The sequence below is a fragment of the Saimiri boliviensis genome, chromosome 13, assembly GCF_048565385.1.
Source record: "Saimiri boliviensis isolate mSaiBol1 chromosome 13, mSaiBol1.pri, whole genome shotgun sequence".
NCBI classification, from domain to species: domain Eukaryota; kingdom Metazoa; phylum Chordata; class Mammalia; order Primates; family Cebidae; genus Saimiri; species Saimiri boliviensis.
In genome coordinates, this window is record NC_133461.1 from 79,719,568 (window position 1) to 79,791,656 (window position 72,089).

The 72,089-nt window shown below is 39.2% G+C and overlaps 1 long non-coding RNA gene across 2 annotated transcripts; it reads right to left on the reverse strand.

Moving 5' to 3' along the window:
* Positions 1 to 36,075: 36,075 nt before the first annotated feature.
* LOC141580834 (uncharacterized) lies at positions 36,076 to 42,260 on the reverse strand. Of its 2 annotated transcripts, XR_012513204.1 has the most exons (4): positions 42,131 to 42,260; positions 41,616 to 41,895; positions 41,001 to 41,106; positions 36,076 to 40,469 (listed from the first exon to the last, which is right to left on the reverse strand). It is a non-coding gene; the product is annotated as an uncharacterized LOC141580834 (long non-coding RNA). The 2 variants fall into 2 exon arrangements; XR_012513205.1 differs by lacking the exon at positions 41,001 to 41,106.
* Positions 42,261 to 72,089: the final 29,829 nt, after the last annotated feature.

A 72,089-nucleotide genomic window follows, 5' to 3' on the forward strand; every position in this document is an offset into this window, starting at 1 on the left:
TTCTAGTTATCCTCCTGCCTCAGCCTCCTAAGTAGCTGGGACTACAGGCATGTGTCACAATGCCCAGCTAATTTTTTCATTGCTTTTTGTAGAGACAGGGTCTTGTTGCCCAGGCTGGTCTTGAATTTCTAGCTTCAAGTGATCCTCCCAACTCACCCTAAGTAGTTGAGACTCCAGGTGTGCAACACCATGCTCTGCTAATTTTTTTTTATCTTTTGTAGAGATGGGATCTCACTATGTTGCCTAGGCTGTCCTCAAACTCTTGATCTTAAAATGCTAGAATTAAAGGCATGAGCCACTGTACCCAGCCAGTAATTGAAATATTATCAATAATAATCAACTAACATTTATTGCTAAAATTTATTGACATAGATGTATATATAACATGTCTATATATGCTCTAAGAACTTTACATCTATTATCTCATTATTTGTTTTTACTTTGCTAATGAGGAAACACAGAAATTTTAAGACTTCTCCCCAATATCACATAGCGAGTAATTAGCAGAGTCAGGATTTAAATGGAGGCCATCTGACTCTAAATCAGATTTGATCAGTATCTGAATTCTTAATCACTCCATTTTAATCTACTATGTTTTTACAGCATAATTTAAACATAGATACAAGATTTCTGTGCTATAAAATAACAAAATGCTTATAAGCTGCATCACTGTTTAGATAGAACGACTACTAGCCTTCACCCCTTGCTGAGCTCCTAGTATGTGTCAGACACTCTACTGGGCATTGTGCATATATTATCTCCATTCCTCATCACAAATTTGCAATGAAAGAAATATTATCCTCACTTCGTACATGAAGAAATGAAGCATGGAGATTTTTAAAAACTTGCTTATGGTCATATTTAAGCCAAAGGCTGAGCTGCAGAATAAGCTCAAGTGTGCATCTGTTTTCCCATTCTGCTCTGCTAATTTTCTCAAGTTGTTTGCAAAGTATAGCTTCAGTTTTACCATCAATGGCCAAGAACAAAAATCTTTCTTCCTAGTCCCTGACTTTACTTTTGAGATATAATAATAACATCCTAAGCCCCCTAACCAACTGAATGGACCACCTGTTGGCCAAGGGGACACCAGAGGAACCTTGAAAACTGAGATCTCAGCCGCAACAGGACAGGAGGTAGGACACGCTTTGTTATACCCCCTTTCTCACTAGCCCTAACCATAAGAACTAGATAGAAACCAGCCCTTTCTTTTCATTCCTTGTTTTTCTTTCTTTTTATTTATTTATTTATTTATTTATTTATTTATTTATTTATTTATTTATGTTTTTAGACAGGGTCTCTCTCTGTCATCCAGGCTAGAGTTCGGTGGTGCATTCACAGCCTACTGCAGCCTTGACTTCCCAGGCTCAAGTGATCCTCCTGCCTCAGCCTCCTGAGTAGCTGGGACTACAGGTGTGCACCATCACAGCCAGCAAATTTTGTTTAATTTTTTTGTAGAGAGGGGGTCTCCTTACGTTGGCAAGGCTGGTCTTGAACTCCTGGGCTAAAGTGATCCTCCCACTTCAGTCTCCCAAAGTGCTGGGATTACAGGAGCCAGACACCACGCCCAGCCCAGCCCTTTCAAAAGACTACACCCCTAGTATTAACCAACCACTTGATGCTGTCTCTCCTTTTTGGTGTGAAAAGAGACTACTGACCACACAGTGGTTCTGGTCAGTCTACAGAGAATGTGCAATAAGGGTTTTTCTGTTCCGTGCTTTACCTTTTGACACAAGAGGAATAAAAACTCCACCCTCAGATTATGCTAATGACACCATCTTTCGTACGTGGGTCCCATGAAGGGGAATGAGGCTCAATTGCACATGCACATTGTTCTCTTCTCATAAATATTCATGACTTCTCCCACAGCTAATTGCATATGTATATGTGGCCACTCTGTTCAGCATAAATTCCTGTACCTTTGGCCATTCCCTCAAAGTATCTGTTTCCAGCTTCTGGACAGAGACTGTGCTTCCCAGCCTGTGAGAATGGCCACCCTGGAGGCGGCAATCCTTCATGAGAATTAAAGCTCTGCTTTCCAAGCTTATAAGCCTCATCATTCTTTAGCTGACAACACTTTCCTACTAAAGTGTTAATGAGATAGAAGTATTTTCTCCAGAAAACCTAAATGAAAATATACAAATTACAATGTGGAGAGATGGACCACCATCTATTTTTCTTTGATTACCTTCATTACTTGATTAACTTGATTAATATTCTTTCATACTTGAAGAATGAAAAATGAATGAAGCAATGAGTGAATGAGTGAACAAGTGAAACAATCTAACATCTACTGAATGTCCAGTTGGCAGTAGGCACTGTGTAAAGTGATTTTATGTTCTGCTTTTATGTTCTTTCTACACAAGATCTGCAATTAGGTACCTATTTTTATTATTACTATATTAAAGATGAGGAATCATAGGTTAAGTGAAATGCTCAGTTTCTACTAGGGAATAAGATGGTTGAAAACAGAGCTCAAAGAACTTTGACTCCAAAGTTCAAGCTGTTCTACCCATATGTTTAAATTTCTCCTTTTAATTTAGAAAGTGTTTAGATACAGAAGAGTAATTTAGAAAAATCTTCCAGAAACAAAGAACAGCTATATAAAAAACACCCAAACATTTGCGCTTCCATATTATAAATACAATATTGCCTTAAATCTTATTTTTAAAATTTTTAATTACTCTATGGGGACAAATTACAGTTGTATATATTTAAGGCATGCGAAGTGAAGTTATGATTTTTGAATACAATGTAGAATGATTAACTCAAGCTAAATAATCTATCCATAATCTCAAGTATTAGATACTTTTTGTAATGAGAATACTAAGATTTATTCTTTTAATGAAATTAAAATGTACAATACTCAATTATTCACTATGAATACCATGCTGTGCAATAGATCTCAAAAAATAAAACAAAATAAATCAAATTACTCCTCCTATCTAATGGTGGCTTTGTACCCTTTGATTGTCATCTCCCCATTCCACTCAGTCCCCCAGCTTGGAGTAACCACCTTTCCACTCTCTGCTTCTCTGAGTTCAGTTGTTTTAGATTCCACAAATAAGTGAGGACATGGGGGTATTTGTCTTTTTGTGTTTGGCTTATATCACTTAGCACCATGTTTTCCAATACCATCATGTCACAAATAACAGAATTTCTTCTCATTTTAAGGCTCAATAGTATTCCATCATGTATACATTCCACATTTTCATTATCCATTTATCTGTTGATGGGAACTTAGGTTTATTCCAAAACTTGGCTATTGTGGACTATGCTGCTCTGAACCTAGGCATGCAGAATCTCCTGTGCTGATTTTAAATCTTTCAGGTAAATATACTGAGGTGGGATTGCTGGATCATGAGGTAATTTTATTTTTAGGAGCTCCATCCAGTTTTCCCTAATGGTTGTACTAATTTGCATTCCCACCAACAGGGTACAAGGGTTCCCCTTTATCCACATCCCTGCCAGGTTATTTTCCATCTTTTTGATAATAGCCATTCATTATAAGAGGTCCAAGGTGATATCTCATTGTGATTTTAATTTGTATTTCTCTAATGATTAGTGAAGTTCAGCATTTTCCCATGTATCTGTTACCAGTTGTCTTCTTTTGAGAAATGCCTGTTCGGGTCCTTTGCCCATTTTCTTTTTAGTCAGAGTCTTACTCTGTCACCCAGGCTGGAATGCAGTGACATGATCTTAGTCTCACTGCAACCTCTGCCTCCTAGGTTTAAGCAATTCTCCTGCCTCAGCCTCCTGAGTATCTGGGATTACAGGCATGTGCCAACATGCCTGCCTAATTTTTATATTTTTAATAGAGATGGGGTTTCACTATGTTGGCTAGGCTGGTCTCGAACTCTTGGCCCCAAGTAATTTCCCCCACCTTGGCCTTCCAAAATTCTGGAATTACAGGTGTGAGCCACTGTACCTGGCCCCTTTGCCTTCTTTATTGGATTGTTTTCTTTCTATAGAGTTGTTTGGATTGTTTATATTTTTTAGACATTAATCTTATATCAGATACATGGCTTACACATATTTTCTCTCAATTTGTAGGTGAACTCTTCTCTGGTTTCCTTTGATGTCCAGAAGCTTTTTGTTTTGATGTAATCGCATTTGCCTATTTTTGCTTCTGTTATCTGTGCTTTTGGGGTCAAATCTAAAAAGTCTTTGCCTGGACCAATGTTGCATAGTTTTCTTCTGGTAGTATTACAGTTTCAGGTTTTACGTTTAAGTCTTTTTAATCCATTTTGAGTTGAATTTTGTATATGGTGTGAGACAAAGGTCCAATTCCATTCTTTTGCATATGGATAACCAGTTTTCCCAATGCCACTCAATGAAGAGATTATTTTTGTCCATTGTATATTCTTGGCACCTTTGTTGAAAATCAATTGGTCATAGATTAATGGATTCAGTTCTATGTTCTCCAGTCTGTTCTATTGGTCAATATGTCTATTTTTATGTTATGTACTATATTGTTTTAATCACTATCACTTTGTAATACATTTTGAAATCACGTAATGTGGTGCCTCCAGCTTTGTTATTTTTGCTCATGATTGCCTTTTATATTTGGAGTTTTTCGTGGTTTCATATTAATTCCAGAATTATTTTTTCTTCGTCTATGAAAAATGACTAATTTCATATATCTCCCTCTCTTTAGAGTTTATTGTTGAAACTTTGCTAGTTTCTTCTGGAGGTATTGTGACTTCCTGAGTCTTTGTAATCTCATGTCTTTGCATTGGTGTTTACACATTTGTAGACAGCCTCCCTTTGGGGCCTTTTACAGTTCTGTGGCATAAATTGTCTTACTCTAGTTAGTCTAACCTGTGATTCTGGATGGGTTAGCTGATAATGGCTCTGGGCAAGCAGAAACTGCTTTCAGGTTCTCTAGATGGCTCTACTGCTCCCTTTACTCTAAATTTGGGTGAGGTAGCTAGCCAGATGGACTCTGCTATCCTGCAAGACCCCTTGCTGAGCTGTGCTGCCTGTGGGCACTGCAATTGCCTCTGGCCTGGCAGGCCATAAAGAGTAATCCCTAGCCAAAATGTACTGCTCTTTGAGTTCAGCAGTTGGTCAGGGTTTCTGGAGGGACTTTGAGGTTAAATCGATTGGGATGGATAGACCCACTGCTATGCTCAGTAGAAATGCATAGTTGAGTTTTCCCTCCCTCCCTTGGTGAGGGCTAGGATGGGAGCACCGATTAAACTTCCAGGTATGACAAAACTAGTGGCTGTTTTTGACTGAGATTTGCTGTAGGAGGTCTTTTCCCTCCCTGGGTGAAGTCTAAGGGAAGGGCCTGAGCTGGACCTGGGGGCTGGCTGAATAGAGATTCAAGCCAGGTAGCAATTCCCATCTCTTTCAGGACCAGCCAGCTCGGCTTCCAGGGTGAGCAACGCTGTGACCTGTTACCTATAATTGAGCACCACACTGGCAGGTACTCTGAGTTTTCACCAAAATCTGCACACTGGCACTCGTTGCTTTGTTTCTACCTGACTGCAGGTGGCCATGCATTTTCCTCCTATGTTCCCCAACCGCCATGAGGTGAGAACAGAGTAGACTGGGAAGCATCTCAGAACGCCACAAAAGCTCGATGTCTGCTTCTTTGGTTCTCTTTTCCTGCTGTAAAAGCTGTGGGTTCTGTGGAACCCTCTCTATGGCACTGCACAACTTGAGAGAGGGGGAGAGGTACAGTCAAACAGACCATTTCTCCTATTCTCTCAGTGAGGATTTTCATTCCATTTCATAGAACATGCAGGTGACTCTCTCTCTTTCCCACATTTTGGGGCTTTCACGAGTGCGTTTGTCTGTAGCTAGTTGGTAGCTGATCTTCATGTTGGGGACGTGGAGCCTGGGACCTCCTCTTCCACCGTGTTGCTGGCCTCTCTACTTTAAACTTTATGTTCCCCTGAGTCTTCTTTCACATTTCATTCCCTTCCTTTCTATTTCAGACAATTTCTTCATAGTTTTACACTTGTTTATATTAAAAAAACAAAGCATTGTTTAAATATGCATCATTTTCAACTCTAAATAAATTGAATCAAACTGTTTTTATCTTGTTCCTGAGACTCACCATGGCATTGAATGAAGCTATAGTTAATTTCTTTTTACTATTGTATAATATTCCATTTAAAAAACCTCTGCCCTAATTTCTTGATTCTACTTTTGATGAATATTTGGGTTTTCCTTTTTTTGGTTATTAAAAAGAGTGCTCAGGCACTATGCTCACTCCCTGAGTGATGGGATCATTCATACCCCAAATCTCAGCATCACACAGTATCCCCATGTAACAAACTTGCACATGTACCCCTGAACCTAAAATAAAAGTTGAAATTATTTTTAAAAAATTTTAAAAAGAGTGCTGACAATAATGTGTACATATCCACCAGAGTATATCTGAGAGTGTCATGAGATTTGTACATTTTTGGTTTGCTAGATAATCTCTTATTGTTTTCCCATGCCAACGGTGCAATTTATACCATAACTTATACTGAATAACGTTGCTCAGTTATTCAGCTTCCCCGGTGTCCTTGTCACTATTTGATGTTGTTACCCATTTTTAGTTTTTACTAATATGATTGGTTTGAAATGGTATCTTGAAGTTTTAATTTAATTGAATTTCCAATTTGATTTAATTTTAAATTTAATAAACCAAATTAAGTTAAATTGGATTTCTCTGATTATTCATGATTGAACATCTTTTAATGTAGTATGTTTACTGGCATTTGCTTTTCTGTGAATGCCTATTTATTGCCTATTTTTTGCCCTCTTTTTAAATTAGGTAATTTGCTTTCTTATCTACTTGTAGGCTCTTTTTTTTTTTTTTTAACACATTCTGAATATTAAATTTTGTTATTTCTTCTATTGTGAATGAATTCTTCCTGCTTGCAGATTGTGAGCCCATTTATTTATGTGGACTTTTGAAGAACACAAGTTTGAATCTTAATAAATACATATTTATCAATCATTCCCTTTTGCTTTGTACACAGAGGCAATCTTCCTTAATTCAAAGACATAAAGTCATTTTGCTCAAAGATTTATAGTTTTGCATTTTGCATTCATGTATTTAATTCAGCTAGAGTTGACTTTTTCTCAGACTGTGATGCAGAAGTCCAATCAATTTATGTTATTCTGTGTAGATAAGCAGTCATCCTAGTCTTATTTGTTCTTCATCTAATTATTCTCAAGGCTCTATAGTGCTAGTTATGTCTAAATCTAGTGTCCATATATGTTTGGATATATTTCTGAGCTTTCTATTCTGTGTTTTAGTTTATTCTGTGACAGTTCTCTACTACCTTATTTTTTATAGTCTCTAGTAATACTTGATATCTGGTAGGCCAAATCTCACTACTTTGCTGTTTTTAAGCAATGTCTTAGTATTCATCTACCTTTGATTTTCTCTATAAATTTTAAAATCAGCTCTTTAAATTCTTCCAAAATCTGTTGATATTGTGACTAGAATTAAATTGCATCACTAGAGCAATTTGGCAAGAATTTATATCCTTAAGATATTGCTTTTTGTTATTAATTTGCAGACCATGCACGTGGTATGATTTTCTATTTATTAAAGTCTTTGAAAAAAAATCTTTAATATAATTTTCTCCATACAAATATTGCACATATATTGCTTGATTAATTCCTTGGTATTTTACTCTCTTTTTATTTGAAGCCAAAGTAAAAGCTGCGTTTTAATAACTACTTTTATAAATGTTTTTTGTGCATGTATCGAGTTGCAATTGATTTTTCATGCTTTTTTAATAAACTTTATTTTTTAGCACAGTATTAGATTTACAGAAAACTATTGTGAAGACAGTACAGTGTTCCTATAAATCTTGTACCAAATTCTCCTATTAACTTCTTATTTTAGTAAAATGCATTTATTGAAATTAATAAACCAATATTGATATATTGTTATTGATACATTATTATTCACATGTCCTTACATTTTACCTAATGTCTTTTGTCTGTTTTAGAGTCTCACCAGAATACCACATTACCTGCTTCCTTAGCCTTCAACTAGTGTTAAGAGTTTCTGAGAGTTTTATTATTTGTTGACCTTGACAATTTTGGAGAGTACTGGATAGGTGCTTGGTAGTATGTCTGTGGGGTTTGTAAGATATTTTTCTCATGATTATGGGTTTTGGGAAGAAAGGCCACAGAAGTAAAGTGCCATTTTTATCACATTTTATCAAGGGTACATATTGTGGAGGTTGACCTTGATCACCTGTGTGCGGTGCTGCTTGTCAGATTTTTCCACTTTAAAATGACTGCCCCCGCGCCTTTCCCATACTGCAGTCTTTAGAAGGAAGTCACCATATACAACCCAAGTCTAAAGATTGAGGAGTTATGTTCCATCTTATTGGAGGCAGAATAGCTACATAAATTATTTGGAATTATTCTGAACAGGAGACTTCTCTCTTCTTCATCTTATTAATTTGTGTTTATTTAATCATTTATCTGTTTTACTGTAGACTCATGGATATTAAATTATACTTTGGGTTATAATTATATACTTCTTTATTTATATTGTTGCTAAAATCATCCCATCTTTGGTCACTGGGAACTCTTTCACTTAGCCCCTGTGTCCCTTGCCATAACTTGGGATTGTGGAGTTGTTCTTTTTCTTTTTCTTTTTTTGCTCCTGATCACTTCCTTTGCAGTTGATTTTTATACAGATGGGTGGGGTAACATCAGTAAATCCATTGTAAGTCAAAAACAATGTGAGTTGAAAATGCACAAAATACCTATACAAATCCATCATAAAGTTGAAAAATCGTTAAGTTGAACCATTGTTAAGTCCACATGCTCTTCAACTTACAATGGGGTTACCGCTCCAGAAACCCACTGTGTAAAATTCAAAAGGACCATTGTAAGTCAGGGGCCATCGGTATATTGATTTTGTATCCAACTACTTTGCTAAAATATTATGACAATTCAAATAATTCATTGTTTTTTTAATACAATGATGTCATCTGCAAATAATGATGGGTTTTCTTTCTTTCAAATTATTACTGTTCTTTTAATCTTTTACTTATTTCTTTTGCCTTGCTGCAATTAACTAGGACCTTCGGTGTGAAGCTGAGCCGAAGCTGTGATAGTGGACACACTTGACTTATTTTGGCGGTACAAAGAATTAGTTCAATATTTCATCATTAAGTGTGAAGTTTGCTGTTTTTTTCTTTAACATTCTTTATGAAATTAAAGAAGTTTTCTTCTAGTCCTAGCTTGCTGCCTTAGTTTGTTTGCCCCAGAAACAGGCCCTGAAACAAGGATATTAATGCAATAGTTTATTTGAGAGAAGATCTGGGAAAAACCTTACCATTCTCATAAAGAGAATGGTAAGTAAATTAGATAAGAGAAGAAAACCAATAAAAAGTGTCTGATAAAGCCAGCTACTACTGTGGGCCACTGGTCCTTAATCCAGCTGGGGAAACTCAGGGAGCCAGTGCACAATCCACTCCCTAGAGTTATTCAGACTGAGAGATGAGGGAAAAAGGAGCCTTGGGTTGAAGGCTACCGAGAGCAGGGCAGTGGAGGGTTTGGAATGGGGGTGGGGGTCTCATTCTCTATCACCTTTGGGCTACAAAGCAAGAGAAAGCTTATCACAGGCAGATGTTAGCAGGTGGAAGTCTGGCTGGAGTGTGCTCAAGCGAGAACCAGGACAGACGGATGCCAAGTGCAGATGCTGTACTTCCAGGAACATTGGAACTTTGTTATTCTGTTACAAATAGATGTTGAATTTGCCCAATACAATACATCTGTTGATGGTCATTTGATTTTTCTGCTCCAATCTGATACTTTGGTGAGTACATTAATTAGAATTTGTGTTAAATGAATTTGCATCCTTGGGATATATACAATTTGCCAATAATTCATTTATAATGTTCGTATCTCTGTTCATGCAGTGAGATTGGCCTGTCCTTTTATTTTCTTATTTTTATATCCCCTGTATTGAAGGTTTCAAGACTATAGCAAACCTTATATGATGAACTGAGGCTTATGAATTGATATATTCCAAGTGCATGCTTTTTCCACCACACTGATGTTTTTCTTATGTCCTGGGAACAGTGACGTGTAGAATTATAAATGAGTTAACATGGCTTCAGGATGTGAGCAATAGAAACTCTCAATAGAACTGAGGTAAACATAAATGGGTCAGCCACAAGAGCACTGATAATTAATAATGAGAGAACAAGCTGGCATGGTGGCTCACACCTGTAATCCCAGCACTTTGGGAGGCTGAGGCACACGAGGTCAGGAGATCAAGACCATCCTGGCTAACATGATGAAACCCCATCTCTACTAAAAATACAAAAAATTAGCCGGGCATGGTGGCACATGCCTGTATTCCCAGCTACTCGGGACACTGAGACTGGAGAATCGCTTGTAACTGGGAGGCAGAGGTTGCAGTGAGCTGAGATCTCACCACTGCACTCCAGCCTGAGTGACAGAGCTAGATTCCATCTCAGAAAATAAATAAATAAATAAATAAGATAACAGATAGAGATGTTAATGAAAAACAGGAACATGTGTGTTAGATTCTAGTTGTTTTCTTCTCTAACAATTTGATTTTGCTTTAGAATTCCTGCTCCATAAAAATCTATAAAAATAAAATTATGTTTAGCATCATCTTTCAAATCTTGTGAGACAGCTTTATTTCTTTGCTTCATCTAAACCCAAGCCAATGACATCATTCACTCTTCTAAATTGTTACAGTGTTTTAGTCTGATGTGGAATGCATCAGAGTCAAGCTATATCAGAAACTCTGAGAAGGAAGTATGTTTCATATGAAACTTTTGCTTTGCATCACCTGCTTAGTGTTTCTACATAAAACGCAACCATTTGGAAAGCATATATATATATATATATATATATATATTTACATACAAAATAATATATTTTATACATGTTATAACATTTATAACATGTATACAATATATAATATATTTATAATTATATAATAAATATGTATATTTATATTATATATATTCACATATAATTTTATATATAAATATATGTAATTTGTAATTTATATAAATTACATATGTAAATATATATATTATATATTGTATATATATTTAATATATATTATATATAATATAATAATTATATATTGTATAATTTATAATTATATAATTATGTAATATAATTATCATTATATATTGTATATATTATATATACATATAAATATATGTAATTAATATATATCAATTTATGTATAATTCAACATATGAACTATATATTTATATATGTGAATTCCATAAAACTACACATATCCAGAGGGACAGTAATGCAAAGCAGGATGTGTGGCACACATTGCACATATATTCTGTTGTGTTACTTTGTATCATAATTTTCTTACTCAATTACATATTTTTTAAAATTGAAAACTTTAAATGAACTTTGTATTAGATCCCATACTTACCTACACTAAACTAAAAGACGACCTGGATAAAAATCAGAGCTATTTGAAATCAAATATAGAGACTCCCTTTTTTCTTTTATCAAATATTTCTCTCCTATGCATCCTTAAGCATCTTGTGGACCTGAGTCTCTGAGTGGACCTATGAGCTCCCATGCCTATTTAGCTGAATCATTAACCGCAGTCTCCTTGAGAAGTACTGAAGGGCCTAGATGTCTGTGTGATTGCTTTCATAATGCTTGCCTCAGTTTTCTCTGTCACACCCATTTACTTTTGCCTAATTTTACTAAGTCATCTCAATCTATGACCCATACACAAGCTAGCCTAGGACACAATTGGGAACATGACAAAGCTTCAATTTACTTTCCTTTATATTTATTCTGTTCCCCCAGCCTCTTACTTCCTGTCACTTCCCTTTCCTGATTATCCTTTCCAAATGCCCTTGGATTGAAGTGTTTCCCTCCCTTCCCTCTATCAAATTTTGCAGCTTTAAGATATCTTTCAGGCCACTTTGGGAGGCTGAGACAGGTGGATCACGAGGTCAGGAGTTCAAGCCCAGCCTGGCCAACATAGTGAAACCCCGTCTCTACCAAAAATATAAAAATTAGTTGGATGTGGTGGCACATGCCTGTAGTTCCAGCTCCTGGGGAGGCTGAAGCAGGAGAATTGCTTAAACTGAGGAGGCGGAGGTTGCAGTGAGCCAAGATTTCACCACTGCACTCCAGTTTGGGCAACAAAACAAGGCTCCATCTCAAAGAAATATTTTTCGTAAGTGACTAGTTACTCCACTTCCACACTGTCCTTTCCTGGCATTTGAAATTCACAAAAGGTAAAAGCTTTAAGCTGAAGCTGTGCAGATATGTGTGTATTCTTCATGATTTAAGGCTCTCGAAGTATTTAATCTTTTGGTCCCTTGAGGTTGCATTCTAAGTTATTACCTATTTGCCTGCTCAGCTCAAATCCAAGCCCAGGATCACATGCAAGGTGTCTGACAGCCTGTAACGTCTATCGTAGACTCAACTGGAGTTCTAGATTTTACTAAGCATAGGCAACTGTCCAGTGGCAAACTATCCTATAATCAGATAAATGTTTTGCTATTTTGGACAACTGATAGCATATCTCCTTCTTGCTACTTTTTTTTTTTTTTAATTTAAAAACCAAAATCCAGACCAAAGAGAAAAAAAGGTATTGCATGGCTCAGGGGCTCAGTATCTTAGAGATGCAAGGGGACTATTTTTCAGCCTTGTTGAAACAATCAGGTATACCGAAAGGTTTTTTCAAATCATAATTGTATATAAGACTCAATGCTGGAGCTTTTCTAAGATGCTAATTTTGATTTATCTCTCCATCCCACATTAAGATTCAGCAGTTTATGGTTGAGTCTCTAGAATCCGTCTTTCAACAAGTGCCCTGGGGTGATTCTCATGCAGGAGGTCTACCCAGTAGACTTTGAGACACCCCTGCTGGATGTTTTTTTTTTTTTTTTTTTTTTTTTTTTTTTTTTTTTTAAAGAGGTTTTCAAGGAGCTAGTTAATAATTTATGGACAATGTAATAGCAAGCAGGAGTTCATTCTGTTTTCATTGAGTTCTGGGCTATGCAGCAAAAAACAAATGGACATGATCTTCTAGACATCTCTCCTAGGAGTGCCCTAGCAGAAGCTCTGTCCTCGGTGCAGAAATGAGACGAAACTTGAGGGAGAAGCTAGCCAGATCTTACTGACTGTATCGTTCTCTTTCAACTCTGTGGTGTAATGATATATATTGGTTTTTATCTACAGTTCCTGGCTCTTAACTCCCACAGCCCCTGTTACAGTCTTTTTCTATAATATTGGATATATTAAGCCTCAAGGGCAGGTCTCTGACTTTCTTTCCTCCTTTCTCCTGCCCCCAAAAAGGACTTTAATATTTTTCTATCTTTCTTATTGTGAGTCTTAAGACCCTCCGATGAGAGAATCCCACCCTATATCCTGGAGGAAGGAATGCTGACGTCATGAATCTTCCATACTGGGATTCCAGGAGCTTCCATACTGGGTTCCAGGAGCTTCCAGATAGGTGGTTTCTGAAGGTGGCACCCTGGGAGGGCTTTGAAGCTCCACACCCCTTCCCTTATCACTACACTTAAACATATTTCTTTATCAGTATTCTTTGTAGGATCTTTTATTGTAAACCAGGAAAGGTAAGTGTTTCCCTGAGTTCTGTGAGCCACTCCAGCAAATTTATCAAACCCAAAGAAGGCATCATGGAAGTCTCAACTGGAAATCAGTGGTCTGTCAGAAGTTCCTGAGGCCTAGAGTTGCAACTGGTGTGTGGCAAGGGGCAGTTTTGGGAACTGAGCCTTCAACCAGTTGGACCTGATGCTATCTGAGGATAGTGTCAGAACTGCATTAATGAACACCTAGCTGGTGTCCACTGCTTGGTGTGTGTGGGAAAATCCCCATACATCTGGTCACAGAAGTTGTTGCCTGGATTAATGATGGTTGTAGCATAAGAGTAAAGGAAAAACATGATTAGAAAGAGTTCTCCCTACACAAACCCTAACTGGAGCATACTGCAACTCAATTCTGATGCAAACCATTTAGACTTAGTGCAGACTTCACAAGTTAGGGACTCAGTGCTCCACAATATTGCACTTACTTCAGATGCCAGCCACAAGTGGGGTCCCTAGGCCCCCCACCCTTCTTAATGACTGGATATACGTTTAGGAGTTCCTACAACCATATCAGAGTTGATATATGTTAGAATGACTCCCAGAACTCACCGAGAGTGCTACATTACTATTACAATGGTGTAGTAATAGGACACTTACAGGGAGAGATCAGAGAGGAAATGCAAAGCTTTCCTTTCCTCCCCTGGTAGAATCCAGACATGGTACCACTTCCCCACATCAATGTGCCACCAAACAGAAAACTCTGCTGAGCTTTGGTATCTAGAGATTTTATTGGCATTTCGCTATGTAGACATGATTGATTAAATTATTACTTGTGTGATTGAACTTGTTCCCTGCACTCCTTAGAGGTAAGGTGACTGAAAGTTCAAATCCTCTAATCATGTATTCAGTCTTTCTGGTGACCAGTTTCCATACCCTTCTGAAGGCATCTAGGAGCTGCCAGGAGTCACTTCATTATCATATAAAAGACATTCTTATCACTCTGGGATGAATAGGTCTAAAGTGACTAATCCATTCCACCATCCCAATTTCCCTAAGCCTTTGGATCCCTTCCTTTACATTAAACCAAAGGAGATCAGGCATTTCCAACTCACATGCAGTAAGCCATCTTTGAATTCATATTTCAGCTAACCAAGCAAATGAACTATCAGAACCTTTTTGAACTCTCCAAGCTGCAACACTAATTGCAGAGTCCTTACTTAGTAGGCCTGAATCAATAAATTCAGCCTGATCCAATCAATAAATTCAACTTGATCCAACTCTGTTCCTTCCAACATTATCCCACACCCTTAATATCAATTTCCATGCCTATTCTCCATGTTTCTGTTTATATACATTAGAAAACTCAAGCAGTTATTTTTCAGTGTAGCACACTTCTTCATGGGTCACACTCTCAATCTCACCTCTAGGAGCTGTCAGGACTTTAGTCTAGTTATATGTCCAGAAGAAAACAGGGGTGATGGGGATGGCTCCTGAGGAGAATCAACATTATTTTGCCTGGCAACTGCCTCAGGGGAGGCCATCACTGTTGCCTCAGGCAGCACAGGGTTTATCTCCTCAGACAAAAATGGAAAGGCTGATGGCAGCATGGGTCAAGGAAGGATGTTGCTACTGCTGGGGATGGGGAAGTTGTTTCTTCTGGCAAAAAAGGTTCATCAGAGTTTACAAACTCAGTGTCCCTAGCTTCTTCACAGTCCTCCCACACATCCCCATTCCAAGTTGCTGGGTCCCATTTTTTTCAATCAATACCATCATCTTAACAGTAGACACCTGGCAAAGCTGTACACACACCTTTTGTTGCAGGTCAGCCACTCACATGATAAGAACTTGTGTCTGGTTCTTCCACAATTTCAGCTCTTTCTTTAAAGGAGATAAAACTCTCACCTGGGCAATCTTAGCAGATTTGAGGCTCAGTAATAGTTTTCCTTCTTTTTGGTCCATTTCTCTGTCCTTGATCACATGGCTATTAAAAAGCCTTTCTTTAAGTTTTCTCTCCTCACTATGTTTGCTTTTAGTGGATAACTTACTATGGAGAAGGGAAAAAAAAAAACATTAGGAACACTTTTGGTTTTCCTGACAATCCATAATTAAATTATCTTTAAAGGTCACCTCCTATCCCATAATTAAGAAGTTGGGAGATAGAATCTCTGAGTTCATCATTTTCTTTCATCACGTCATCTACTGAACTTAAGAGTAACCAACCAGTTTCACTACGTTCCTTGGCACTCCACATATGGTCAAAGGCAGGCGTCCCCTAACTACGGCCCGCAGCCCGCATGCGGCCCCCTGAGGCCATTTATCTGCCCCCCCGCCGCACTTCAGGAAGGGGCACCTCTTTCATTGGTGGTCAGTGAGAGAAGCACAGCATGTGGTGGCCCTCCAACGGTCTGAGGGACAGTGAACTGGCCCCCTGTGTAAAAAGTTTGGGGACGCCTGGTCAAAGGTATTATGTATAGAGTCATTAAACGCCTTGCCTCTCATGAGCAGTAAATCAGGAGTGTCAAATGCATTTACTTTGCATAACTCCCTAAATGGTTCACAACAAGGACCATCAGTGTTCTCCTTAGTATTAGAAGTAGGGTTCTTAGCATTTTGAGGTCTAATCACATTAAGCAGCCAACTCTAGAAACCCCAAAACCAATGAAAGAACTTCATCCTTAATACTCTGTTCCTCTAGAACCACTCCTGGTACCAAAAGCTGTGTTAGTCAGGGTTCTCTAGAGGGACACAGAATGTAATCCTCTGAGGGATTAAACAGCTTTAATCCTCTGAGGACACTAACTGGAATTTCTCTTTTGAATCCATGCCCAAGTAGAATCAATGAGGACATCAAACATGGAAACCTTGACTCGGACATCAGCAATAGTGATGGGCTTAGGGCTAAGTTAGGAGACAGAAAAGACTTCCCAGTGAAGAGAAAGAGAAGTTCAAGTCCAGTTCAGTGCTTTTCTTTCCTCCTGAGCTGAGGCCTGGGTACTATGAACTTTTAGATTAAAAAGAACTATATAAATGCAGAGAAACATTATCATAATTACTTTTCACACAGAAATATTTTTAGCTAATGTTATTTTAGTAAGAGCTTCTGTCAAGGGGGAGAAGGCGAATCATATTAAGCAAAATTTTATTCTGATGTTTTCTGATTTAATGTTCCCCCGCGTATTTTACTGGATATTTTAGTCTCTTAAGCAGTCTGTTACTATTAGAAATGCCTATTTTCCAATCCCAGAGAAAATATGAGAAAAGTCTCTGTGCCAGACATTGTGCTAAATATTACAGGAAATGGGATACAATAATGGGACACTGTCTGTCCTCGAGTAGCTTACCAGTTAGCTGTGTAGTGACACAGGCATCTGGATGTTAACAATACTAGACAGAATGGGATTTAGTTATAAATAAATTATACGGGTGCAAAAAGCAGAGCTCAGATAATTCCAAAGGGAGATGTGGTAATAGGAATTCCTGGGAAAGTGGCATTTGTGCAGGGTCTAAGAAGGATGTGCAGAAACATCATTGACCCAGAAAGGAAATGTTATTTCAAGTAAAGAAAAGAGCCTGAACAGAGTCAGAAAATCTTCGAAATACATAAAATAAATCTCATAAGTTTCATGAACTTTTGCCACAAGGATCAATCTGACAAAATTATATACATGAAAGTGTACTACAGAGAAATTATCTGGGTTGAAAATGCTTTCTATTTACTTTGTACCACCTAATAGCAATGGTGCTCAGAATGTGGTCCTTATACCAGCAGTCTCTGTACTAACTGGAAACATGTTAGAAATGTATATTTTCATATTCTGTTTCAGATCTACTGAACTATAATCTCTGGGGGTGGCACACAGTAAACTGTTTTGACAAGTTCTTCAGGTGATTCTGATTGATGCCAACATTTAGGAACCAAGTGGTACAGCTCGGTTATATTTTCCTTCTTTTTGGTCAATTTTCCTGTCCTTGATCACATGGTTATTTTAAATCTTTCTTTCCTTTAAGTTTTCTATCTTTGTCATTCTTGCATTGAGTGGATAATTTACTATGCACAAGGGAAAGAAATATTAGGAATATTTTCAGCTTTCCTGACAATTCACGGTTAAATCCTCTTTAAAGGTCCTCTCCTTTCCCATCATTTTTACAGAAAGAAATATCTCTCTTCCTCTACAAGCCTATGATTCTTTACCATATCTTGGAGTTTATTCTTTCCGCCAAGCCTCCCGGATTTTGCTGTAGCAGTCACCCCTGCTCCCATGCACTTTCTCACCTCCTTCCTTACTGGTCCAATTCTTTCTGCTCATGAATCTGGTCAATCTCCCAAGGAGCCAATAATAAAGTCATGAACTATGAACATCTTAACTGTAACCCTGTGTCTTCGTTGGCTTTTGATTATCAGACTATGCAAATTTGGGAAACCAAACCTGTCAGCAAAGCTCAATGATAAATATCTATGATATGTAATCCTACTCAGGCTTTTTTTATAGTTTCTGATTTTTTAAATGCTTTCTGGATTTAAGATTGGTCTTCCATTGATTTCTGGACTAACTCCTGGATAGTCTACATATCTGACTCTTTCAAAGCTTCTTTACCTACCCTGCTGGTTCTTGCTTTTTTCATCATTTAATCTCTTTTCCATTTGTTTTACATGGCTCAATGGCTGATACAAGTAACTTAGATGGGCCCAACCATTGACTATATTTTGCTTTACTACCAAATTTGCAGTTAAATCTTTAACCTCCATACTGAAAAGAAACCCTATTTATACTTTAAGTTGTGTATTTGTATCCCCAAAGCTTGAATGTTTAACCCCCTAGACTAGTTTTTAAAATATTAATTCATTGCAGCTATCTAATATGTCAAGCCAAAAACTTGGGATTCATTTCAATGCTTTTTTTTTCTTTCAAACCCTGAATTGATTTTGACACTAAAGTCTATAAATTTATCCTCATAAGATGGTTATATACTGTGTTTTATTCAGTTGTATGTCTGATAGCATAATAAATTAAATTTATTTAACAACCTTCCCACTATTAAAAAAATAAAAAGCCTAGAACATAGACACACATATTCACACATAAGCACAGATAGAATACCATAATCAAAAGTCAGGAAAAAAAATAGAGACTTCAGATATTGAACTTAATTCATGTAAAACATAAAATTAGTATATTTAGCACATTTAAAGTCGTAAACATGGATTAAAATATGATTAAGAATTAAGAGACTAAAATTATCAAGTATATTTCAAAAAAGAATAAATAGAGCTTCTATAAATTATATAGTTGAAAATAAACCTCTATAGTAGGGTAAAACATAAGATTAGACACTATTTAAGAGAAAATTAGAAAACTGGAAAACAGTTTTGAAGAAAATTTTTTAAACTGAAGAACAGAGAAAAAGAAAGAAAAAAATATAAAAAATGAGTAAAAGACATGAAAATAGAGGTCTATTATATGCACAGTTGAACTCCAAAAGGAGAGAAGGGACATAATGTGGACTATGCAATATTCCAAGAGAGAAGGGTTAAAATATTTAAGAATTAATTACAATTTTTAATCTTAGATTTAAAGAGCATAAAAAGTCATAACAAGTAGAAATAAGAAATCTATACCTAAATATCATGATAGCTTATACACTAAGTCAAAGATATAATCTTAAAAGCAATCAGAAGGAAAAGGTATCTCCAAAAAAAGAATGAGAGTGACATATGACTTTCAGTGAAAACACGTTCAAGTTCAAAGTCTAGAAGTTAATGCAACTTCGAGTCTCTCCTTCATTCCTACAGCTTCATTTGCCCCTTCATCAATTCTTATTTATAGTACATACCTCCAACCTTTTATTCCCCTTAACATTTTATTCCACTTTGCTGGGCATGATATCTTTCCCACATCCTGTAAAAGAACTTATTGACATGTTATCATACCACTCTTCTATTTAACATTTCTGTTTGTTTCTTACTGCAATCACAATTAGTTAAAAAGTGTTAACTTCAGCATTCAAGGTTCTTTTCAAAACATTTTAGTCTTTTTCTTCCTTTCCCAATTTTCTTCAGTTTCCCTGGGATCTTGCTTCATGACTTTTCACCAGACCCTGAATTCACAGGCACTATCATCACCAATCTTTAAAACGCTGTCCTTTCTCTAAGATCTTCCCTTTGAGTTCTCTAATCATGCATTTCTATCTTTGCCTATCAGCCTCTCTGTTAGATTGCTTGGACTGCATAACGAAATGCTGCTGATGGTGCGGCTTAAATAACAGACATGTTTTTCTCACAGTTCTGGAGTCTGGGAAGTCCAATATCAAGGTGCTGATAAAATTTCTATCTTATGAAGTCTATCCTTGGTTTGCAGTTGGCTGCCTTCTTGCTGTATCCTCACATGGTCTTTTCCCTGTATGCATGTGTTCCTGATGTCTCTTCCTCTTTTTGTCAGAACATCAGTCCTGTTAAATTAGAATCCCATCCTCATGACCTTATTTAATCTTAATTACCTTCTTAAAGGCCCTGTCTCCAAACATAATCACATTGTGGACTAGTGCTTCCATGTATGAATTTTTGGGGGACACTATTTAGTCCATCAGAGCTACTCTTTTAGAATTAAGATCCCATTTCTTTGAGATATTTTCTGAATCATTTCCTACAGACCCTTAGCACTAATCTTTCATGTGCTGTAGGCTCACAGAACATTTCCCTAACAGGGTGGCTATACCCTTAATGGTGAGTGGCACTGTACATACACGGACTTCAGGAACTGGACATAGAGACCACATTTGCTTTCAATTCGAATCCACAGAAACTAGAATGCCTAGCTTAAACAAGTACTCAACAGAAGTAAAAGTACAGGTTAAAAATATATTCAAGATCCTAATTTAGTGTTGTTTATAACATGAAGTAGCACTCTCCTTTAGGGATAACAACTCTATCAATATGTTACCTTCTGTTCCAATGATTAAAATGTACCATCCATGTGTGTACACCTACCAAACTTCTTGTTCCTATGGTAGTGGAACAACCTTCACATTAAGTATGTAGATCTGTTCTCAGGGAGTGGAGGGGGAGATGAATAAAAGTAAAGGTGTAGGTAGCATATTCTTTGTTCATCATACATGATACATGGTGATTATGAAGAATTTTTCCCTGTAGCATGATGTAGGTTTGCAGGGATACTTACAGTGGCTTTCATGTATGATATTATTGCCTCTAACATTCTCCAAGTCAGCCTTTCAAAGTGACTTTTCTTCTTGTATATATCCTCCCCCATCCTGTGATTATTTTTTTTTCCTATCGATAGGATTGCAGATTAAGATGAAGAAAATTTGGAGATCACTGGTGTGTTATTTCTTCAGGAGATTCTACAAAGATGTAATTTTGTTCTTGCAGAAGTCAAAGTATTGATAAGGGGGTTTTATTAGAAGAGATTATTTTTTAGGTAGAAAGATGCGAAGACTATCTGTAACTAACAAAAATCATCCTGATTTCCACTGCCACTTATGTCAAACATGAAATTAAAGAAAACTTAAAATAACCTGTTTTAAAGCCAAGTTTTTATTCTTATCCAGAAATGTTAAGGCCAAAAGATCAGGAGACAGTTGCCACTGAAGAGATAGGTTGTTACAGTTCTAAACAGGAGTGGGTAAGCCACATACACAAGGTCACATGGAAAAGCACCAGTTTTAGTCAGGAAGCAGAAGGAATATGATAGCATGACGTAGGCAAGAGTCCTTCTCTCTTTGGAAAGACTTTCTTTCTCTCTCTCTCTCTCTCTCTCTTTCTATTTTTAATTTTTTACAGTGAAGGCACAATTTTATTTTCACTTTAAGTTTGGGGATACATATGTAGAATGTACAGATTTGTTACGTAGGTATACATGTGTCATGGTGGTTTGCTGCACCTATCAACCTCTCATCTAGATTTTAAGCCCCACATGCATTAGGTATGTGTCCTAGTGCTCTCCCTCACCTTGCCCCCCACCCCCTGACAGGCCCCTGTGTGTGATGCTCCCCACCCTGTGCCCATGTGTTTTCATTGTTCAACTGTCACTTATGAGTGAGAACATGCACTGTTTCATTTTCTGCTCCTGTGTTAGTTTGCTGAGAATGATGGCATCCAGCTTCATCCATGCCTTTGCAAAGGGCAGGAACTCATTCTTTTTTGTGACTTTATAGTATTCCATGGTGTATATGTGCCACATTTTCTTTATCCATTCTATCATTGATTGGCATTTGGGTTGATTCCAAGTCTTTGCTATTGTGAACAGTGCTGCAATAAACATATGTGTGCATGTGTCATTATAGTAGAATGATTTATAATCCTTTGGGCATATTTATGGTTTCCTTGGAAACAAATGGTCACATGGGGTAAGCAGGTTTGAGATTGGTTAGCTTGATAATTTTAGTGGGTTCTAGGGTATAGGGTTCTCCCTTGTTGTCTGATACATGGCCCTTGGGGAATTAGGGAAGGGAAGTAATGGCTCTGAGTGTAAGAGCCTGGTAGAGGAGATTGTTGAAGGTATGGACTCTGGACTGGTTGCTTTTCATATGAAAGGCAGGTGAGTTATTTGCCATCTTCCAGGAAAGGCAGTCTCTCTAGGGCCAGGAATGTGCCAGAATCAAAGCATCAGAATGAAAAGACATGCTTCATACATAACCGATTCAATTCAATCACAGATTCCCTTAGCAAGTTTCCAGAAGTCATCAGAGAAAAAGAAAGATAAAGGAAATTAGCAGAATGAGGTATGATAGGGTAGCTAATAAGTTAAACATTCCTTTTAAATACACTTTAAGAGTTTCTATCTTCAAAAAAATATTAGGAAAACAGGTCCATGTGGGGAAAAGCTCAGTGAATATATCTGCAGGAAACAGCAGCAACACCCACACCCCATTAACCAAACGGGTCCTGTGTAAGTTAAGGTGCTATTTCCTATGAGTGACTTTATACAATTTCACTAGAAAATGACTATGATAAAACCTTGCAGCTTTTGCTTCCTCTGAACATGAAGTTTAGAGACCCCTGGAGCTTGGGGTGGGGAGTTGGGGTGGTAGTTGTTGTTTGTTTGCTCTTAAATAAAAAAAAAAATGGGAACACCAAAAGTAAATGTCCTGGTGGAGGTTCATGTCAATAATTAATGAGTAGATAAAGGCTACCATGGACTGCCACTTGGCTAGACCAGTGTAATATTCACATCCTCATTCCATGCCATCCTTTCCTGGCACTTTTTTCTCTGTTGCATATCCCTCTGGCAACCTGTAAAGCAGCTACTTATCTGATTTTTTTCTGCACACTCATTGCTGCCAAGGAAATACATTGCACATCCAGCCTTGCATGTGCTGCCTTGAATTATCTTTCCGTTTTACTACTTGCTGGAAAAACTGCATCTCAGCAGTGCCCCAACTCCCCAGGGAAAGACATCCATCAACACAGACCTGCTTTTCCCCTTGGGTGTCTGTCCATTTTGGTGCCTCTTATTAAGCCTCATAGGTTCCTATTCATCAAAATCATGCCAAGGAAGCCTTCAATTCTTCCTGAGGTGCATATTCAGCAGAATGCCAAGGAAGAGTGGAGCTAGCAGAGGGAAAGCATTGAAAGAATGTGCAAATTAGGCTTCCTATTTTTATTCAGCAGACCCCAATATGCAAAGGCATGGATTGGAGCTTTAAATAAAACCCATTTCTGATTTATTAGAAGCTCTGTGCATACTCTCTTCTGTTATTAACCATTCAAGGAAGTAGGGAGGTTAGTGGTCAAAACATAAGGTTAAGAATGTATATCCTAAAGGTAGTCATTCAGCAGGGAAGTAAGCACGAACCGGCTTCCGTTTATCTTCTTATCTATTTCCATAGCATTCCTAAGATGTCTGAAATAAATATGAATGCGGCACTTGTCATGTTGAAGAATATTCGATGAAAAGAATGCTGAGATGGGAGCTGTGACAGGAATCTACCTTAAAAATCATGTTGAGCTTGAGTGTGTGTCCAGTGTAATAGACTACCTAGGAATTGAACTGTAATTAGGCTAGAACGATGTTAATGATTATACTAATTTTAGAGAAATAATTAACTGAGTGTGTAAGACATGTAACTGCAATTCCATAGTGGCTGGTGGAAGCTGTGGTCATTGATGGGAAGCCAGAAGCCAGAATGCTTCTCCTGAGAGGAAAAAGAGTAATAAATAGACCTCATCTGTTAAAGATGAAGGGCACAGAGTCCTGTTCTAGGAGTTGTTCATGTGCATGTGTGTGTCTAATCTCTTTGCAGAATATGCCGACCTTGATTGGAAGCTCAACCAAGAGAGAAAAAAAACAGAGGATTGTGTGTCCAGGGCAGGTAAACCTAATTCAAATGATCATCACGTGCAAAATTCAAAAGTCACTGGATTTAGTGGCTGGCAGAAAGCATGGTTTTTGCATAAAGAGGAAAAGTAGTATCAGACCACAGGCCAGAACCAGGTTGAAAGAGAGAGTAAGAGTTTCCAGTGGAAAAGAGGTGGGCATTATCTTGGTCCTCTTTAGGGGCAAAGTTTGTATTTGAACATTGCTTTCTGTACTGAATAACCTCTTTGCCCATAGCATGTATCTGATAAGTGAGGTAACTAGCATGGCAGTGGTGCCTAAGCTTCCCTTTGAATGACAAAGTCAGAGAAGCATAGAGAATACACCTGGGGTTCATGCATCTGGCCAATAGTTCCCCAGGGAAATTGGCTAGCATGAAAGAGAAGCAAATCTGTCAGGGTGTTTGTGGTTGCTGTTGTTTGTTGTTGTTGTTTTCTCATATTGTTGCAGCCTGGTTTTCTGGAATTCTGGATGTGTGCGTTTGAGATTATCCTCTCTCCATTATGTTCTTTTAAATTGCATTGGATATTGGCACGGGAAACTAGTTTCAGCCCCCAAAGAATCACTGAAGGTAGCCTCTGCCTGCATCCACCTGATTTTCCTCAGTTCAGCCACGATCTATGCTTTCTGGGAATATATGTGCTGGAATTATTTAGGTTACCCAGAAGTGAACATAGTATTTGCAAATAAAGGATTATGAGATAAAAATTGAGATCTTAAAGTGGAGTCAAACAGGAAAGAATTGAAAGAGATTGTTTGGTTGATTACATTCACATGGGTTTAAAGGATTAATGTTAAAATGTGCAACTGCATCCTCCTTACCCAGAATGTAGTCTGTGTGCCAAGATTATTTTGCTCAGTTGTAAAGATATTTGTGCATTAAAATTCCCATATCTACATTATGTTACATTAGATAAGATGAGTGAGAGAAAAAAGTGAAACTATTGCCAGAAATGACTTCAAAGCTAGGGATATGCTCTCTGAAGATAAGCTTCCTTCTCATTTCTTTAACATGTACTAGTGGGAAGTTACCTAAGAAAAGTTACAGAGCTCATCTGAAGGGGTCCTTGGACAGAAGGGTGTTGTGCATTTAAATTTCCCCTCATCTGTCTCCTCTCTAACATCATGAAATACTCAATAAATATGTTGCAATTAGTGTTTTTCAAAATAATGCATATATGAGCATAATCTTGAATTGGGCAAAGTTGGCAAATTGCTTTCTGTACCTAATGCCCTTCTTTGTTTATAGAATTTTACCTTGATACAGAAGGTAATATTCTATACTCCAAGTAGAAACAAAGTTTGCTGTCTGAAAATTGAAGATCATTTTACTTTCTGGCATTTTGCCTTACTTCCAATAAATGGCCTCTGGTTCTGAACAGTTTTTACCAGGATTAGCTGTACAAGTGGATTAGAAGTCAGGAATCAGGCTTCTTCTATCCTGTTACTAAAGGCCTGTGGGAACCTGCATTCATGAGACTCCACTATCTCTTCAGTATGATCCCTTGGGTTTTGAATTACCCCAAAGCATTGTACAAGCTTTCAAATCAAACCCATGCTTCTGTGATTCTAACAGCAGAGTTCCATGTTGGATGTTTTTTCAGAGATTAAGTGCCAGAAATTGAAGAGTAATAATAGGCCACATTTTTCAGATACAGTCATTTTCATGAGAGAGATCAAAATTGAGATTTGCATTTTAGTCCAAGACTTTCATAAGAGTAGTTGAGAAAGTTTGTTTCACTTCCAGTCTTTTAATTATGTCTTTTTGGAGGGAAGCAAGGTCTTCTGCAATAAAATGATTATACCACCTGACAGTAGACAACTTCAGAGGCTGTGGTTTACGGAAAGAAGACATGAAGTTTTTTTTTTTTTTTTTAATTCTATGAATTTGTTTCTCTGGGGGGTGTGTTGTATGTGTGCACATTCATATATGCATTCAATCATTTGCAGATGGACTTATTTAAAATATAGCTTATCTAAGTGATCATCTTATCTTTGTGAGGATTACTCAAGAACCAAGGACTAGCTTTTCAGGTAGCTGTTTTATAAAAGGGTTGATACGAGCACAGACACACAAGGGTTTGATGCAATCCCTGTCAGTTGCCTTCAAGTAAGCTCATGTACACATCCACAAACACACTCACGTGCAGGCTCTGGAGGGCACCCTCCTCCCACTAGTCAGAATTAATTTCAGGAATACTTATTTTTAATTTGGTACTCAGTATGCAACCCAGCTATGGAGTGAATATCTGGGCAGGAAGGACGCACCATCTTGCTGGTCACTGCTGGTTAGCAACACCAGAAGCAAAAAGGAAAAATAGATCCGAAAGAAAGAAGGGAGTAGCAGGTGTTGGATTTCCATATCTGCTCAGGTTCTAAGATCCCTTGTTTTGATAAAGAGTCTCAGGAGACTAATAGAGGCTGCATTTTCCGCCTGATTGGTGAATTTTTCTGTTCGTTGGCTTTTGTTTTTTGTTTGGGGTTTTGGTTTTTCATTATACGCACGTTTTCTCTTGTCTGAGAAAACTAAGGTGGAAAACTTTTAGGAGCTTAACATTAAGGCTTGAGATCAAGTGAATGGGCAGAAATTTAGTTTTGAATGTAGCTTTGACTTAGAAAAATACAAAGTAGAGAAACACCTTGAAAGAGAAAATGTTTTGTCTATTTTCTTCTTAACTACCTCATATCACCTTCCAAATTCGAATCCTTGCATTGAAACATGGAGTTTTACTTAAATCTGTTCTTCTTTGTATCAAAATTATAAATTGATGTAGTTCTTTCTATGAAGCTTTTTACAAAAATGCAGCATTCTTATGTTCTCCTTTCTCATTCTCCAAAAGTAGCACATTTCAACACTTGTAGCTGACGTTCTTTTGAGGGAGGTTAGGTAGGGTGGTCACAGCCTCCTTTAAAGGAGCACAAACTTGCTAAATAGATGGAGAGAATAAAACCCCCAACAGTGCACCAATCACATCCTGGTCTGGTGGTTACAACACCCTCCAGCAAAGAGACAGAAGAGCAAAAGAAAAAATGCCCAAATGTGCGCAATCGCTGAACCCATGAACAGTGTTCAAGGCCTGACTTATGCTCATTATAATAGTAAAAAGCACACCCCCAGGGTGGAGATTTAAGATGCTTATGAGACATGCATCTTAAATGTACTAGCATGTACAACCACAGCACATGTGTGCCAGCAAACCACCCATAACATGCTTAATGGTAACATTGCATCCCATTTCTTTATGAATAATCACATAAGACTTTCATAAAGGGAGTTTCCCCATGTTGGTCAATGCTGTCTCACCTTTGAGAAGCCAACTCTTATCAACTTTCAGAGTGTACTTTTGCTTTACAATAGATTTTCTCACCTGCATAATATCAGAGGGTGCAGGCCAGGAGGAAAGAGAGGCTTGGGAAAAATAACTAATGAGTACTAGGCTTAATACCTGGGTGCTGAGATTATCTGTACAACCAACCCCATGACACAAGTTTACCTAAATAGCAAGCCTGTGCATGTAGCCCTGAAGTTAAAATAAAAGTTAAAAAAAAACACACACACACAAGAAAACATTATTTCACCTGCTTTTACCTTGTACTCACTCTCATATTCTTGCATTCAGCAAAGTCAAGAACCTGAACTGGCCCACCAGTTATACTTCAAATTTGCCTACATATCTATAAAGAATATGCAAATACTTCTACTGCTTGATTTTTCAGTTTTAGGTATTATCAATTAACTCGTTACTATGAAAGATTAGCTCTTTTTTTTTTTTTTTTTTTTTTTTTACTATCTCGTCACCCCCACTGCCTACACATGCTATAAGCTTCCCGATCACACACTGTCTCAATACACCTGTGTTATAATTTTGGTTGGATCAGTATTTAGTGTTTATATCATGACTGGGTAAAAACAGTTTACAGTTAGACCACAGTTACCTTTATTTTCCTCCACAACATGGTTTCCTTTCTTGGAATTAGTAGTGCAGCTTCTTTTTCCCTATTCTTTCGTTTAGTTTTCTGGGTTTAAAAAAAAATTAATAATTAAAATTGAACTTCTCATCCAGTGGTAAAAATTTCTACACAAGATCATTTTCAACAAGACAAGTAGTCTGTCAATTTCACGTTAGTGAAGCATTCCCTTGGTGTTACCTTACATGCTCTTCTGTGATTTACACAGTTGTCATTTTGACATCTCTCTTCATTATTATCCTGGTAATTTCCTTTGTTTCTCTTAGAATTCAATTTCCTCTTTTCCTGGATCCCATTTATTCTTCCATTTTGGCTTCTTTGGTTAATTTGTTGGAATATATTTTCCAGTAGCTTCTGAAGAAAGAGTACATTGGAGGTAAACTTTTGGAGCAATGCATGCCTAAAAATGGCTCTATCCTACCCTCACATTTAGTTTCTAGCTTGGCTGAATAGAGTTTTGGGTTGAAATTATTTGATCATGTAGAAATTAAGAAAGAAATCAGAACAATATCCAGATGTAATAGCCCGTGATAAGCTATGCTACAGCAACAACCCACAAATCTGCAGCCGCGTTCAATCATGATAATTTTTTTTTCTCAGTTACTTTGCATGTGGTCAGCTGTGAGTCAGCTATAATTAAATCCATCTGCCTTCTCACTTCAATATCTAAGATGAAGTAGCAGCCCTGTCGGAGGTTTGCCACTCTTCTAGCAAGGAAAAGAGTATTGGGGCCATGACCCTTAAAGCTTCTGCTCAAATGTCCTTGGCTAAAGAATGTCTGTGGCCAAGCCTGATCATATAGTGGGGAATTAAATTACTAATGCAGAAAGATATTACAAGATATACAACAACAGAAGGAGATTTATTATCTTCTTATACGAAAGGGAGTAAATAATTGGAAAAAATATTACAACCACACAGTTAACGTTAACACTAGGGTTTCATTTATAATTGTCTTCATAGCTCATTTTCTATTCTTGTCTCTTATAGCCTGTTTTTCTAAAAGATTTTTAAAGCATATTAAAATGAGTGAGCAGTGCCTTATATTTAATATTTTCCACTTGTTCACTTGTATTTTATTTTTTCACTGTTGTGAGTACTTTGATTAGAGGAATGTGTTGATGTTTGCTACCACTCAGTCATAGACATACCCTTTCAAAGTTAGAATGAACTGTAGGGACCATTTGATAGAAAACATTTATTAGACACAGATTACTAGATTGTGAACCCTGGCTCTGTCACTTAAAATCTGGAAATCACATGTTGGAGTTTAGATTACTCATCTGTAATTAATTGTATAAGTAATCTCGAAGGAGGAAGAGTGCATAAAATAAAAATTGTTTTAAAAAGCATACCCTTCTGTAAAACAGAGCTACTGATAGTTGATCCACTAGGATATTTTGACAATTAAATACCATCATACATTCAAGGAAACATAGCCAAGTGTCCAACTTATAGTAGGTACTATCTTCAAATTGAGTTAATTCTCAATTTTTCCAGATCGTGAATCAGTAGAAATTTAACATTATAGACAGAGTGAGAACTAAGTATACATTAATGCTACACCTTACTTATTAGAAACAATATTTATTATACTCAGTAGGCTATGAGAATGCACTTTTACTTATATCAGCATGCTTATTGTTAACCCAAGAATTGTAGGTTCCCAGAAAAATTGAATAAACGGTTGCCTTAAAAGAAAGCCCAGGAATGCCGAATTGCTTTCAACCTGTTTTTGATTTTTAACTACGAACATGGATTCACAACAATTGCTTTATAAACTATTGGCATATGAGCCAGTGCATATGTTTATGGCTGTCTTATTATTGACAGTGGATCATGAGAATTCCCACTATATTGTAACACAGCTCATTCTGGCTTCCAGCCTACTCTACGTTCCTGTCCTAATGGACAGCTCAGCTCCCATGGGATGGAGGAATAGTTTACATACATCAATCTGAGATGCAAGATGGTGATGTAATTTTCAAGCTGTTCCCATCATAGGATGCATTTAGGTTTAAACTTCGAAATTTGTAGAAGTTGAAAGGACTTTACACTTTTGTGGAAATTTTTCCTCCTGCAACTTTCATTTTAGAAAACTCAAGTTTTGACCTCTGAACGTACTTTTGGAAAGGAAGCCCCTGGCTTAGTGCATATTGCCATGTTGTTGATACCCAAGGTAAATCATGTCTGATGGTACACTAATAGCTATCACTGCCCCTCAGTACCTTTCCCAAGAGAACTGTATTTCCTGGATGGGAATGATGAAGCCGTTATTTACAGTTCATAATCTCCGTAAGGTGCCTTCAATTGATCTAAACCCTGTTTCTTGATACATTGGTACCTCTCTCTTTCTCGCCCTCTCAGTCATTTTTTTTCCTTAAGGAATTCATACTGGTCTCTCTCTTCTCTTCTGACATTTTTTTTTCTTTATGTTTGAAATGACTGTAAATAATTCAGAACTTAACAGATGCATAAACATGCATGTTCAAGTCAAGACCCAAAGTCCCCTACCCTCAACACATTTTTCTTTCAAAATAGAAATCTATGCTTATGGTTCTTGGGGGAAAAATTATGTTGTTGAAATGTAAAAATATATTAGCTTTTGATAAATGAACCTCCAAAGTCTAGGACATTTATTATTACTTAATTTAAAATGCTGAAGAAAAATATTTGTACCTTGGGGTGTGAGTGAAAGGGTATCAAAGAGGTCCTTAAGGTTTGTGAGATTTTCATTTTTGCTTTATTTGCTTATTTATTTATTTATTTGAGATGGGGTCCCGCTCTGTCATTCAAGCTGGAATGCAGTGGCACAATCAGAGCCCACTGTGGCCTCAACTTCCCAGGCTCAAGTGATCTTCCCACCTCAGTCTCCTGAGTACCTGGGACTACAGGTGTGTGCCACCCCACACCTGGCTTAGTTCTTGTTGGAGTTTCCTAGGGCACCCATAACAAATGGTTACAAACTGGGTGGCTTATAACAGCAGAAATTTATTCTGTTACAGTCCTGGATGGCAGAAGTATGAAATCAAGGTGTCAGCAAGCTGTACTTTCTGCCAAGGCTCCAGGGGGGAATCCTTCCTAGCCCCTTCCTGTTTCTGGTAGCTCATTAATATTCCTTGGCTTGTGGCCACATCTCCTTCTCTGCTGTCTTCGTAATGCTTTCTCATCCATCTCTCTCAAAACTCCTTCTGCCTTATTCTTGTAAGGACACAGATAATTGCATTTAGGGTCCACCTGGTTAATCCAGGATAGCTTCTCCTCCCAAAATCTGTAACTTAGTCACATCTTTTGACATATAAAACAGCATTTACAAGTTCCAGGGGTTTAATCTGGATATCTTTTGAAGGGTCATTGTTCAGTTCACCACAGTTCCTATTCTCACTGTTCATGGCTATAAAATCAAGAGGGATTTTTCCTTTTTGGGATGGGGGTACTGGTACTTCCTGAACTTCCGGAGAACACTCCCAACAGGTGAATGATAATCTCTGTTAAGAGGTTTCCTTTGCTGAAGCTCAGTCTGAGATGACTGGTTTTCACTCTCACCCAGGTTCTTTCTCACCTGTTTTCTAAAGTGAGCACACAGGGGTTTTCTTGAATCCACTGTCTCTTTTTGCATACTCCCATAATTAGACAGTGTACCAGCAGCCTTTATTTGGAGTACAAACAGTGGGAATTCTCTGATGATGTTGAAACTCACAAAACAATACCTTAAAATAAAGGTCTCAGATGTAAAAGTTCTTCTCTGATCTTCTCCCACCTTCCAGTCTCTCAGTCCCATTCTCCCCTGAGGCTAGTAAGAGAAACTGGAATTCCTGTTCTTGAAGATGGGTCACAGAAACCAGAAATCCTTTTCTCCAAAGCCAGCCATAACACATAGAACTATTGCTCTAATTTTCCTTCTGCCTTTCTGTGTAAAAACTGGCCATAAAGAAATTCTCAAGCCTGTAATCCCAGCACTTTGGGAGGCCGAGGCGGGTGGATCACAAGGTCGAGAGTTCGAGACCATCCTGGTCGACATGGTGAAACCCCGTCTCTACTAAAAATACAAAAAATCAGCTGGGCATGGTGGCGCGTGCCTGTAATCCCAGCTACTCACGAGGCTGAGGCAGGAGAATTGCCTGAACCCAGGAGGCGGAGGTTGTGGTGAGCCGAGATCGCGCCATTGCACTCCAGCCTGGGTAACAAGAGCGAAACTCCGTCTCAAAAAAAAAAAAAAAAAAAAAAAGAAATTCTCTTACCTACTTTGTTGTACTGTAAGTCATGAGATCCCCTTTCCAGAGAGGGTCCTTCCCCTTACCCAGAAGAAAGGAATGAGTTCTCAGAGTGGCCAAGAAGACTCTAGAAAACCAGGCCTTGCTGGGAGTCCCCACTCAGTCCATCAGCATTAGATCATTCCTTTTTTTGTCCAATCATATTTCTACATGGCAGTCCATACTTTGTTAGACCTAAGCATAGAAGTGGACAATTTCCCCTGCATTTTTGGATCTTCATTCTGAAGGCTCCTGTGTGCACATGTTAAATAAATTTGTATGCCTTTTCTCTAATTGATCTGCCTTTTGAGAGTTGATTTTTTTCAGTGAACTATTAGAGGCTGAAGGGGAAGTTTTCCCTTGACTCCTTTGCAAGGCAATCCCAGATTTAAGAACTTAACTTAATTCTTAAGGTAGTACACAATTTGATGTATAATAGTAGATTGGTTTCCCTTTTGGTGATCTCTTGGGGATGGTTCGCTTCTGTAGTTGGCCGTTGAGGGCTTCTCTGACTCTTTTTGGAGTGTAGAGGCTTTTGTGGTCAGGTAAACTCTGTGGAATCTGATTCCAATTTTCAACTTCAGGTATCCATTTCTTAGGGGAAAGCAAAGGAAGGGAATGACTACTACTAGGTCTAAAAAGAATAAGGAAGGGAAATACTTTCACCTCTTTCCACCATGAAGGCTGGAACAAACTGTCAGTGTGTTCACAAGCTCTAATAGTCTCTACATCTGCTGTAACCATACCCAGTTGTCAAGTCCAGCACTAGACTGAGTCTGCTGAGCTCCTTTTGGCATGGGACTTGGTCCGAGGCTGTCCATCCTTTACCCCAGGGATAACCACATAGCTTTATCATTTAATTCATAATAGCTTCCTATTTGCACTCTGTACCCCTTGCCTTTTCTCCAAACCACAGAATGAGTTATTAGCACGCTGATCTATTTCTGCAAATACACCCGGCAAGGATTTGAAATGGAAAGACTAAAACAGTAATATGATCGAAGGTTGGTTTTCTCGGAAATGGAAAAGGGTGAAAATAAAGTGCAGAATTGGGTAGCTATATATGCCAACTTCTATGCCCACCTTCTGTTTCTTCTATTTATCATGCCTTAATCACACAATAACTTGTAGGGTGCACGTGGAAGAATTATCAGGTATCCTGGAAAGATAGCTCAAGCATCATCCATTACACAGTCAGTCACCAGCATCTTCTGCCAACAGCAAGTCTTCCCCTCTATATTTCAATGCAAAGAAAGCATCGGATTGCTGGGAGGGATACATTCAAAGTTCATCTATGAATGCTTATTGCAAGAACACCCACCAAGAAATTAGAAGAAAGACAAAGTACCCCAAATGAGTGAATTCATTTTCCAGGGCTGCCATAACAAATTACCACAAATTGGATGGCTTTCAAATAACAAAAATTCCTCCTCTTGTATTCCTGGAGGTTAGAAGTCTAAATTCAAGGTGTTGGTGGGGCCCTGCTCCCTCTAGAGCCTCTAGGAATGCATCCTCTCTTGCCCCCTCCAGCTATGGGCAGCTGCAGCTAGTTCTTCGATTGTAGCAGGCTAACTCTACTCTCTGCCTCCATCCTTACGGAGCTTTTTTCTCAGTGTTGTGTCTTTAAATTGCATTTAGGGGATATGTTAATCCAAGGGATATGGTTAGGCTCTTTGTCCCCACCCAAATCTCATCTTGAGCTGTAGCTCCCATAATGCCCATATGTTGTGGGAGGGACCTGGTGCGAGATAACTGAATAAAGGGTGTGGTTTTCCTTTACTGTTCTTGTAGCAGTGAATAAGCCTCACAAGATCTAATGGTTTTATAAACCACTTTTGCTGGGCTCTTAATTCTCTCTTGCCTGCCACCATGTAACACATGCCTTTTGCCTTCCACCATGATTGTGAGTCCTTCCCAGCCATGTGGAACTGTGAGGCCACTAAACCTCTTTTTCATTATAAATTACCCAGTCTTGGGTATGTCTTTATCAGCAGCGTGAAAACAGATGAATACACCAAGATAATGTCATCTCAAAATTCTTAACTACATTTATAAAGTCCTCTCTTCCAAATAAAGTCATATTTGTAGGTTCCAAATAGACTTTAGTTTTTGTTTGTTTGTTTGTTTGTTTTTTGTTTTGGTGATGGTGGGGGGTATGGGGCATGGGAAGCATCATTCAACTTACTATAGTGAATACGTGATAGGCTCTGATTTCTTATGAGCCACAGTTGATTTTTCCCATGTTTGTATCTCATGTTATTAAACCTCAGACACAAAACTGTTAAAAAAATATTTTTTAAAAAAGAAAATACATTTCTGTCTCACAATGTGTTGCTGTGATTTAGATTCAATCATAGTAAACGGCTGTGAAAGAAAATATTACAACAAATGATAATATGACAACTGTATACCATTTTTTCCTTTTGGATTGTGATGTTGAGGAATTTTCAGCATTTTCTATTTCTCTGTCCATATAACCTATTCTTGTCTACATACATTTTCCTCCAACATTAAAAGCAGAGATAATATTTCCTTTTCAAAAGCGGTAATTGTTCTTCTATGGACCTTGATTTTTGTTAATGAATGCACAATTTGGAGAGAATAATACTTCCACAAATAATGCATTACTAAGCTTCTAGGTGATGGTTCACTACATTTTATAACCTCCAAATTGCATGGAAATATTATTTCTGATGCTATAAATAATTCTTTTGGCTAATTCGCATTTAAGAAATATTTGAGGCCGCATACGGTGGCTCACACCTATAATCCCAGCACTTTGGGAGGCCGAGACAGTGGATCACGAGGTCAAGAGATCGAGACCATCCTGGTCAACATGGTGAAACCCCATCTCTACTAAAAATACAAAAATTAGCTGGGCATGGTGGTGCACACCTGTAGTCCCAGCTATTCGGGAGGCTGAGGCAGGAGAATTGCTTGAACCCAGGAGGCGGAGGTTGCAGTAAACCGAGATCGCGCCATTGCACTCCAGCCTGGGTAACAAGAGCGAAACTACGTCTCAAAAAAAAAAAAAAAAAAAAAAATATTTGAATTCTCTTAAATGCCTGCTAGACAACTCATTATGTGACCACCATTTTACTTTGCAAGATCTGCTTTTTACATTTGGCTTCTTTAAAAAAGAAAATCACACTTTGTTATAATCTCTGTGAAAGAGTAAAGGTGTTGAATCCATAATCTTCTTGGTTGTGTAAATAAATTCCCTTTGGGGAAAATGCTGGCTTCCTCTCTAAGAAATGGATAACTTTATTTCAGCATCAATTTTAATATTAATTTAAAAAATATGAGAGCATCGTATTCCAATTACAAAATTATTGTTTCTCCCTTAAACCTTGTTAGGCCAAATGGATCCTTTGCCATCTTTTATTCCGGGGGTTCAGCTTGTCTTCACACAGGACATTTGAAAAATGCTTTTCAAATTTCAGTGTGCATACAAATCAGCAGGGATCTTGTAAAGATGCAGATTCTGATGAAGTAGGTCTGACCTAAGGTCTGAGGTTTTGCATTGCTGACAAGCTCCCAGGTAATGACTAGGCTGCTGGTCTGTGGACCACACTGTGGTAAGATTGTAGGCTACATTGTAAATAAAAGCAATGAAGATGGTGTTTACAAATAAAAATGTATCCCCTGGGAATAACTGATTAACTTTAGCTGGAATCTGAATATTAACTCATCCTGGAAACTGAGCCTGTAGCTCGTGGTTTGCTTGTGGAAACTGAACCCCATAATTACGTAGATTATTTTTGTCATGTAATCTCTTGCTTTCACCTGCTCTGAATCTATATCTATCTGTCCATCTATCTATCTATCATCTATCTATCTATCTATCTATCTATCTATCTATCTATCTATCTATATTTTTAAAAACACTTCTCCTCCAAGTCATGCATTCCTAGAGAGAATGACAATTATGGGGTTGACCTCCTGCCCCAACCCCATCACTACTGTGTCCTATGGTAGGATGATTGCATGCCCCAGGGATGAATATGCATACCTCCCTGGATGAATAGATATCACTTTGCAAGAGAAAAGTTTCTTTTCTAATGGGAATAGTAAGTTGGAGGGAGGTGATTTTGGACCTATTTATAAAAACAAGCTGATAGGGGTAATCAGAACCTACATTATTTGTGTACCTGAACCAGCCATGCTAAAGTCAGCCTTTCCTATTGCATAAGTTTATAAATGTCCTAAGATATTTTCAGTTGGGCAGTTTTTTTTACAGTTGTAACTGAGAGCATTTTGATTAAGACATTCACTGAGATTTAGGTCAACTAGCTCACTGAAAAGCTGTGTTTTACTTAGATTCCCCAGAGAGCAAAGTCAGAGGCAAATGCTTCTGTGCTACCACTTTATTAGGAAGCAAAATCCAGGGCAGGAGGAATGAGGAAAATGAAAAGGGAGGTAGGGAAGGAAAATCAACAATATTAAAGTATGTTACGAACTGACCATGGCTTGGTGTCAAGATCAACTGATTGCAAAAGCTTGTAGGATCTTCAGCCAAGAGGCGATGTGAACTCATGTGTCTTAGGAATCTGCTTTGTTGGAGAAAGTCAGAAGCATTTATCTGCTTTCATTCATCCGGTAGAGTAAATGTTTTTCAGATGCTGCGGTAGGGGCCAAAGCCCTTGGAACCTTAATTGTTCCCTGAAAATCACTGACATAAGGCAGATTGATTAACAGGATAAAAGGCATCCAAACCCATTTAACATGTACACAGGAGCCTTCAGAATGAAGACCCAAAGACACAGGGAAAATTGTCAGTTTTCATGCTTATGGACATACAAGTATGGACAGCTGTGTAGAAATATGATTGGACAAAAAAGGAATGACTTAATGCTAACAGATTGAGTGGAGAAACTGAGCAAGGACTATCTGTCTAGATTCTTATTGGTGTCTCTGAGCAGCACTCCTTCCTTCTGAGTACTGGCAGGACCCTCTCCGGAAAGGGGGCAGGGTCTTATGATCTACCGTCAAACGAGGTCAAACAGATTATTTCTTGATGGTCAGTTTTCACACAGAAATGCAGAAGGAAAAATTACAGTTAAAAATAACTTTAGATCTTATGACTAGTTCTGGGGGAAGAGGGCTCTGATTTATGTGACCCTCCTTGGAGAAGAGGGATTCTAGTTTCTATGCTAGCCTTGCAGGGAGAATGGGACTGAGAGGGAAGAGCACAGGAGAAGAGAGGAAAGTTTCCTTCCAAGGCTGCTTCTGATGGCTTGACTTTAGAGTGTTGTTTTCTGAGCCACAGTGGTATATTAATCCACTTGTACTTCCAGGCTGTGTATGTGTAGACATCTAGTCACATGGCATTTCAAGGCTTAGTCATGATACAGCCGCAGAAAGCGTAGAAGGAACAACAGCATGAGGGAAAGCCCTTTCCAATTGCCCCTGCATGCAGCTGGCTCTTCCTTGCAGTGCTATCTGGAATAGGACAAGTGTCAAAGTTCCTGAAGACAGATGAGGCTGAGAAGGTCTAAGCTGGTACGTTCTGATGCTGCCTTCCCTATCTGTAAGCTCCCCTAGGCATCACTGTGATTAACAATCTCTGCCTGTCCCAATAATCCTAGACTATATTTAGGTTTTATGCTGAAGTGTGGCTTTCTGCTGAAGACTTGGCACAGGAGAGTCCTCTCATGATACTGGATATATTGGTTTCCCAGAGCTGCTGTAATTAAGTGTCACAAACTATGTCGCTTAAAATAACAGAAATGTACTCTCTCACAGTTTGGAAGGCTAGAAGTCCAAAATCAAGGCATTGGTAGGGCTGCACTCCTTCCAAAATCTTTAGGGAAGAATCATTTTCTTTCTTCTTTCAGCTTCTGGTTGTTCTTTGCTTTTCTTGGTTTGTGGCAACATCACTTCAGTCTCTCCCTCTGTTGTCACGTAGCCATCTTCTCTCTGTTTCTGTGTCCTCTCCTCTTCTTATAAGAACACCAGTCATTAGATTTAGGATCCACTCGAAAATCCATTATGATGTAATTTTAAAATTCTTAACAAATTATACATGCAAAGACCCTATTCCCAAATAAGGTCACATTCTGAGATTTAAAGTGGACCTGAACTTTGGGGAGACATTGTTCAATGCACTACGCCAGGGTAATGTTGTAAGGACAGAGAAGAGCTTGGCTTATAGCACTCCATGTGACCTCATTGACTCACGATGCATGCAAGAATGACAGACACATGCTACAATAATACATCTTTGTATAGAACCCTTCTTCACGATCTTAAATAGCACCATCCCTCAATTTCAATAGAATTATGTTCCTTTCCAAGCTCATTGCTCACCTATTAAAATAGCAGCCTGGAATGATCATCCTAGAATGGCAGTGGGGGCATTAATTTAGGATGCCAATGTGTTTTAATGCATCCTAAGTGTGCTCATTCAGTAATGTTATCTTCTTTTCTGGGCCCTTGTCCTGCTAGGAGACAAAAGCTCCAACCAATCTATGTTTTGAAAATCCCAATCCCAGTTTTCAACCTCCAGCCCCCACAAAACACAGAAACTGAAAGTATCACTAAAAATCTACCTATTTTTTACTAAATTCTGCATCATAATTTCACTGAAGATAAGGTAAACATCGAAATTACATCTGTCATGTAAAGCAAGTATGTCATCCATATTTGCTTTATATGATCCGTATAATTCTAAATTCCAATTCTAATAATGTCCTAATAAGAAGAGAGAGTATAAAATGTCCTGAAATACAAAAATTCAGACAGGATATTTCTTGGGAGGCAGATCAAACTGATAAGGCAAGGTATGAGACATTCAGTGCTCTCAAAAACAGAGCACTTACCTGGACCAGTCTCTGATCATATCATCTCAGGTTTGAAATGATATGACTTGCTCTGTGTTTGTCTGAGTATCAATTCCTAAACTTCTAATGAGTGGGTGAATAAATGAATCTGTATCTTATTTAGGACCTTTTATTGTATATTTCAACTCTGCCTATTGTCTCTGAAGTTTCCTTAACTGGAATCTTAACAATTTCTTCTTCATTTGGGGTTTTGGCTGAAAAGCCATGGGAAAGATGCCACAATAGCTTAAACTCACACTAAGATACAAATGATACATCAATATCTTTTTGACAGGTAAGCATTAATTGCAGGGTGGAGTCGCAGCCCATGAGGGACCTTGAGAAAATACAGAAGCAGAGATTAAAGCATACATATTTACACTATAGAATTTCCATCTAAGGTCTAACTCTGAATACTCCCATCCTTCAAGAATGAAATTCTAGCTTAACTTTCCACCACCATATAAGCTTCTTATTTAACAGACTTGAAGTAAGTGGAGGAAGTAGAATTCTCAGGACTAACTAGGAACCAAAGCTCAGTGGCAGCACAAGAAAAAACTGTGAGACAATAGCAGTCGTTTATCTTTCAGTTCCCACAACAAACAAATCACATTACAATGGAGGTTTAACTATTTTTTAGTAAATTCTGCACCCCTCACTGCTCTCATTCTGTGTTGGTTTGATGGTTTCTCCTAAAGCAAAATGGCAAGAGTAGGAACCACAAATGTAAACTCGAGCCAGGATTGTCTGATACCGTTTTTCATCCCAGTGACTTCGGTCCAAAAGACTATATTTAAACGTTATCAGTCAGAAGATGTCTCTCAATGAGATGATGGGAAAGAGGAGGGAGGGGCTAGAAATATCCGAATAAGTGAAATGCAACTTATCAGAAAAGATTTATTCCTTAAAGTCTTCTGTAATTGTTATTATTACTGAATATCATATTTTAATTATACAGAGTATAACATCAACGTCAACTGAGCACCACCCACTTATGGCTCCTAGAGAAGATTCTAAGTTTTTCTTTAAGTTGAAATATTACTATGATCCACCTGCCAAATGTCAGACCTCAGTTCTTCCCTTCTCATGGGAGTCTCCAAAAGTTCTCAAATTCTGTCATTATTTCACAAAAGCCCAAATGACTGTCCTGCTTTGAACTTCACTAAGATACCAATGATATATCAACATCTTTTTGACAGGTATGCATTAATTGTAGGGTAGGGTCAAAGCCCATGAGGGACCTTGAGAAAATGCAGAAAGCAGAGATTGAAGCAAATGTATTTACACTGTAGAATTGCCATTTAAGGCCTAACTCTGAATATCCCCATCCTTCAAGAATGAAATTCTAGCTTAACTTTCCACCACCATATAAGCTTGTTATTCCACTGATTTGCCTTCCCTCGTTTGCTTTGGCATCTGCGGTACTTGCTCTCCCAGCTCCAGCTTTGTAGAGTCCTCCAAGATTTTGCCTGCATTTAAATCAGCAGGGATGGTCTTCTTGTTGGCAACCTCCTTCCTCTCTCTTAGTCTTCTCTGGGGAAATGATAGAAATATAACATATGTAAACTTTCAGAGCAGAAATTTGTCCACAAACTTTGGTGGCTATATGTATCATGAGAAGGCATTGTTTAAAATGTAAAATCCTTAGTTCTGCCCCAAGATATTCTGATCAATTTGGTGGGGTCCAGTGCCAGAATTTTCACAGATCATCTTGATGTGGAAAAGTGCTGTTTTGTCCAATACTGTGCGGTATTAGTTTGCCTTTCCCCCCTTGTCCCTTCCCTGTTCTCTATGTTCAGTCAATCTACAATCTCTTCTCTTCTAATTTTTAAGGAGGTATTTAGCAGGGTGGAAAGCAGGAAAAAAAGTTAACTGTCACATGACTTTTGTTTTCAAAAGTTTTATTTCCTAGACTAAAGGCCAACCACCAGTTGTCTCTCTATTCGAGTGCCTTGGTACTTCACAAGACCCTTCTGTTACAGCAAAAGAAAACAGACTCAGCCTCGCTGTTGTAATGAAATTGCATAAACTGGGTGGCTTAAACAACAGACTATTATTTCTTACAGTTTTGGATGCTGCGAAGTCTGAAATCAACGTTCTCCTGATTCAACCTGATTCAATCCCTGTTAAGGACTCTCTTCATAGGGTGTTGATGAGAATCTTCTTGTTGCTGTGTCCTCACATAGCAGCAGGGGGTGGGGAGGAGAAAGAAGAGAGGTGGGGGGGGAGAGAGAGAGAGAGAGAGAGAGAGAGAGAGAGAGAGAGAAGGGAGGGGGAGAGAGAGAGAGAGAGAGAGAGAGAGAAAGAGAGAGAGAGAGCATGAGAGTGCATGCTGGTGTCTCTTTCTCTTTTTATAAGGACACCAATTCTATCAGGGTGGTTTCATCCTCATGACCTCATCTAAACCTAATTATGTCTCATAGGTACCATCTTCTAATAATGGCATATTGTGGATTAGGGCTTCAACATATGAATTTTGGGGTACACAAACATTTAGTTCATAACAAGGCCAGGAACCATAATCTGAATGAAAGACTGCAGTATAAAACACACACACACACACACACACACACACACGCACACGTACGTGTGTGTGTGCACTTTATATATATTATGAATTTTATATATTATATAATTATATATTATACCTAAGTTTAATAGGAATAACTTCAGAAATACCTGAGCTTGTTGACTGAGACTCAGATCTCTCCTTTTAGAAAGTCCAGATACAGACACAATGCCATAAGGTTTCACCACATAATTTGTCACAGGTAAGCTGCACACACCGGCCAGTGGCTGTCATCAGGAGAGAGGAGCAATTGTGCTCTGGAGGTTTCCATTATGGAATTCTGGGACTGGACTCCAGGGACTGGACTCCATTCAATCCACCACCAGTTCTGGTTTAATCTCCAGTTTGCCGAATGCGCAGGAGTGGAAGACTGCCTGGAAGCTACCTGTGCTAAGGGACAAAATCAGAGGGTGGAGGCTGAAGGTGGGGACAAGGAGAAAGCACGAAGAGGGAGCAAGCGGAAGAGAATGTCCCTGAGCTCCAGAACTGCAAGGAGCAAGCCTGTGCAGCGGGGAAGGGACATTAATACCATCCAGTGCTTTACAGTCAGGCAGATTTAAGCCAAATGAAGCTGAATGCATCTTTTTAATCTCAGATGTTGCTTATTAAGAAACATTCTTCTTACCTTTGCATCACTGCAAGCGTTTTTTTCCCTGCATCTGTTCTCCCACCAGAGCCCAGCGCCTTCTGACAGGGGAAAGCAGAGATCAAAGCTGGCACTCAGAGGAAAGGAAATGAAGCCCTGCTGCAGGAAAGCAAGCTGGGGACGTAAAAATCCAGTGCTGGGTCTGTTCTGGCAGGCGAGGTCCTGGCAGCATGCTTTCCAGCGCTGTGGGCTCAGCGCCGGAGCTATAGTAGAGAATAGCAAAGAAGTTCTTGTAACCGATGAAGTACTCCTTTTTGCAAATTATTTACTTTAAACATATGAATGAAATTCAAGGAATCTCCATTACAAAGTGTCAGTCACTTATTTGTGTTCCTCCCAAACAGGTAAAAATATTACTTTATGGGTATTCGGTACCTCTCCCACGCATCCCCATCTTACACCCGAGCACCATCTCTAGACCCCACCCCAACCCAAAGGCAGTTCCTGAAGGGTTAGCCTCCCCCGACACTCCATAAGAAAAATTCTTCCTAGTTCTATTAGCTATTACTTTGCTTCAAGATGAAAGTTGAGCATAAAATTTAGGGAAAGGACGGTGTCAGGAAAGTGGAGTGATTCCTTGGGTTTACCTTGGAAAGAGCACAGAGCTACAGGTGAAACAAATGTTTCTGTAAGAAAAAAGAGAGAAAGAAATGTGGATGAACCAGAAGAGATGAAGACTGATAATGAACCTGAAAGTCTAAGATTATTAGTAGAAATTTTAGCTGTAAGTAGAAAGACTTTTTATTTTTTATTTTTTATTTTTTATTTAGGGAGTAGAACAGGGTGTTGCTGCTTGAGTGAGAGAATAAAAACACGAAGAGTGGCCTTTTGAGCAAAGACTATTTTAGGTATAGGCGGGTTGTGAGTGCGACCTTCCCACAGAGCTTTGAGAAAGACTTCATTATAGATTTAGTTTGAAATTCAATTCATTTCTCCAACTCCAAAGTGTTGGGATCCACCCCTGGACAGAAGCTGCTTTAATGCAACAGGAAGCTACCCTGAGTTTATATGGGCTACACTTGAATGGGAGAAGAAGGCGGAATTAACCCAGGCCAGGTCTGAAACTATGCATGAGCTGCTGACCGATTTATCCATCCAGCACCCAGAACAGGTCCGGTCACCCCCTGGGCATGCAGCCTTCCAGCCGTCATCCACAGCCAGCCCGTCATGGCTGATCGGTGGTGGAGAGCCGCTCTTGAACAGCAGGATGCCCTGTCTATGATTGAGGAGCGAAAGAGGAGAGGAAATTCGGCAAATCCTCACCGCCAGGTCCTCACTCCATCCTCCCCTTGTTTCCATCTTTCCGCTGAGGCTTTGAGACAGATTCCTTCCACTGGAGCCTGTATCCCCTCAACTTCATGAGAATTATGGATTTGCCTGGTGCTGAGGCTGTGTGGAGAGACCTGTTGTTTACGACAACATCCCGGATAGCTTGGTTTTGTTTTAATGGCATCTTTTTCATCCTCAATCGAGAAGTCCGTCATAACAAGCTACTATAAATTACTGCCAGCGCTCCTGTTTTACCACCTCCAGCCTTTCAGCTGTGATATAGGGCTCATAAATCTTGTCAGGACCCATCTCACCACATTCAGTGCTTGGGCAGCTTCCTCCACGTCCTTCTGTGTTTTGTATTCCCTCTGTCTCTTTTGACTGTGAATGGTTCAGCCAAAATGGAAGCGGGGCGGCCGTGGTGTTTAATCACACCTTGTTGGGGCTGTGAAGATGAATGGGATTTGGGATCTAGGGTTAAGAGAGGGAAGGGAAGGAGAAGAAGCAGGTCAGCAGCAGTTAAGCCTCAGAGGAACTAAATATTTCACAGCTGGAATTGGCTGGAGAGAGTTGCAGGGGTGTCTGAGTAAAAGAGAGAGAGAGAGGGAGAGAGAGTGTGTGTCTGCGTGTGTGTGTGTGTGTGTGTGTGTATACTTTGTGCTGATAGATACACAGACCGCAGCAGGTCCCCCAGCTCAAAGGATAAGACTTGTTCATTATTGATTTTCTTCCATGTTTGATTAGAACTAGAACTGGAGGGTGGAGGGAGAGAGTACCTCTAAGCCCTGGGCATACTTTGATCTTTGCAATAAATCAGAATCTTAATAGTTTTCTTTTTTTTTAAGAAGGTATATATCTAATGCTTTTCCTCCTGTATCAACTCAGGGTACATTCTTCAGTTTATTCTGCACTAAAAAAAAAAAAAAAAAAAAAAAAAAAGAAAAAAGAGTAGCAAACCTGAGAACACACAAAATCCCACCTGATTCAAAATGTAATAAATAAGGATATTAATAAATAACATATAAATAAATAAATAAATAAATAAATAAACAAATACAGCTGCTTCCTGTAAAGGACATGTACTTTTCAAAGCTGCCTTCTGATGTCCCTCTGGCCTGACTTCTCTTCCTTGGGTCAGCTGAGACTGATGACCTTCTATCTTTCCTTTCCCCTTACTTTAGTTTTCTAGCTGAAGTGTGAGCTTTTCTCCTCCTTGACTTTTTCTGGGTCTCTGTAACAAAGGTGCTCCTCAAAAAGGGAGGGTGAGGAAAACAGGGATGGTTGTGAACCAACTTCTTCCGAGCCGTTTGGAGACTTTGCAAGCTTATATTAACTATCAGACAAGGTTGAGGTGAGGAAAAAAGAGAGAGAAAAAATGTGAGAAGTGGGATTAGAGAAAGTCCTAGAAAATATTATTTTCTTCTCTGCCAAACTTACCTGAATGCTCCACACACACTCTAGCCTTCGTTCACCCTGGACACAGCTGGCTTTCATCTGCATTGCTGTGTTACTGCTGTGCTCTTTCTAACTAACTGAATCCTGAAACCTTTCCCCATCATAGGCCATAGTCATTTCCTTCAGTTTCCCATTTTTTCATTTTACTCTTCGTTCCTTTCCAGATCTTCTTACTATTTCTAACTGAACACTGCAAGCTCCTCTTTCTCTTTTCATGCATTAACTAGGTTCTTACAAAGGCTCCTTCTGCAATGATCTGATTTTCTTAACACCTCTAAATTGTATATGCATCACCACAGAGAATTCCCCTCCCTTGTGCCTCAGTCATCACAATTCGGACCGTTTATCCATCCCCTTCTCTGCCCTGCCTGACCGCCTGAGCTCCAGTGCCACATTTCCAGCGCTTCCCTGGGTATAGGCTCTTAGACATCCTGAGATCAATAAAACTCAAGACACCTCTTTTAATGACACTGTTTTTTCTAGCTCAAAATCTCAGATAACTCTTTGATTCTTGCTTTACTTGTCTTCACTTTCCCATCATCATGCTCTGTAAAATGCCTAGAATCCCTTCCTTCCTTCCTAGATACCCTTAACACCTCTTAAACACACACAGAGACACACACACACAGACACACAGATACACACACACACACACACGCACACACACACACACACACACACACACACACACACACACACACATTATTCTTAGCCCTTCAACCCAGCTATTTGGTTAAACTCTACTCACTCCATAGTTCAATACACACTGAACAGCTGCCATACACATTTGGCTTTGTTTGCCACCCCCAGAGTAAGAAAACCTTGTTTGTAGAAAATTCCAAAATAATGGGAGAAAAAGTCTTGCCTTTCACTGTAGGTACTGAAAGGGTACGAGTACCTGTATCTCCTTTTCGGCTCCTTGGAAGCTGGGAAATACACGTGTGACAGAATCTGGATAAACGTATGGCCCCACTGTGAATTTGAATTGGATAAAGCAGGAAAAGGACACAGTGAGAGTGAAGGACAGTTTGCCACAGCCACGGCAGAGTTCAGCAGTATGCCATGAGTGGTCACTGGTGGAGGGCCACCATGGAGTGTAGCAGATTCACTGCTGGGCCCAACAGTGACATGCCACCCAGGATATCCAGGGGTGAGATCTTAGCTGAGTCTTCAGTTGCCTGGACTCTCTGAAATCCTGCTCATTTTTTTCAATCGAATTTTACATTTTTTTAAATCAATTCTATGAGTAGCCCAATATCTTTTCAGCGAATTCCTTTATTTGTTTGAGTTATCCAAGTATAATAACCATGTTTTCTGGTTTCTGCATTTGATTCTCTGAGATCTAGGGCCTCACTGACCCTGGATGGACTGCACCTCCCAAGGTTAGCCTAGTCCTGAAGACTCGGCTGTGAGCACATCTGTACACCAATCAATCCAGAACCCATGCCCCAGCCATCTCCTTTATGGGTACTGCTCTAATCAGTCCGGAGTAAGTAGCAGCTGACTAGGGACAACCCTTATGCCCTAGAGCACACTGAAAGTGTTCAAATCAGCCAATCCGTAATGTGCTTACCTGACTCTCCAATTTTTTCCTGTGGGAAGTACAGTATCACTTTTCCTGTGGAACCTGCAGTATCACTTTTCCATGCCTGCATGTCTTACCACACCTGATTAAAATAAGTTCCAAGTACCCTTAAAAAAACCAGGTTTGGTTGTGTTGTTTACAACCAAGAACCTCAACTGGCATAATTCCTATCTTATCAGAGGTTTGTGAGGTGATTAGGAACAGGAAACCATTAAAACTAACTTAAGAAGGGTTATACTGATAATCAACCCTGTTCTATATCTGTATGTATATGACATCCTCTTAGATAACCAGGATTAGGAAATAAAGAACAGCTAAGCCACCTGGGATTCGGTCCAGGAAAGCAGGGAACCAAGGCTCTTCCCACCATCTCTCAGAGTTTTGATGTACCCTTTTCTCTGCTCCCTCAACTAATCTGCTCCGCTATCATGTTTCTGTCTCACTATTGGTTTTCTTTGATTAATCATCAGCATGTACATGACCACAAATGGCTGCATCCTTACCCAATTTGATCTTTGAGTTCCAACACTCACCAGTATGTGACTCAGGGCTCAGTAAATTATAGTCCGCAGGTCAAAGTGTGACTGGCACCTGTGTATCTAAATACATTTTTATTGAAACACAGTCATTCTCATTCACTTGTGTATTATTTGCAGCTTCTTGTTCACTACAGTGATAGAGTTGAGTAGCTGTGATAGAGTGACTGGCTCACAAATACAGAATTTTTACCATCTGGCCTTATACAGAAAAAAGTTCTCGACCACTCATCTAACTAATCTAGTCTCTCTGCTTTCCAACTTCAGATGGATTCAGCTCTGGTCAGGTGTCTACCCTAGTCCAATCACCTAAGGAGAAGTGGATGTGATGCTGTGTTGCTCAAAGAAAATATCTTGCTGATTTGGTGGTGAAGGAACAAGTCTCTAAGCAAAGGAAGTGAAAAAAGAATGCATCAATTATCACTTCTGCATCAAGGGAAAACTCATCACTTTTATCTTTACTACATGCTTCAAAAACATGTGATAGCTCCCCATTTCTCACTAAGATAAAAACTAAACATAGCTGCATAGCTTTTGAAGTTGTTCCCATTATATCGGTATGATTTGATATAAAAAAGTAAGCTCCTTTGCCTCCTGAACATGATAAATCAGGCACAGAAAGCTGACATTTGTGACTCAGAAACAAAAATGATGGGAAGAATGGAAAAATGGGCTGATCACGTTACAGGCTGGGTGTCTTAGACCATTTAGCGTTGCTATAACAGGATACCTGAGGCTGGGTAGTTTCAAAAGGAAAGAATTTTATTTGGCTCATGATTCTGGTAGCTGGAAGGTTCAAAATTGGACAGCTTCAACTAGTGATGGCCTCAGGCTCCTTCAGCTCCTGGTGGAAAGTGGAAGAGGAGTGGCACAAGGAAAGAAATCAGCTGGCAAAAGGAGAAGCAATAGAGAGAAACCAAGGATGCCAGCCTTCTTTTAACTAACTGCATTTAGTCAAAATAAACTGCTTCTGATAGAGGGAAAGCCATTTACAAGTAATTCACCCTCATGACCCAAATACCTTTTACTGGGCCCCAACTCTCAACATTCTGAATCAGGGATCAAATTTCCCTGTCAATTTTGATGGGGACAAACTGCATCTAAACCATAGCACTGAGGTCAGAGCCTGATGGAGGACAGCCAAAGGGTGTAACAGCTCAGAGAAAGGAGTATGGTGACTAGTGTCTGGTGTGGGCAGCATTTAATATCTGAGAAAATCCAGGAAAAAAATTGTGCAGGCTATTAAAGAGAAAGTCCAAATAGTACCTGCCCTTTCTCCTGAAATGATCCAAATTACTGAATTCACAAGGCCTCTAGCACAGGCACAAGGCAAGATCCTACCTGTATAAAGCTTGCATAAGAATTTGGTTTCAAAGATGAAGACAGCTATGGCTAAGCATAGGCATGCTTAAGTTCATAGAAATCCCAGTGAGAACCTGGAATCCTGGAGCTAAACCTAAATTTGAAGAAGAGAGGTAAGGACATTAAAACAAAAACAACAAACAAGCAAACAAACAAAAACCAGTATCTGGTAGGCAAGCCTGTGCCCTGTAATTGCTCCAATTACCCAGATAACTGGTTTGATGGAAGCAAGGCTAATTCCCAGTGTTGACAGCTAGTTGAGCTGAGGCTTCACACTCAGCCCCATTCAGGCTCAGCAGGGAAATAGAATGCTGCTGAGCCTGCAGATGACAGGAATCAATGGCTCCCACTGAGATGAGCTGGTAAAGGCAAAGTTTTATATTATTTACTTGTTTTATATCATTCCATGGTATGAGTCTTTCAAAGCACACAGATTTGTTTCTATCTTATGAATTGTAAGTCATAGTTGGGAGGCTGAGAAGGGAGAATCACTTAAGCCCAGGAATCCAAGGCTGCAGTGAGCTATGACCATACCCCTGCACTCCAGCCTGGGGGCCAGAGCAAGACCCCTATCGCTAAAACAGTAATTTGAAAAATAGCAATATAAGCCATAGTGTTCATCCAAACCTAAAAAGCTGTGCTATTTCACTGACTTCTAATGTCCACCCCTTTATTATCATATGACAAATAAAATAATGAGAGTCTACTATGTACAAGATATTATTCAAGAAGTTAGGGTCCCAGAGGTATGAAGTGCAAAATATGGGTAAAGAAATGTCCCAAGGTGGCCCTGTTTTTTCAAAATATGAAATGCAAGTCATCTTATCTGGAGATTGTCAGAAATACAAATTATCCACTAGTTATTTGCACTAAGGTTGTTTCATCTATAAATAATCCAAATCCATTTCATTTAAGGTAATAAAATAAAACAAATATAAATATGAATGTGAACGTAAATAATAACAAAAGAAACTAAGTTGACTAATTTAACTTAAGAGTCCATGAGATAAAGCTTAGAAATGAGCTGTTTTCACATATGGTTGTTTTCAAGGACTAAAATTATACCAAGCTGTATTTTCTCTCTTTCTTTCTTTCTTTTTTTTTCTCTGATCCTAACTCTTAGCTGTACTTCTTTTCATGGTGGCTTCTTTCTTAACTTAGTAAATAAGTCAACAGATTATTCTTAACTTGGCGGCAAGGACGCACATAGACAACTCCAGGCTTGCATCTCACTGGCTTTGCAATGCCAGTGGGAAATTTTCCCAGTAGCTCCAAAAAAGTGTTAAGAATTATTTTCACTGGCCCAGCTGAGGGCATGTCTCCAACTCCGAGTCAATTATAAGACATCTTGTATTTCTGCCCAGGAAGAGAATCTTTGAGAAGGTCAGTGTATCCAGTAACTTTGGTTCAGGGTGAGGGTTAGGAATCCTGGATCACATTCCTTGAAATACGAGATGACAGTAGGCACCTAGTATACCTAATTTACATTCTTAACAAGGAACACAAAACTAGAGATCATCACCTTCAGGGCTTTGTATATTTCTGAAAATTTCCCAATACCTGATAGTTGAAAATATTTTCCTCCATGACACTTAGTGGCATTAAGTTTCTTAAATCACAATAATCTGTGTTTCAGTATATTGGGGAAGCAGGAAAGGAGGTGAGGAGTGGGGCATACAGTAACAGGTAGCAATATAGGAGAGAGGACGTAAGCACAGATGGAACACAATGCTCTTAAAAAATAATGGGGCTATTGAGCTGAAGTCACATGGGTCCAACCATTAGCATGAAATACCACTGTGGTGTGATTCTATCCTGCTCATTATAAAGTGACAAGCCTTTGAGCTACAAAAGGCCATCAGAGATGTACAACAGAATTGTGCCATCCTGGGCTAAGTGAATGGGTGTTTGCAAACCTCATCTACCACGTGACTTCCCATCTGGGAGACTGCCACTGTACCAGGATCTACACAGGTCCTTACATCATCTCACCCTGTTCCACTGTCCAAGTCCCTGATGACCTTCTCATGGTACTTTGGAACAGACACTACCCTGAACAGATGGAATTGATAGGTCTGAGGGCTTACCAAACAGTTATAAACAGGAACAAAGTGTGATCTGGGAAACTGAGAGTGAGCAAAGTCAAGGATAGCAAGTCAGTGTAAAGGCTGAGCATGAGGTAAGGGTGGCAGGGAGGGATGGCATTTGTGTTGGGTGTTCATATACAGCACAGCAGAGGCAGGCTTTCTTCCAAATACTCCCACTTTCATGCCTTCTGCACCAACCAAATGGAACCATCCACTATTCCCTTTACATGCCAAATTATATCATCTCTGCTCTTATTAGTTATTTGAACTAGAACTTCGTTTCCATTCTGTAATAATTCCATATATCCAATTACTACCCATCTTTCAGATATTAGAGAGATGCTCTCCAGGTCACAGAATTGTTGCATTCGAACTGTATCCTGATTGTCCATAACATTTTACCTACATCACTAGTACAGACAGCCTTAGCTAAATGCCTTATTTTATTTATTTATTTATTTTTTTTTTTAGTTTTCTATGTCCTATATGTGATATCTCCGAAGATTTTAGCTACTCTTGGAGGAAGGAATACATGCCTACTTATTTCTTCGTGCCTGACATAGCTTCCTTATTCAAAGTAGGCGCATCCATTTGTTAAATTAACAAATAAATAAAAATATTATGTTCCTTCTGACAACCATTTTCTTCTCTGAAACTCCTTCCTCATATTCCTATGTCTACATCCTTCAGTCTTTTCCTCAAGACACTACCTTGAGTCTCATATCATCCTCTGAGTTCTCCTGGCTCTATGAAATGCACCTTGATGTTTTTCTTCTTTTTCCAGATTTTCATAAGGAGGTCAAACCCAGCACTAAGGCTTACTAAGAGAGAAGAAACACAATGTTGCCATAAAGAGGAGTCCCAGTGGTTATTGCAGTATCCTGCTCCAGAAGTTTGACCAGACGAACTAAGCAGACTGGCCGAGGGTCTGGCTCAGATATGGTCACTCAAGTCAAGGCACAGAATCTAAGCAGTGTTGCAAGCTTAGATGAAGTGCAGCTTCCTGTCATTTAGTCTTATCAAAAAGACATGGGGTTGAAAGAGTCTAAACAGAGATCTACACATGGGAGAAAAAGAAAGGGAATAACTTCAATTACGCTGTGACTGGTGGTAGTAAGGGTGCAGAAAGAGGAAGATGATTAACTCCTCATTGTTGATTGTACAATACTTTTGCATTTTTGTTTCAATTTAGAAAACACTCCTTATTCACTAATTGCCTAACACATATATGCCTTGAATTCAACATGGGACTAAAATTTAAAAACAAAAATAAAAAAACAGATCGTGTGTTCAGAACTCACTGGCCCTACACACACCGCTTGCCCACCCCCAAAACTCAAACTACAACGTAGAACTGGAGACTGAGCAATTGAGGGAATGAACAATTGAAGTGCTTTTCTCTGGCCAGATTCCATTCAGTGATCCAGCATGGGCATTGGCAACAAGCCTGTTTGAGAGTGTGTTCTCTCTAGTATTATCATTTTCATTCTAATTATGTAACTCTGAGCAATTGCTTAATAATCATTATTGCTTTTTTCTCATCTGTAAAAGGGGGATAATAAATGCCATCTGAGGTCTTTATAAGGATTAAATAATGAAATAATATATAGTGGCTGGCACTATAACATATTGTCCCTTAGCACAGCCCTTTGCTCAGTAAAAAGTGTTTAATAGATAGTTAGCTATTATGTAGTCTGCACTTTAACATTATTTGGAACCGTTTGGTTTTGGCCACGATCACTGACATTTCAATGTATGACTTATGAATCAAACACACCAATTTAGCATTTAAGAGGAAAATAGTGGATCTATATTAGCAAAAGTGGAAATGTCTAAAGACAGACTTCACTAACGTTTTACAGATTTGTAGTATTTGTAATTTGTAGAGTTCTGGAAAACAGTGAGGCAGATTCAATTGAGATGTTTGCTGCTCCCTATCAAAAGTAATTCTGAAGTGTTAATTCTTTTGTCCCTTCTGTTTTGAGATTGTTATGTTGTTTGCTACATGCCTCTAAAAAAAACTATTTACTCTCAGCTTCAGTTGATCTTACCTCTTTTTTGATAAAATAACATTACCGATAGGAAAAGCAGAGCTTTTTATTTGTGTTCCTTCATGAATGTGTTCCTATCACACATGTCTCAAAGGCCATTTATATCAATTAAGACACAATAAACGTATTTCTAACAGTCCTCATCATTCTATGATGTGCTCCGCATTGTTATGTATGGAGCACTCTCTGTTCATTCCTGCCTGTGATGTCACCCTGGCCCAGCCATCCATCTGAAATACTGTGTTTTATTAAGCCATTTACCCAGTATGCATAGCATTATGAATCAAGGTTATTTCTTGTAGACTTTTGCTTTTTAGTAGTAGTCACAGCTGCGATAAAAAAAATGGCTGATTTATTCTTAGTTTTTGTTCTACATTCCCTTTGGAGTAAATTCAATAGGAAAGCGGGAGTAGAGAATCTAAAAATCCCTCATAGTAAAATTCATCCAAGCATTTTTCTAACTTCAGGGAACATCAGTTTCTCTAAGGGGAATTTTCTGATTGATGTCATCTGTCCCTGCAATCAAGCAGACTGTAGACATTGCCTACGTGATGTGGTTAGTGTAACCGGGGCCCAGAGACCTGTGAGAACAAAACACTACTGCTGTGGTTTGAATGTCCCCTCCAAAACCCATGTTGGAATTTAATTACCATTGTGGCAGAATTAAGAAGAAAGTTAAATAGTAATTAGGCCATGAGGTTCTGCCCTCATGAATGGATTAATGTCTATTGCAGGAGCGGGTTGTTTTAAGTGAGAGTTTGGTGCCCGCTCACTCTGTCTTTGTCTATCTGTCTCTCTCTGTCTCTCATGTGCTTTCATATCCTTCCAGCTTCAAACATGGAATCATAACCATGGAATCATGCAATAAGAAGGCCCTCTTCAGGGGTGGCCCCCTTGACTTTGGGTTTCTCAGACTCTAGAATCATAAGAAACATAAATTTCTTTTCTTTTTTTTTTTGAGACGGAGTTTCACTCTTGTTACCCAGGCTGGAGTGCAATGGCTCAATCTCGGCTCACCGCAACCTCCGCCTCCTGGGTTCAGGCAATTCTCCTGCCTCAACCTCCTGAGTAGCTGGGATTACAGGCACGCACCACCATGCCCAGCTAATTTATTGTATTTTTAGTAGAGACGGGGTTTCACCATGTTGACCAGGATGGTCTCGATCTGTTGAGCTTGTGATCCACCTGCCTCGGCCTCCCAAAGTGCTGGGATTACAGGCTTGAGCCACCACGCCCGGCCAGAAACATAAATTTCTATTCATTGAAAGTTACTCAGTTTGTGATATTGTGTTGCAGCAACACACAAGGACTAAGACACCTGCCAACTTGTCCATAATCCAGAATTTCAATTTTTGGCCCTTCTTTTTTGTTAAAGTATCTAATGCCTCTGATGAAATATAAAAAGTCATTGTCACATAAAACCTCCTACAGGAAGGCTTCCCTAACTCTTTTTAAAATCATTACATGTGCCTCTTGTGTGCCCTTCCTCCAGCCCACAGGCTTACTCCCAGCAGAACATGATTATCACACTGTTCAGTGTCCTTGGCCTCTCTCAAAGAGCAATTATTATTGTTGTAGAGAATTCATTTTATTAATTAATTGTAGCTGTTCTAGCACATAGTGCTTACTTCAGAAAAGTTGAATTACTCAGAATTCAGATATCCAAGTAGCATATCCTTGTATAAGTGAATTAAAACAACTCCAAGGCCCCACTTACCAGCCGTTTCCTGTGACGTTTCATTCCTGATCATTCTCAGGACCGTTGGAGTTGTTTAGAAAGCTCTCTGTGTGACTTACCGTATGCCTTTCCAAGAGAACTCCACTTAAAGAATTTAGTGAAAAACATTCTAGATTAAATTAGTCTATTGTGTTGTAGTAGTTTGTTTATACTTATCCCACTCTTCTGAAATCAGTGACACACAACGCATTTAATAGTGTGAAATACTTCTAACACTACCAGTGGTCTCTGCTGTTGTGATTCTTGGAAGGTAGAGAAGGAAGAGGAAGGAGCTGTAATATCTGGAAGCCCTATCAGAATTTCTGGGAAGCAGGTAAATTTTGAAATATCTCCATAGGTGATTCTGATGTGCCTTCACTCTACTTAGATTTGGTACCTGAGAACATAACCAGAGCTATTTTTCCTTGATCTTCTAGCCATTTTTATGGAACTGGCATATAATAGATGTGCCATATAAGTGAGTTAGCTAGTTACACTGTCACTCACAAAGGTAAAAAGGGATATATTCAAGAGAAGGATAGGTAAGTATTTATAGAAAGGGAGAAAAGAGATTTAACATCAATGTCTTTATCACAGCAGGTTTCCCAGGAGAGGGAAAAGCAAATCAGGGCAATGTAGTTCTAGCAAAGGGGATGTGAGGCGTTAGAATTGCCACTGAAAACAGGAGTCCAGGTTCAATAAAGAATACTGAAAACTACGCTTTCTTATTTGACATTTGCTAAGTTTCAATGCTACATGTATTTCTGCCTTTTTTTTTCTTACTTTTCCACTAGACCTGTCAGATGACAGCTGGGGCTTTGCCAAACAGCCTCTCAAAACAATGCACGTCTAATTTAGAGTTCATGCTGTCATTTTCGTTAAAGACACAGCAAACATGCAAACAACCTTCGAAACATCCACCTACATTCTTAGCTACAAGTAGACACCTATACCTGCAAGTATGCTTCATCCTCTTGTATGTCAGCAATTTGCTACACTCTTATCATATTTTCTTCTAAGTATAATCCTGTTAATACCTCATACATTCACAGACACATTTTTTTTTTTTTTTGAGACAGAGTCTCACTCCATCACCAGGCGCCAGGCTGGAGTGCAGTGGCACGAGCTCGGCTCACTGCAACCTCTGCCTCTTGGGTTCAAGCAATTCTCCTGCCTCAGCCTCCCGAGTAGCTGGGACTACAGGCACGCACCACCACGCCCAGCTAATTTTTTGTATTTTTAGTAGAGACACACCTATGTTGCCCAGGATGGTCTTGATCTCTTGACCTCGTGATCCGCCTGCCTTGGCCTCCCAAAGTGCTGGGATTACAGGCCTGAGCCACCACGCCCGGCCCCCCACATTTCTTAAAAGAATGTTCTGAGCTTGCTGCCTTTACTAATTCCTTACTACCTCAGCCTACTAAAATCTGGTTTCTGCCATCTCCAGGAGGCTAAAAATGATTTTCTGATGACTGCAAGTGGAACAGTTACACAATCCTGCACAAGTTTTCCTTTCTATTTCTTCTCATTCATACCACTTTTTTCTCAGATTCTTCCCTGCCTCTCTGGGTACTCTGCCCAGTGTTATTTGGTGAATTTTTTATTCTCCTTGTACATTAAAACAATCTTTTCAGTTGGCAAATGGTGTAAAAAAAAATAAAACTAACAAAAAAAAAAAAAAAAAAGAAGAAGAAAAGCTTAATCTTGTCTACACATATATCCTTCAAGCAATCTTGTCTCAATTTATGCTCTTCCTGGGTGATTTTGCCAGACCTCTGACTTCAATGATTCCCAAAGCTGCATTCTACTCCTAACTTCACTCCTGAGTGCCAGACCCCAGTACCACCCTCCTCTTCTGCTTTAAGATATCACGATGGCACACAGGGACAATCTATTGCCAGAATAATTCCTTCTTCCTAGTAACTACTTACGAAAATTCTGAGAGTTAAAAAGACCGTACAAAAGAATTCTGTTCTGTGCCCATGATATGGGCCTTCCACGTCACACAGAAACCTTCTCAGCTGGGTACTTACTCACTGGATCTCCTGCATTTCTCCATGTTCTGTCATTTTGGCCTTTTTCTGGTTCATAGCTCTATCTGGCCAGCATCCTGCAGTCAGCTGAAGAAACATTAACGGTTCTATTCTGGAGAGAAACAGTGACTCTTAATTATTCAGAATGGAGCAGCAACAAGACAAATACACTTCCCATTTCATACTATTTTTTGCTTCTCTCCATATGACTTCAATGCATTTTTATGTTAAAATGCCCCCTGTCCACCATGGGGAGGATTAAACCATGAAATAATGGATGGTTGTTGGCACTGTAACCTGTAACAGTGCATAGTTTCTGATGCAGATAAACCATGTTTAAACATGATTCACTGTTTTAATTAACTCTACATTCTGACACTTTTGGAGCTATTTAAATTTGGCAGTGACCAGCATCTTTTCATTGTATTAGCTTTGTATTAGGAAGAGCAATTCAGCATTATTAATTTGTATTGAAAAAGGGAGAGGGCACCCAGTCCTACTACATATAGTTCTAGCAGCTAAGGGTGCTTTCACATGGCTGTGCTACAGGATCTCACTCTCCCCACCTGTAAAACAGAATGATTTCACCGCTTCTCGGAAACTAGGTCCGCCTTGCCTAAATTGGTCACTTCCATTGCCCAGATTGGAGTCCATTTTTTTTCTTCTTTTTTCTTTTTGTTTTGTTTTTTTTGAGATGGCATCTTGCTCTGTAGACCAGGCTGGAGTTCAGTGATGCGATTTTGGCTCACTGTAACTTCCACCTACTAGGTCCCTGTTCAAGCAATTCTCTTGCTTCAGACTCCAGAGTAACTGGGATTACAGGAACACACCACCACGCCCAGCTAATTTTTGCATTTTTAGTAGAGACGGGAGGTTTCATCATGTTAGCCAGGCTGGTCTTGAACTCCTGACCTCGTGACCCTCCAGCCTTGGCCTCTGAAAGTGCTAGGATTACAGGCCTGAAACACTGTTCCCAGACAACTGGAGTCCATCTGTAATTCACTTCCTATCACCATTGTTCCTATATCCTGTCAGGTACCAAATCTTTCATCTGCCCAAAATAAAGCTTAAAGCTGGTCTCCCCTACTGTCATTGCCTTGATTCCACCAATGCTGGTTTAGTGTTTGGTATTCCATGTGGATTCTCTATTTTTTTTCTTCACATACAAGCTATAAAATCTGTATTATCCTATCCCATTTTACAAATGTGCAAACCAAGGCTAAGAGAGTTTAACTAACTGTCCAGAATTATCCAGCTTAGGGCTGGTAACTCACAATTGGAACCTAGGCTTGTCTTGTCTGATTTCAGAGCTTGACATCTTACTTGCTGCTCTGAGCTTCCTCTGTTGCTGTGGTACCTCTTGTTTTTCTCCCTCTTGCCTGTCTTACTCTCCTGATAAATGCCTATGAATTCTTTAATGGGGAAATGAAATAGTCACTCTATTTATTTGACTCTAATTTTGAGACCCTTTTCTTGACACCTTCTTTTGTCTACTGTCCTGGGAGATTTCTCTGTTTTCTCATATCATTTCATACCTACATATCGTAAAACATTTCTTACATGCTATTCTAATTTTAGTGGACTGATATTTTGGAATGCTGCTTATGTTGTCTTTACCCTTGTTTGTTTATTGTATCCCTTGACTCTTCCCGTATTCATTCAGCGAGAGTAGCCTTCATTGAGTAGCCTTCATTCAGCGTTTCAAGGGTGGGCGACAAACAGCATTCATAGGAAGAAAGGAACCACTTGCTGGCTTTTGACATGCAAAAGCGCAGCCCTCTTGAAGAAAAGGAGAGAACACAGGACTTGCATAAGATAGTTGTGAAGCCATCTAAGGAGCAAGAGCCAAGCATTCCTTCCTCCAAGTAGATAAACATTCCATTTTCTGGATTGATAATAAGGAAGCTCTTTGGGAGGATGGCATGTTGACATGAAGTCCAGATTAGAAAGGCGAGAGGCAGCTCTCTTCCTCACAGCCAGATGAGACACTGGGAATGGATGACAGAATCCCTTCCATGTTTGAGAAATCAGAGATCAGATGAATTAGTCTATTTCACCCATTGAGTGCCTACCTTGTGCCAGGCAATATTCTAAGTGCTAGGATATAGCAATAAACAAAACAGGAGGAAATCCTGACCTTGCCTGACAGGGCTTTCAACAGTCTCAACAAGTGTTCCTCTGTGTGGCTTGGGACTGCTGAGGGACATACAGACGGCTTGGTAAGTGCTGGGCCTTACCAAGTCTTATGCTTGGAACACAATGTGTTCCACAGGCAAATGGTTGAAACCACATCAGAAGAACATCTCTGTACATAGAGAGATGAAAACCCACAGTGAATAGTCAATGCTGCATATCATCGCAGACATGAAACACGCTTCCCAATCCTCTATCCTCTCAAACAACTAAGATCACAAGGAAACTGTAGAGTTTCTTTTATCTTTGTAGAATAAGGGTTCAGAATATAAATTTAACTGAGTTATAAAAAACTAAAGAAAGTTTTCCGTGCCTTGACTTCCTGAGTTCAGGGCCTGAGATTTTTGCCGCTGTGCATGTTTTTCTTTTTATGACAAGACTGTGAGTTCCCTGAGAGTACTCCATTGATCAGGGACAGCCATGATTAGTATGTATGGGGATTATTGTAGACATATTATAAATGCATTCATTTTACGCATTTATTCAGTCTAACTTTTGAGCACTAGGCTAAGTGTGCAACAGAGAAAAAGACAAGATCCCTACACAGAGAGCCAAAACCTCAGCTGTGGTTTGCATTTTAAGCCCGAAGCCATGCCAGGCAGCATGTGTAGAAAGAAGGTGGTCTCCACAACTTTCTTAGGAGGGTAATAATGCTCTCCTTTTATTTTTGTGTTTGTTCATATATTTCTAAGCTACAAATTCTCTAGAATGTCTCAAGCCACACAGACTTAGAAAAGAGGAGAAATAGGAATGCTTTTACACTATTGATTGGAGTGCAAATTAGTTCAACCATTAAGACACCATGGCAATTCCTCAAGAATCTAGAACCAGAAATACCACTTGACCCAGGAATCTTATTACTGGATTTAAACCCAAAGGATTATAAACCATTCTACTCTAAAGGCACATGCACACATCTATGTTTACTGCAGCACTATTTACGATAGCAAATATTGTCTTGTAACCAACCCAAATGCCCATCAATGATAGACTGGATAAAGAAAATGTGGCATAAACATACCATGGACTACTATGCAGCCATAAAAAAGAATGAGTTTATGTCCTTTGTAGGGGTACGGATAAAGGTGGAAACCATCACACTCAGCAAACTAACACAGGAACAGAAAACAAAACACCACATGTTGTCACTCATAAGTCAGAGTTAAACAATGAGAACACATGGACACAGGGAGGGGAACATCACATACTGGAGCCTGTCGGGGGGTTGAGGGAAAGGGGAGGGAGAACATTAGGACAAATACCTAATGCATTTGGGGCTTAAAACCTAGATGACGGGTTGATGGGTTGATAGATGCAGCAATCCACCATGGCACATGTGTACCTATGTAACAAGTCTGCACGATCAGCACATGTATGTCAGAACTTAAAGTAAAACAAATAAAATATAATAAACGAATAAAGAGAGCCATTAGTGGTGGCACCTGAAACCTAAGTTAGAGTAAATGCATTGAGGTGTATACTGCTGCTCCTCAACAGCTGCTGACTCTGCTCAGCAGGTATGTGGAATAATTTTTTTTTTTTTTTTAACATTGATTTCTCTGTGAGGACCTCAAACACTCTGCCAGAGAAGTCAACATGAGCCTGAGGCAATACTTAAAGCATATTTAAATAAAACAGATCAAATAAAAACTTTCTTCAAACTCTTCCTTCCAAAAAATATTTTTAAAAATTGAAGAAAGAGAAAAATCTGTTTGACTTTTCTGCTGGGGCAAGATATTTGTCTCTTCACACCAGATTACAGAAGCAACATCCTAATTGCTTTCCAAGTGTCTGATCCAAGACAAGACTCCTCCAAATCTGTTTTATGTATCACATGCTATCAAACTGAACTTCCTAAATCTTGCAGCTCTGTTTTTCTTCTAGTTGATTCCTTTTCTAAATATCATGTGTTTCGTCATTGAAAATCCCCATCTTCGGAAGTCTGACTCCTTCAAATAGGGTGGCCATGAGGATTGGTTGGCATCAAACTGCTCTGCTTTGTACCTGTTACCTCCTTTCCCTCTCAAAGCTCTCCTGGCATGGAGAATGACCTTTATTCTGTGGGTCTTTCCTCGATATTCCAGTGTGGCATATTGAGATCTCCATATCCCCCACCCTTGGCTCATTCTTCCATTCCCCAGCCCCTCACATAGCTCACATGCTCCTGCTGCATCCTTTTCATGGGAAGTACATCCCCATTCCTCTACTTATTTTTAAGATTCAACTCATGTTTTACTTCCTCCAAAAGGCCTTCATCAGCAATCTGGGCTACGCTGTGCTCTTCTGTCTATGAATCTTTATAACCTCTCAGTACCATTCATTTTGACACTTCATCATTTACTACTGTGCATTTTTAATTAACAAGAATGAAGAAAGAGGAAAATCTTTCATCTTATGTATTTTCCCAGATAAATGATTTTTCTTTCAACATTTTATGCTGAAAAATTTCAAGCCTCAATGAATAGTTAAAAAATTTGTACAATAAAAAAATATATACTTCATTTGGAGTGACCAGTTGTTAATATTTGCCATGCTTCCTTTCTCTCTTTCTCTTTCACCGTTTCTACCTCTATACTCACTCTATGTGTGCCTATTTGTGTTTTTTTTGCAGAAACATTCTTAAAAGTCTGCAAATCTGATGATACTTCACTCTTAAATACTCCAGAACATATATCCTAGAACATGTTCTAATATAACCACGATAATATTAATACACCTTATAAAATGAACAATAATTCCATAATATCATCTAATGTACAGTCCATATTCAAATTTACCAATTGTCCCTAAAATTATCTTTATAGGCATATTAGTTTCCTATTGTAAGTATAACAAATCACTCCAAATTTAGTGCCCTAAAACTAATGCAGATTTATCACCCTATTATCTGGAGGTTAGAAGTTTGTATTGAATATCACTGGGATAAAATTGAGGTGTAAGAAGGACTGTATTCCTTTCTCAATCTTCTAGGGGATAATCCATTGTCTTGCCTTTTTGGGCTTTTAGAGGCTACCTACATTCCTTGACTCATGGCTCTCTTACATCTTCAAAGCCAGCAATGCTCATGTGAACCTTTCTCGCAGTATATCAGTTTGATACCTTTGCTTTCCTCTTCCACATGTAAAGCACCTGGGATTAAGTGGACATTTTAGGAATATGGCTTCACATTTCTTCCCTCTGGCCCCAAAAGATTTATATCTGTTCCATATGAAAAATAATTCCACCCAATCCCAACTGAGGGAATGTATTCTCTTCCCAGGTCCCCAAGGGGGCATAGTTTCCAAGGCAAGAACTTCCCAGTGCCATACCATGTCTCCATCCGAGATCTTAGAGGTCTTCATTTAATGTTCACGTGCATGAGAAAAAGTCAAAGGTTAATCACTCCAGTGGAAGTTTAAAGGAACTCCTTTCACATAACAAAATTTGAATGGGGCAGGAAGATCTTCCAGGTCAGAAGTCCCCTTCTACCACATCCAGGCGGGCTCCATTATCTATATCCCCTTTCATGACCTAATAGAAGCTGCTTTTCTTTCTTCTTTTTCTCTCCCTCTGCCTAAATAAATCACTTTCTGCAAGACTCTTTGGAGTCCAATATTCACTTACGAGTGTACCATGCCCGATGTGGTCCTCCCTCCCATTCTTGGGTGAGTGAGGGACCAAGGGCCTGGAAGAACACATCTTAACGGGGAAGCCTCCCCCGTGCTCCAGAACCTGGTCTCATCTCTCGGGAGCAAGCCAGGAGGTACAGCGTAAGAGACTGTTACGTCAGAGTGGTAAATTATATTGGAATCCCTCATTTGTAATCTGTCCTATGACTTTAAGGAAACACCAGGAGTGGTCCTGCCAGATTGTGGGGGCCACCAGCGCCTGGTGGCCAATCCAGGCCCCAGCCTGTCTTTAAGTGGTGTAGGCCAGCTAGACTTGAAGGCACAGCTTTTATTTATTTTTTTTATTTATTTATTTTTTTTTTCAAACCTCCTTTCTTCCCTCTCTCTCTCTTGGCCACATCTCTGGACCAAGAAACCAGACAGGGCCCGCCACTTGGTCATGAACTGCGACCATGGGACTGCCTCTCAGTCATGGAACTGGGGCTTGCGTGGGACTGGCAAACCCCAGCAAGCCTCTCTGGTATTCCCGAGTGGGAGGCAGCAGTGCTAAGAGCCACCCAAATAGGGATGCACCTGGCTTTCAAACTCACAGTGGCAAGCAGTTTTTTTTTTTAACTTTCAGTTAATTGAAGGAGCCAACAGCTGAAGCAAAAAGCAGCTGCTGGCTGCAAGCCCCGCCCAGGCTTTTGGGCCCACACCTGGTTCCAGATTTCAGGAAGACAAACTTCTCCTCGGCCTGTTTTCAGAAGGAATGACCTGTTAGTGCAGTGGGTTAAGACATAGGGCTTAGCAGCTATAAGATTTGTGAGTTCAAATCCCCAGTGGGATCAGTCTTGAGTGGGGAAAACTTTGGGGGAATTCAGAAGCTGAAGGCTTTGGGCCATTGTGTTTTTTACGCCCATACATTTCCCAATACAACTAAATAGGGCCAGAATCTAACAATGTACAATTTGTCATGCTTAGAATTGGCTTTCTCTATGGCAGAATTTCTCCATCTAGAAGATCATAGTCAAACCAGTTCCTAGCATTTTCCTATAATGGAATATGGGGTGGGGGAGGAGGCGCAGGTCCTGTGGGCATCGTTCTGGCCTCAGCCATGCAGCGACAAGCTGGTATGAATCACCCATCCCAGCAGTTCACATGTCTTTATGGTGGTCACTAAAGGCATGCAGACAGTGAGTGTGAGTACCCATGGCACTGGTAGCGTGATTAGGCCCAGCACATAGGAGGCCCAAAGATGATCACGCATTGTGGGCATACGGAAATTACCAAGTACTGACTGGGGGACGCCCCAGATCCAATGCCCTATCTGAGGGATGCCTCAGATCTCATGATTGCAATTAATAACCAGGGATGCAGGCATCCCTTGTGTTCGATTTCAGATGGGTGCTACTCTTCCTAAAATAAAGTCACCATTAAAATGTATCCTGGAGAATTGGGGCCAATTTAACACACATTCTTTGAAGAAAAAGCAGCTCGTTTTTCTCTGCTGAACAGTGTGGCTGAAATACCTGCTGCCGATTGGAAAATCCCGGCCTACAGGAAGTATAGATTATGACACTATTTTACAATTAGACTTGTTTTGTAAAAGCGAGGGTAAATGCCATGAGGTTCCCTATGCGCAACTTTTCTTTTCTCTAAGGAATAAGCCTTAGTTCTGTCAGGCCTGTTTCCATACGCTACTCAGCCCTCCTCAGGACTACCTCCACATTTGGGACTCCCTGTGGCTACTACCTCCACCAATGCCAACCAGGGCTCCTCGGTCCCTGTACCCCGACAGGAGCCACGGAGGGCCAAGATGGCCAAGGCATCTCAGACTACCCAGATGCCCAGACTCTGTCCCCTACAGTCAGCAGGAAGAGAATTTGGCCCGACCAAGTTGCACACCCCCTTCTCACTTTCTGACTTAAAGCACATTAAGGTGGTCTTAGGAAAGTTTTCAGATGACCCGGACAAATACATAGATGTTCTGCAGAGCCTGGGTCAGTCCTTCGAATTAGACTGGAAGGATGTCATGCTATTGCTTAATCAAACCCTAACCAGCAGTGAGAGAGAGGCTGCTCTAGCAGCAGCTCAAGAGTCTGGGGACACCTGGTACCTTAGTCAAGTACGTGACCTAATGATGCCAGAAGAAAAGGATAGACTTCCTACAGGTAGACAAGCAGTCCCTGGCATGGACCCTCATTGGGATCCTGATTCAGAACAAGGGGACTGCGACCATAGGCATTCCTTGACCTGCATACTTGAGGCATTAAGGCGAACTAGGAAGAAGCCCACGAACTATGCAATGTTATCCACCATAACTCAGGGAAAGGAAGAAAACCCAACAGCTTTCCTTAAGTGATTGAGGGAGGCCTTAAGAAAGTATACTCCCCGTCACCAGACTCCATCAAGGATCAGTTAATACTAAAGGGCAAGTTTATTATGCAGTCTGCAGTACGTATTAGAAGGAAACTCCAGAAGCTGGCCCTGGGGCCAGAACAAAGTCTAGACTCATTACTGAACCTGGCAACCTCAGTGTTTTATAATAGGGACCCGGAAGAACAGGCTGAAAGGAACAGGAGAGACCGGAGAAAAGCCGCAGCCTTAGTCCTGGCCCTCAGGCAAGCAGACCCAAGGGGCTCAAATGAGGGAAAGGCTTGGGTTAGCTGCCAGTGCAGAGCTTGCTACCAGTGTGGTCTGAAGGGACATTTTATAAGAAATTATCCCCAGATGAACGGACCACCACCTCATCCATGCCCACTGTGCCAAGGGGATCACTGGAAAGCACACTGTCCCAGGGGATGAAGGTTCCCAGGGCCTGAGGTGTCTAACCGGATGACCCAACTGCAGGACTGAGTGCCCGGGGCAAGTGCCGGCATGCGTCATCACCCTCATCAAGCTCCGGGTAAAGCTGACTGTAGAAAGCCAGGAGGTTAATCTCCTCCTGGACACTGGCACAGCCTTCTCGGTATTACTCTTCTGTCCTGAACAGTTATCCTCTATGTCTGCAACTGTCCAAGGAGTCCTAGGGTGAGCAGTCTCCCGATATTCCTCTCAGCCCTATGAGATGCTTTATGGATGACCGTCTCTTACTAATGATCTTGTATTAGACAAGGAAACCACAGATCTAATAAAATGTATAACCTCCTTGGCTAAGAACTAACAGGCTCTTAAAAATTTACCTGAAGGACACCCTAGAAAAAAAGGGAAAGAATTGTTCTGTCCTGGAGACTTGGTGCTTGTTAAATCCCCTCAGAGTCTCCCTCTCTAGGCCCATCTTGGGAAGGACCATTTTCAGTTATTCTGTCTGCCCCAACGGCAGTTAAGGTGGTGGGAATTGACTCATGGATTCATCACACTCGGCTGAAGCCTTGGACACCTTCTGAAGAAAGTCATAAACCCTCCACTCCATCGCCTGAAGTTCCAGGAGATGACTCTCTGTACACCTGCATCTCCTCTTCCGACAAGATCCCCAGGAAAGGAACTACTCTTGAGTTTAATTTACATCCTGGCATTAACAGGACTATAACTCTTAACTTTGCTATCACTCGAACTTCAATTATTCCTTTCATGGAGTAGGGGGAAGGGTCCAAAAAAATAGAAAATCTTGGTGCTGGCGTTAGAAAAGTTACTACCTTTATTCAGTTACTATAAGCTATCTCAGGAATTAATTAATAACATAAAAGTGTTTCTAATGTTCTCTGCAAAGGCAGCTCACTCTGCAAAACAGCTTAACTCTTTGGCTGCCTTAGCTCTTCAAAGTAAAAAGACCCTAAATCTACTAACAAGAGGAAGAGTGAAACCTGTCTCTTTCTAGGAAGAAATGCTGCTACTTTGCAAACCAATTAAGTGCTCTTTTAAACAAAGTTGAAGAACTCAGGAATCAATCAAACACAGAGCTAAAAACCTTCAAGAAATAGTGCTTATTTAACAACTGGCTCTCCTAACTATATCCTCTCCTGGGTTGGTCTATAGCCATTCTATAATTATTGCCCTTTTTTTTTTACACTTTTTTTTTTTAACTTTCTTGTCGTATTCATTTCTTCTAGAACCATAAGGTCATAAATAATCCTACAACTGAAACCCTGGATGTCCTTGACTTATGAGCTCTACTATGGATGTCAGAATCAACCTCCACCCCCCGAAAGACTTCCCTCTGGAGGAGACCTCAACTACAGGACCCTTTTTATGCCCATTTCAGCAGGAAGGAGCTAAAGAGCAATCACCGCCCGTGTCCAAACAGCAGTTGAACTTTCCTGTTTAAAGAGGGGGACTGAGGGAACGTATTCTCTTCCCGGGTGCCCAAGGGGGCATAGTTTCAAAGGCAAGAACTTCCTAGTCATGTACTCCCCCACCCCACGTCTTCATGTGGGATCTTAGCTGTCTTTGCTTAACTTTCACTTGTGTGGGAAAGAATCAAAGGTCAATCATTCCAGCAGAAGTTTAAAGAAACTCCTATCATAGGACAGAAAATTTGAATGGGATAGGAAGCTCTCCCAGGTTAAAAGTTCCCTTCTTCCACTCCCTATCTGGATCCCCTTCCACTACTTTGTGAAAGCTGCTTTTCTTTTTCTGTTTTCTCTCTCTCTGCCTAAATAAATCACTTTCTGCAAAACTCTTTGGGGTCCGATATTTACTTACTAGCACAATGCACCTAGCAGGGTCCTCCCTCCCATTCTTGGATGAGTGAGGGACCAAGGGCTGGAAGAACACATCCTGGCAGGGAAGCTGAGCCTCCCCCATGCCCCGGAACCCAGTCTCACAATGTTCCCCCAAATCTCAACCGATTAAGCATAAGCTCAAATTCCAAAGTCTCATCACTTCAATAGTCCAAACTGTACTATCTAACTTAGGTAAGCATATGGCTCTGGCTATGATACAACCTGGTGAAAATTCCTCTCCATCTAGAGACCTGTGAAACTCAAGAAACAAGTTACCTTTTCCCAAAATACAGTTGTGATAGGCACAGAGACATTCCCATTCAAAAAAGTGATATAATGGAAGGAAAAAAATATATAGTTTTAACCAATTTCAAAATCAATTAAAGGATGCAATTAACTCTCTGGGCTCATGACTCTGCCCTCTGGGATTTAAGCTCTGTCTTCTGAGCCATTTTTTCTTTCTTTTCTTTCTTTCTTTCTTTCTTTCTTTCTTTCTTTCTTTCTTTCTTTCTTTCTTTCTTTCTTTCTTTTTTAATGAAAGGTTGTACCTGTTTCCAATTGAGTAATTTTATCAGCCTCTTTTTTGCATGTATATTTTTGGGGATTTGACAGTCTTCTTTTACTTTGTGCTCTCTCTTCCAGTCCAAGCTGGCAATATTTCTGCTGGTGTAGAGTTCTCAGGAACCTTGTATGTCTCTGATGTATGTAACAGACATTTACTGAATTAGAGAAAAAAGCTCTTTTCATGTGTTCTGGATTCGGCAGGACTGGCTGAGAGGATCCACTAATAGTCTACCTGATCTCTTCAATTAGCTCTATACAGCAAAATTCTCTGACCTTTCAATTTTTCCAGTCACGAATCAAAGTTTGTGTGGCCACACCCTTGATTTTCTCTCCAGAGCATGCTTTCCTGACAGTGAATCTTCTAATTTAGCATTCTTTGTAATCTGGATGGACAGAGAATTTATCAAATCCCGAATTCTTGGTTTCTTTTCTCTTAATGATTAGTCTTGCAATCTATCTCTTTCCTCTCACATTTTAGTATGAACATTAGGAAGAAATCTAGCTCTGCCTTCAACATTTTGCTTGAAAAACTTCTCAGCTAAATGTGAACTGACATATTTAAAATGTCTGTTTTCTACATAACTGCAGAACACAATTCTTCTAAGACTTCTGCACTACATAACAAAGATCTTCTTTTCTCCAGTTGCCAGTAAGAAAAATCCTTGTTTCCTTCTGTGCTCTCAGTAACAAAGCATTTAATATTTATGTCTGCTAATGGTTTTTTTATCATGTTCCTTTTTCTATCATGTTCCTTACAATATTTTTCAGCCTCTGCCCATTGCCCAATTCCAAAGCCATTTCTATATTGTTTTAGAGAATTGTTAAAGTAACACCCCACTTCTGGTTCCAAATTTTTTATTAATTCCCTATTACTGAAACAAATTACCACAAATTTAGGGTCTTAAAACACCACATATTTATTATCTTATGGTTCTGAATTCAGAAGTATGAAATGGTTCTCACTGGTTTAAAATCAAGGGACCTAAAAAGCTGTTTCTTTCTGGAAGACATAGGATAGAAATTGATTTCTTAACTTTTTCAGTTCCTAGAGGCTACCCATATTTCTTGGCTCATGACCTTCCATCATCAAAACCAATAATAGTCAAGTCTTTCTCACAATATATCAGTTACCTACCCTTTTTTACCTCCCTCTTCCACTTAAAATGTTATTTGTGGTATACTGAGTCCATCTTGATAATTCAGTACAATCTCTTTAAGTTCAGTGATTAACAATTTTAATTTCTGCTTCTTTGTAATAATATTCACATGTTCTAAAAATTAGAATGTGGACATCTTTGAGAGGACATTATTCTGCTTACCACAATAGACTTCACCCCCAATCCAATTTTTTTATCAAAGTTTATATATTATATCTTATTGTGATGTGTCATTATTTTCTTTTAATCTACAACAATCTCCTCACCCCACTATCAATGAACACAGCTTTATTTTATGACAGGGAGTTATATGAAGAAACCAGACCAGTTATCTTGTAAGGTAGCTCATATTCTGCCTATATGTGATTTTTTTTCCTCATTATTAGATTTAAGGTTCAACATTTTTGGCAAAGGCACATTTGTGATATTATATGCATTTTACTGTATTGTATCATCACTCTTGGTGATTCTAAATTGAGTTATCTGGTTCCAGTGGACTGTCATCACTCCATTGTAAAGGTACTATTTCCCTTGAAGTAGTAAATAATTGGGAGAGTGACATTTTGAGATTTTGTAAATATCTGTTTTCCCTACAACATTTTACACAATGGTTTTAACTTCTATGGGTGAGTCTTTTATGCATCAATTTATTACATTTGCCATTAAAAATTGGTGACTTCCTAATTTTATCACCTAGTTCTAGCACCACATAATTACATGATGTGGCATTTTTCTGAAAAGGAGAGCATTTGCTTGCCACTTTTCAAGTATTTTTTTTTTTTAACTTTTTTTTTTTTTTTAAAGACCGGGTTTCACCATGTTGGTTAGGCTGGTCTTGAACTCCCAACCTCAGGTGATCCACCTGCCTTGGCCTCCAAAGTGCTTGGATTACAAGTGTGAGCTACAACACCCGGCCCACTTTTCAAGTATTTTTCTGGTTCTGAGTATTTTAAAATTATTATTATTGTTGTTTTTAAATGTGCTATAATTGCTGTTGGTGTTTGTCTCTCTTTTTTTTTTTTTTTTTTTTCCTCAAGTTATCCTGTATGTAACCAGTGTGAGTCCCTTCTGGCCAGTCCTAAGTGCTACTGACACAACTTAATTATACTAAATAGATCTTTGTTTTCCAGCACAATAAGCTGTCCAAACCTTGCCTGGAAATTTTACCTGGAATCACTTATTTCTCCAGGAAGCTCTGGATGATTATCTATAAAATTAGTATTTTGAAACAGAGATCTGGTCAGTTCGAGGTACTCTAACTGTTGTTTCTGTGTGAGTGATTCAATTATTTTTAACTCTTTTACGTCCACCTCACTTCTAGTCTGAAATCTGACTTTGATCAATGGAGTCAATGAATGAGTAAATTGTTAAACAATTGACAACTTCATTCATCTTACCATTAAGTAAGCTAAGACATGCTTTGGGAATAAAAAGTGTTATTCAAATCACAGTTTCTTTCACAGAGATTTTTTTATTTAAGGTCTTATGTCGAAATTTGATAAAGTGAGAGGGAAGAAGAAGAAAGCACAAGTTAGTAAAAATTAATAAGGAGATAAACAATGGGGGTATGGCAAATATTTTTATAGCTTTATGGGCTCAGACAGACTTGGTTTTGGCTATGGATTCCAAGTGTTGCTGTGAAAAAAAAAGGAATGATACCTGAAGATATATTCTATGTTAACTTTTTCACAAAGCACCAGAGCCCTTGGCCAGTCATGTTTCTATTAACTTAAATTCTGAGAAGGTGATGGTAAGAATAGGCAGAAGGAAGCAATGCAGAATCCTGGTGCAATGATGGGTGACCCACCAGCTTAGGCTATCAGAAGGGCACCAGAATCTACTAAAGAATATACATATATTAGCTCCATGTCACTGTGCATTTTCCTTACCTTTCACCTTTTCAGGGGCTGTTTCTCTATCCTGTTCATTTCTGAGCAATTACTCTATTGGAAATGCCATCTTGAAACAAAGTGAGAAATTATTTAACTTCTCATGAAAATTACCAGTGCTTTTTCTTTTGACACATGAAGGTGATACTGAAAACTATTGTCATTAGGAAAAGTTCCAAGCTGAAGTTAATTTACAGAAAATGAAAGATATTGCCCAATCCAGTGATATTTATTGGATGTACAAAATGTACTACACAACATCAATTTTCTTTTTGTTTCTTAGAATATAATTACAAAGAAATACCATTATAATTCATTTTTTTTAAAAGAACTAGTATCTACCAATGTTGATATAAACAAAATATAGCCACCAAGCAAACCAAAAATCCCCACAAATATTTAAGATGACTCTGGTCTAAATAAATTGATTTATGCTCATTAGAGCACTGCAAATACCAGAAGGCACAATTCAATTAAGTAAAATTAAATTTTATAAGGCAAATTTGGACTGTGTTCAGAACAAAATAGAGAATGTATTGGTACAACATATTTCTCGGAGAAACATCAGGTTTTTGAAAAGAGCCCCAGAGACAGCCCATTTAACACCCCACTGACTTCCAGGACCAAGGGAATTCATAGATCTATTAAGTAAAGAGCTTACATACAATAGGACTTAAGTTTTATTTACTTTTATATTTTCATTTTCCTTCACAAGATTTGGTACTCAGAAGACAATTAATATTTCTGAGTGAATAAATGAATGAATGTATTAATGTGTTAAATGAAGGCTTAAATAATATAAAAATAATTTTCCAAACTCAACTAATTATGTTAGAATCCATATTGCACATTAGCTGTAATAGAAAACCATTTTTAATTGTTCAGGCTTTTATCTTTCTTTTAAAGCAGAACAAAGCATGTCTTCATTTTAATAATTAATTTCACCAATATAATAACTCAGCTGCTTCAGTGAGTTTGATGACGCAAGAACAACCCAGCTTTGACTTTGTGGAGTGAAAATGTATACAATTTTCCATTGAAAAGAAACTTCTAATACATTGACTATGTCCCTGAGAGGAAAGAAAACCTTCCCAACAGAAAACCCTAAAATACACTATCTTTAAATATTGAATAACTGGGTACTTTGTTTTGATTGTTAAATCTATAACTAAACTGTGTGAACATATGACAGCCTTCTAATATAAAGTTCCTCAGGATAGCTAAAGACCTAGGATGAGCCTGAATTAAGTAGCAGTCTCTTGAGACTATGCCCTAATTAATTAAAAGAACGAGTAATAGTATCATGGGTACTTTTACAATGCCGTCTTCTGGTACCATCTCGACATGCTCAGGGACCTTAAACATTGGTGGTCACCTGCAATGAAAGGCAACCTCTCCTTATGAAGCTATTTTTTTGCATGTTGCAAAAACAGTCAGTGGTTGCAATTAACTCAAATCTGGATGGGACAGTTTGGGCTGTAACTGTTGCAGCAAGGACCTGTACCACATGATATACCTTGTTAATCCCTGGGTTTCTGCTTATTTTGAAAGGTCAGGGTCAGCTGGAACTAGGTTTTCCTCTCCGTTGTTGATTTGGCTATAGCTTCAAAGGTTTTTACATTCCACTGGACATTGTATTTATATTACACAGTTAATTCTGGAATTATTTATTCATCTGGATAATGAGTGCTCTTGTCTGTGGACAAAGCAAGTGATACCCAGATGATTAATGCCAGTCCTTCAAGATCTGCCATGAGAGCTGGGCAGGGGTCAGGGCACAGAACATTGT